Source organism: Hakea prostrata, chromosome 9, assembly GCF_041222555.1.
Source record: "Hakea prostrata isolate BN-2017 chromosome 9, UWA_Hpros_2, whole genome shotgun sequence".
In the NCBI taxonomy this organism is placed as follows: Eukaryota; Viridiplantae; Streptophyta; class Magnoliopsida; order Proteales; family Proteaceae; genus Hakea; species Hakea prostrata.
Window position 1 is genome coordinate 59,914,127 of NC_142608.1, and position 70,794 is coordinate 59,984,920.

A 70,794-nucleotide genomic window follows, 5' to 3' on the forward strand; every position below is an offset into this window, starting at 1 on the left:
ATGCTATTAGAGATATTTCTTGGAAATCAACCACAACACTAGTCGCCACTCCATCTCTAGCAATTGCACAGTTAGGTTTGCTTCCAAGAGTTCCACCGCTGTTAGAAGTTCCACAGCTAATCAAACACCAGTTCTTACATTCAAGACATTCAATAATCTGTCAATTATGATTGTTCAATTGGTAATAATCAACATTTCTGAGTGAAGAAATCATAGAGTTGGCTCTCCGTACATGTGGTACATGTAACATTTCTTCCCCTATTAGGTTATTAATGTGACCATTTGTTTATAAGAACAAAAAAATGTTGGATTATTATCAACCAAATAATCTGTGATGGTATCTGAAATAGCCCTTTACTTCTTGTTTTATGGAAAATTTATTAGATGTGAACATTAGAGCGACGAGGAGAGAAAGAGAGAAAGAGAGAAAGAGAGAAATACTAAAGCAGCTAATACCAACAATTCGTAGAGTCTGCATCATCTTGTACAAAGGACGATTTCCAAGACAATACAGAAACCAAGCCGATGGATTCTAAATAATGATTGTCTTGGACTTCTTTTAATAAAGACATTAGATTCGTTTCTTTCATAGACAAGATTGGTCAAACAGTCTTTCATGTTGTTGGACAAATTTATCATTTGGCCAATGAAAACAGTAACTACAATCTAATTGCTCTTCATTATAATGTTTTATCTGGCGATATGATTGAAACAAAACACAAGCCCTTCTCTCTCTATCAGAATTTATTTGTTACAAACTCTCTCTCTCCCTCCCTCCCTCTCCTAAACAAACAAGAGACAAAGCATAATCTTCAACAGAGTGTTTAATTAGTACTTAAACAAGCAAGATACAAGTAAAGCAGGACCTGGGCATGTATTTCTCTAGTCAGCCACGCATCCCCACACCAAAGCGAGTATTGGGAAAGATGAGAACCAAGCCACTACATGCAATACTCACAATCAGAGGCAAACTCTTCATGAGTTCAGCAACTACAGTTTCATGTGCAGGCATCAAACACTCTCTTACTCGCTTGTCTGACAACGCAAACACTGCAAATACAATAACAGACATGAATGCATGCACCACATCTGTGATCTTCAGTTTATACTTATCTTCTTCGTTATGATACTTTTCCTTTGTATGATCAGAAGTGAACAACAGCAACCCTTTCTTAGTCACAATTCCATGGTATACCTTCTTACCATCATGAAAGCTGTCTACCAATTGAAAGAAGAAGCAGGATAAAACACAGAAGGTCAGGAGATTGATCATCATAACAAAATTCACTGTACTACACTTGCCATTTTCAGATATCGGCGCGATAAGCATGTTGAAGATCAAAAGAGTACCACTGGGTAGGAAATTAACAAGCACAGATGCCTTTGATGGAACTTGCTTCAAGAATCCTCCAGCTGAGTTTGTTGCCTTTGTTCCTTTCTCTGGAGTTTCGACATTGATAGTGACAATGCTTCGACCGGTGAGACGAAATTCGTTATTGTAAAGCATCTCAACCAGTTCATAGAAATCCTTTGGTTGATTGTTCTTGGTGATCTTCATTGAACTGAATGTTTCATAGCCAGGGACATCAGGTAATCCATTAAGGGTGTATTCAATGAGCTCCTCATCTTTAACATGGCTACCCAGCATGTCAAGTCTATTTGCCAGAGCTTTCACCGTATGAACATATTCCTCAACGTTGGAATCACCCTTTTTGATGGTCTGAATTTGCTTCTTCAGATCTTGGATATGAACCTGTTCTTGTGACTTAAACATACGATGTAAAGCATCCCATAGTCCTTTTGATGTCTTCTGCCCTGATACTATTTCCGCCATTGGAGCTGAAAGAGTTGTGAAAAGCCAGCTGAGGAGAAGCTGGTCTGTCCGATGCCATTGATCAAACTCAGCCTCATTCTGATCTTTCAGTGGAGGAGGGGAATCCTCAACAAACTTCAGAAGGTCCTGTGATTTCAACACTGATTGTATTTGTAAGAGCCAACTTAGATAATTATTTTTGTCCAATTTATGTGTCATCAAACTGGTCATCAAATGAAAATCTGGCATATTCTTTGGCAACGATGGTGAAGACATGGCAGAATCTGCAACGAGGGTTTTGATTATATTTTACACCATCAAGTGATATCCACGGCAACAAATGAAACGAAAAAAAGAAAAGAAAGAAACCATCTTAAACCAAAGAGAAGAGAGTTAGAGAGACAACTAACCTGAAGCTTTAGCTACCAAGGAATTAAACAACCACAGAAGTGAATTTTTGAACCCTTCTGCAGTCTTGCTTGCCTGGTGACCACTGTGATCTGGGTTTATATCATATCAAATGGAGACTTCTGGAAGCCGACCAAGATTAGTTGGGTATGGATATCAAGATTATTTTCTAAATCTTTATAGGAAGACCGAAGAAGAACAGGTCTTTTTGTCTTTTTATTTTTTCCGGTCAAGGTGTTTTGTCAACAGTACTGCTGTAAAAAAGACAATGTCTGTAAAGTAACGTCAAATTAAGTACATCTGTACATATTAAGACGAGATTGATGTGATTCACTTCACTCGGAACTCGGAAGTTATGTTTATGAAGACAAGGAGGCCTGGAGGAACAGGGTACAACCTAACTATTTCTTGAAGATTCTTAGCCTTTTTGAGAGACTATAAAAAATAAGAACAAACGGAATCTTACTTAAAATTGAAAAAAAAAAAAATCAAAATATCCATGTACCCGGAAAGTGTTCAAAACAGAAGTCTCTGACAATGATCACTGAGTATAGTTACACTTCCAAACATAATTTTGAACATTTTACACTGAAAATTAAGTTTTACTACAACGTTAACTGATTTCATTTAATGCATCGCCTTAGCTTGTACGTTGGTATTCTTTAATTGATTTTTCATTAAAACTCAAAAGGTTGGCAATTCTTTATATAGTAATTAAGGTTGCTATTTTAGATAAGGAAGTCTACAATGTTTTTCACGAAACAAAGACCTAATGGTGGTATATGAAGACTTTCAGAGAAGAAAACAAAATCTAGGTCATTGTTAATGTGAGACAAAGACCTAATGGTGGTATATGAAGACTTTTCAAGAAGAAAACAAAATTTAGTTCATTGTTAATGTTAATTAATATTCTTGGGCAAAAGAAATTACATCACGTAAAAACCAGCATTGAGTGTGAATGAAGATTTTCTCTACACTTGTTTGTCTTTTTTTGTTATTAAAAATCATCCTCTGAACAACTATAAGCATATGTTAATTATTTACTGTAGTGGTTTGGCCCCAGTGCGTTGGGAAGACCTAAATGTTACCACTTTTTCTGTGAGATTATAATTTTCATTACATATTGATTTTTACTCAAAATGTAACAACCCTCTTTAGTAAAAAATTTCTTTTGTCATTATTATTAACTCAATCATAAAGAATGAGACTGATGTGGGTGCGCTTCTAGCGAGTCAACCTCTTGTTAGAGACCTCAAGTTCTAAGAGGTCATTTCTTCCCCCTCCCCTCCCCCCCTCCCCACCCAAAAAAAAAAAAAAAAATGAAACTCATAAACTCATACAAAAAGGTGTAGAAAGACAGAAATTTGAATTATTTGGTTTTACTGTGCATATGTATGAGACTCAAACAATCAAAGTCTGTAAGGAAATATTATCACTTAAAATATCTACTTTAAGTTTTAAAAGAACCAAAATTTGAATCGCCTGTAAACTTCAATGGCAGGTATGAACATCTTTAATCGAGTGCCAAAGGAAAAGAAAAATATGATCTTTGCATCAACTTTACAAGAAAAAAATATATTATCTTTTATCTTTTCTACCACTGGTGATAAATATATTATATTGTTATCCATGCTTTGTGGAACAAGTGACTTGATAATGCCTTTTTTTTTCCCACTAGGTTTACCTTATTTGTGTGATCCAATCTTATCATTGTTGAGCGTGTTCTAGATTGTTTGAGTATTTCTAAATATTAATAGTTACAAGCTACTTTTACCAATGTTAATTAAGATATCTTATTTTACTGGGTACTTCAATTTAACTTGGCTAATCCAATGTCATCGTTTGATAAAAATAAAAAGAAAAACATGTTTTAGGTAATCTAAATGAATTTTTTTAGATACTGAGGGATGGAGATATTATGTAATAGGCAGGATTTCACCCGACCCCGAGGGTATTCAAAATCGGTGTTTAGTTTGGGTGATAAGAGCATGCGCCAAAGGGGCTTGCCCCCATTTTTTAAAAACCGCCCCCAATTCAATAAACACACTAGTCCATTCGTTGTGTTATTCGTTAATTTTTTTGTAATTCCAAAATGACCTTACTAAATCTAAAAAATTTGAAAAAATTTTAAAAAAAAAAGTGGGTGAACCCCAATCGTCCATAAATTTAGTTTTTTTTTTTTGTAAATGAGAATAGATTTCTTGAATAATGTCGGGTATGATAGTCTTTACAAAATATGATTACGTAATCCTTCTCGGGCTTATGTTTTTTCAAAAGGTCGGTGTTTAGGCTCCATTTTGAAGTGCTTTGATCAAAGATATTATATTCAACTTTCACCCTATAAACATATTCCTCAACTGTGGAATCACCCATTTTAACGTTCTGAATTTGCTTTTTCAGATCTTGGATATGAACCTGTTCTTGTGACTTGAACATACGATGTAAAGCCTCCCATAGATCTTTTGACGTCTTCTGACCTGAAACTATTTCCACCATTGGTGCTGAAATAGTTGTGAAAAGCCAGCTGAGGAGAAGCTGGTCTGTGCGATGCCATTGATCAAACTCAGCCTCATTCTGATCAGTGAAGGAGAGGAATCCTCAACAAACTTCAGAAGGTCCTGTGATTTCAACAGTGGTTGTTTTTGAAAGAGCCAGCTTAGATAATTATTTTTATCCAATTTATATGTCACCAAACTGGTCATCAAATGAAAATCTGGCATATTCTTTGGCAATGGTGAAGACATGGCAGAATCTGCAATGAAGATTTTGATCATATTTTACTTAAACAAGTGATGTCAGCAGCAACATATGAACATATGAAAAAAAGATAAAAATAAGTACCATCATATACCAAAGAGGAAGAGACACAAGTAACCTGAGGCTTTAGCTACTATATAAGGAGAAAATAAACCACAGAACTGAATTTCTGAACCTTCAAGGGTCTCGCTTGCCTTAAACAATTCGGACCACACTTGTATAGAATTTTTATCATATCAAATGGAGACTTCTTCAAGCCAATCAAGATTATTTGGGTGTGGGTTTCAATATTATTTTTTAAATATATTTAGGGGGAAGGGCAAGGTATTTTGTCAACAATGGTGTAAGAAAAACAGACTAAGTTAGAAAAGTAACATCAAAATACGAGTTGGGATATTCTTCTACAGGATGGGTGGAGGATTTTACTTCTATTACATCCTTTTTATCAAATGTTTAAGAACAAGATTCCCTTGTCGTCTAAGATGTAAGTTTCTTTCTAAGTGTGTAGTGAATGGTTGTAAATAAAATATAATATTTTACGCATGGGATTAGGGTTCCAGACTTCCAAAGTATACATATACTTGTTTATCCGAATGCTATATTCATGAAGAAAAAGCGGGACAAAATATAACCTAGTCCTTTTTTCTACCTTTCTCAACTTAGAAATAAAAATGACTAAAATCCCAATGTATCCAAAAAAAAAAAAAAATCCAAAACAACTAGACAAAACCTCCAAACTTGATGACCAATGTCAAAAAATGATCACTCAGTATATTTAAATTCCAAAATAAATTATGAGTATATTACATGATAAAAATTGGTTTCCACCCCATCCGACACGAGAGGTGAAATTTTATTTAATGCATGAGACAAATTGTTGCTCTAGCTTAATTCTACATGTTCTCTAATCAATTTTTTATATAGAAGTCAAGTTTGGCAATAACTTACATAGAGGTCTAGGTTGTTGTATCAAATAAATAAGTCCTTCACAATTTTCACAAGATAAAGACCTAATGGTGATGTTTGAAGACTTTTGAACAAGAAAACAAAGTGTATTTCACTCTTAATCTTAATTAATATTCTTGGACAAATGAAATTACACCACACATCAACCAACATTAATTGTGATAGAAGACTCTCTTTCATCGTAATGAGAAAGATTGTCTCAAAACAACTTCTTAGAGATAAGTCATATTTAATATATTAGTCATATTAATACACTAGTGTTGTGGTTGTTAGGGAGAGGGAGAAAGAAAGCGAGAATTAAACCATTAGTGAATGACAGCCAATACTAATAATTTGTTGAGCCTTCAACATATCCTAGTACAAAGGATGTCAAAGATAACATAGAAACCAAGTGAATGGATTTCATATAATTGCTTTTTGAAGTTTCCTGGATGCCTTTATATAAGGACATTAGATTATATTCAATCAATCTATTCATCTTTTTCGACAAGTTCATTTGGCTAATGAGAATGATAGTTGCAATCTAATTGCTCTTAATTATAATGTTTTATCTGACAAACTAATTAAAACAAAGCACAAGCTTAGTTTCTCTATGAGCTTAGTATCTAAACAAACAAGAAGCAAAGTAGAATCTTCAATAGAAAACTTAATAATTAGTAATCAAACAAGCAAAATACAAGTTAAAACCCTTAAAATGGAATGAAAACATAAACCTAGTTTTGTCATATACATAGCATTGGAATTCTAGAAGACTAGAGGCTTGGTAAAGACATCAGCCAATTCACAATATGACAACAAAGAACATAACCAAAAGGATCTCAAAGCCACCTTTTCACAAACAAGATAGTAATTAACCTCCACATATTCTTAATTAAAAGTATGATTTACAAGATAGACAAAGCACACTAAGATGAAATAATAAGAAGTGACATGACTAATTAGCAATTTCCATATTATGCATGAAGGAGAAAAGACAACCAAATCAACTCAGGAGTGGTGGTTACCTTAAGAGGGGGAGAAAAAACCAACTTTTTACCATTGGCAAAGGGCATTGTTTTTGGCTGCCTTTTTGATGTGTCCACCTTCTTTCTCAAGTCCATATCCAAGGAGTCTGGATCACCTCCCTTGACGGAGCACAAGATGCTTTATAACCATAAAAGTAGGAAGGCCAATCAAGAAAAAATTGTAAAAATTAGAGATGGGACCAAGCATAGGGGATGGAATCCTCTGCAATGCAATTTTATGTGGCCATCCAACGGCCACACTAGATGTGTGCCACGTGTGCTTCCCAAAATCATGAATGTTGTTATCTTTCTAATGAATTTCTCTTTAATCTAGTTATGTGAACTTAGTTTTAACTAAATCGGTATGGTATATTCAACCAAAACACATATTGTGCATATCACCTTCGACTCACTTTGGAAAAAGAAAAAAAAAAACTGCAGTCTTGATCAAGGTTTAAAATATTCAAATCTTAGATTTCGAAGATAGTGAGAGTGGTGGAAGGACATGATAATACACTTACTAAATATTTACTAAGCCCCTCTTCCAAATGGTGAAGGCTTTAATAGACTTGTTCTTTGCAGATTCCAAAGCAAAACAATTCAGAAAAATAAAAGGATACTTGGGGTTTTGTCTTAGCTTTCTGAAGCACTTAATCAAGAATCAACCTCACAAGAAAAAAATTGCTTATGGATCTGCCGCAGAAAATAGGAAGCACTAAACACTAATTAAAAAATTAAAAAAAAAAAAAAAAAACCAAAGGTAGATGGAAACACAAGGATGATGTAGCTCCGAAAATTGCCCAAGTGGAATCTTCACCACTTTCTTAAGTTAACATATGTGTTCCCACTTTAAGGCTGGTAGGTCACATCCATTTCTTTTAAACAACACTGATAGTGGAAACTAATAATCAATGTCATCTTGGATCAAAGGTCCAAAAGCTAATATGATTTCACTTACGAAAAAAAAGGGACATTCACAAGCAGAACCAAATTAGAAAGAAGAATGCCCATGAAAGCAATCCGATCCACTCTTGCAGATCTAATCTGAATCAAGAAATCAAGGCCTAAACTCGTAAGGTGTTAAAGGCATGTCACTTTTTACATTTTAATTTATTTTATTTATTTATAACGGGTTCAATGAGTTGGTTCGGGCTGGTTTCGAGCCAAATGGTTCGAGCTAGCAGGCCGCACATGGGCTGGCTTGAACCAGCCCGAATCCGTTTGGGCTGAGGTTGCTCAGCCCAAACACAGCGCGTTAAGCTTTGGCTTGGTCCTATTTTAACGGTTTGGGTTAGGTTTTTACACCCCTAATCAAAATGTTCCAAATCCACGGCATAGAAAAGAGGTGGTAAAGGGGGAACCAGATCTGAACCTGGTTGTATTGTTGAATGGGTTTTGTATGGAGGACAACAACAAACTAGTGGAAGGAGGCTTGAGTCGTCGGAAGCCTGCATGCCCTAGAAAAATTCAAAAAACAAAGCAAGGGGCTATTGTACAAGGGATCTCTTAGCAAAAAGGGAAACATATATCATCAACTCTACTGGAAGAGGTGCACCCGGTGGATTTGCAGATTTTGTGTAAAGAAAATTCAGGAGCTTTAGGTCATCACATTGGGAATGCTAGGTCGTTGATGTAGTAAATCTTTCTCTACGAAGACTTGGTGAATATAATTTTTTTTAAAGAAATAGTACAAGTGGATGTATTTGGAACAACTATTGTTATAAGGTTTAAGTTGACTTTATTCCTTATTTAAAGTGAGGGAGTACAATGACCCCATGAGCATATATATATGTAAAGTTTTTTTGCTTAATATAAATGACCTTTTTAGCGGGAAAAAAAACTGCTATTTATCAGCTTTTGTAAACCTTTCTCCTGTTGCAGCGGGGAGATTCTGCCATGCCTCCAACCCAATCATCAGAGAAAATGCTACACTTTCATTTGATGACAACGTCAATTCTAGCTTTTAAATGTCAAGCTGCAGAAATGGGAACAAGTTAGGAGCATGGTCTCCTCAATAAACATGGGAACAAGTCAATCAAAAATCTTTTGAAGAACATCCAAAGGCGGCATTGGTGGCAATTCTCCATATGCTAGCAGAGGTGAACATTACAAAGAGAGGGGTGCAAGAAGCATGCTGCATCCAGTAAAGCTTTGTGTATTTCATCCATTCCAAAGCAAAGCTTGACCACTCAATCTCTATAGCTAGATCTATAAAAGCCCAATATCAATCGGTTCACCATTTTTTAATTCTCTAAACAGTACTAAACAATCGTTGCTAATATTAATTAGAGGTAATCACAGAGAGAAAAAATGGTTTCTTGCATGTGTTGTTTGCTTGGCTTCATGTTTATCATATCAGCTCTGTTTCAGGGAACAACTGCTAAGACAACCTATACTTTGGGAATGAAGTTTTCCTCAGTTTTCCTCTGCCTAACATCATAGGTCTGTTTTTGTCGGTGATACAGTAGGTTAGAATTTGTTCTCTGAACCTTCAGCTCTTCTCTTTTCTGTTTTATTAACCTGTTGAAATTCCTTTTCTTTCAATGCTAAGCTGGGTAGCAGGAATATGCTAAATTGAGGTTCTGTTTTTAAGTACAACTTCCTAATTTGGTGTTTCTACTGTTCTGCAGTGTTTAACGTCACAATAGGTCGCCGGGTGGGTGAGTCTCAAAGGCAAACTATGAATCCTGCCGTAACAAGTTTGAATCTGTCATTATAAGCAAGACCTTGCTTCAGTCCTGTGCATTAATATTCTAGCAACATGTTTCTGGCTGCCGGATCAAAATCTCGATCGAAATTTCGGATCCGATGATATGAAATTTTGCATGACAGTTACTGTGAACATAACAAGAATCTGGCAATTATGGTTGCTTAATTGGTAATAATCAACATTTTCAGTGAAGAGGTTATATATTCGGCTGTCACTACATATGGTATATATAGCATTTCCTCCCCCTATTAGGTTTTGAGTGTGACTATTTGTCTAAAATAACAAAAAAGTGTTGGGTCATTTATCAACCGAATAATCCTAAGATGGTATCTGAAGTAGTCCTTTACTTCTTGGTCAATGAAAAATTTATTGGATGCGAACATTAGAGAGACGAAGAGAGAGAGAGAAATACTAAAGCAGTAGAATGAAAGCCAATACCAACAATTAGTAGAGCTTGCATCATCTTGTATAAAGGGCGATTTCCAAGACAATACCGATACCAAGCCAATGGATTCTATATAATTGTTTTGGACTTCTTTGTATAAAGACATTAGATTTGTTTATTTCCTTGACAAGATTAGTCAAACAGTCTCTTGTTCCATTGGCTGAAAATGAAAGTGTTATCATTGTTGGTAGCTTAAGTGAGAATATTGAGATGCTTGAGTGGTTCATCAGTTGGAATCAAATCAAGTTGGTTCAGCCAAGTATTGGAGTTGGTTCAACCAATGGTTCTTTGATATGGACTTTTAATATAGTACAACAACACACAATCGGCCTTAATATGGTTCAGCAACACACAAAAAGGTAGGTTTCTTTTGGAATCGTTTTTAAATTGAAAGAAAGAGGTTTTTTTTTTTTTTTTTTTTTTGAGAGAAAGAAAATTCGTCTTCTATAGAGCCAAAAGTTAGAGAGCGTGGAGAAAGAAGATTTGAGAGAAAAAGAAGAAGATGTTGGAGCTTGTTTTACTCCCTCGGTGTCAAAACAAGAACCATATATGGTATACAATTTGTGAGTATAACAAAACAAGACGAGTTTTGCCAAAACAAGATTTGAAAGAAGATGATGATCCAAATATGGTATACAATTTGTTTTAATCAATTTTGTTTTGAGATTAAAAAAGTTTCACACCAAGGCAAAATTTTGAAGATGCTGATTCACCCCTCTCAATGTCAACCTAGGAATAACATAGTCATTCATCTTGTTGGACAAATTTATCATTTGGACAATGAAAACAGTAACTACAATCTAATTGCTCTTAATTATAATGTTTTATCTCGCAATATAATTGAAACAAAGCACAAGCCCTTCTCTCTCTATCAAAATTTATTTGTTACAAACTCTCTCTCTCTCTCTCCTAAACAAACAAAAGACAAAGCATAATCTTCAACAGAGTGCTTAATTAGTACTTAAACAAGCAAGATACAAGTTAAGAAGGATCTGGGCATGTATTTCTCTAGTCAGCCACGCATCCCTACACCAAAGCGAGTATTGGGAAAGATGAGAACCAAGCCACTACATGCAATACTCACAATCAGAGGCAAACTTTTCATGATTTCAGCAACTACAGTTTCATGTGCAGGCATCAAACACTCTCTTACTCGCTTGTCTGACAATGCAAACACTGCAAATACAATAACGGACATGAATGCATGCACCACATCTGTGATCTTCAGTTTATACTTATCTCCTTCGTTATGATACTTTTTCTTTGTATGATCAGAAGTGAACAACAGCAACCCTTTCTTAGTCACAATTCCATGGTATACCTTCTTACCATCATGAAAGCTATCTACCAATTGAAAGAAGCAGCAGGATAAAACACAGAAGGTTAGGAGATTGATCATCATAACAAAATTCACTGTACTACACTTGCCATTTTCAGATATCGGCGCGATAAGCATGTTGAAGATCATAAGAGTACCACTGGGTAGGAAATTAATAAGCACAGATGCCTTTGATGGTACTTGCTTCAAGAATCCTCCAGCTGGGTTTGTTGCCTTTGTTCCTTTCTCTGGAGCTTCGACATTGATCGTGACAATGCTTCGACCGGTGAGACGAAATTCGTTTTTGTAAAGCATCTCATTCAGTTCATAGAAATCCTTTGGTTGATTGTTCTTGGTGATCTTCATTGAACTGAATGTTTCATAGCCAGGGACATCAGGTAATCCATTAAGGGTGTATTCAATGAGCTCCTCATCTTTAACATGGCTACCCAGCATGTCAAGTCTATTTGCCAGAGCTTTCACCCTATGAACATATTCCTCAACTGTGGAATCACCCATTTTAACGTTCTGAATTTGCTTTTTCAGATCTTGGATATGAACCTGTTCGTGTGACTTAAACATACGAAGTAAAGCATCCCATAGTTCTTTTGATGTCTTCTGACCTGATACTAGTTCCACAATTGGATCTGAAAGAGTTGTAAAAAGCCAGCTGAGGAGAAGCTGGTCTGTGCGATGCCATTGATCAAACTCAGCCTCATTCTGATCTTTCAGTGGAGGAGAGGAATCCTCAACAAACTTCAGAAGGTCCTGTGATTTCAACAGTGGTTGTATTTGAAAGAGCCAGCTTGGATAATTATTTTTATCCAATTTATGTGTCATCAAACTGGTCATCAAATGAAAATCTGGCATATTCTTTGGCAATGGTGAAGACATGGCAGAATCTGCAACGAGGGTTTTGATTATATTTTACACTAGCAAGTGATATCCACGGCAACAAATGAAAGGAAAAAAAGAAAAGAAAGAAACCATCTTAAACCAAAGAGAAGAGAGTTAGAGAGACAACTAACCTGAAGCTTTAGCTACCGAGGAATTAAACGACCACAAAGTGAATTTCTGAACCCTTCTACAGTCTTGCTTGCCTCAGACAATTGGTGAGTAGGTGACCCCTGTGATCTGGATATTTATCATATCAAATGGAGACTTCTTGAAGTCAATCAAGATTAGTTGGGTGTGGGGATAAGATTATTTTCTAAACATGTATAAGAAGAAGAACATGTGTTTTTTTTTCTTCTTTTTTTCTTTTTTGGTCAAGGTGTTAAGTCAACACTGCTGTGTTAAAAAGACAATGTCTGTAAAGTAACATCAAATTAAGTACATACAAGACGAGATTGATGTGGTTCACTCCAAAGTTATGTTTACTGGAGTTATATATGTTTATGATGACAAGGAAGAACAGGTTACAACCTAACTATTTTTTAACCTACCTTAGGTTTTTTTGAGAGACTATAAAATAAAAACAAATAAAATTTTACTTAAAATCTATGAAAAGAAAATCAAAATATCCACAGTGTACCTGGAAAGTGTTCAAAATAGAAGACAGAACTTCTAATCCTGATTCCAGACAATGATCACCGAGTACAGTTAGACTCTGAAACATAACTTTAAACATTTTACATTGGTAGAGAATTAATTTTCACATCAAATTTTATTTAATGCATCAGATAGAGATGCTTGTCACCTTAGCTTGTACGTGGCTTTCTCTAATGGATTGTTCATTAGAAGTCAAGGTTGGCAATTCTTTATATAGTAGTCAAGATTGCTATTTTACCTAAAAGAAGTCTGCAACGTTTTTCATGAGAGAAAGACCTAATGGTGGCGTATGAAGACTTTTAGAGAAGAAAATAAAATCTAATGCATTGTTAATGTTAATTAATATTCTTGGGCAAAAGAAATTACACCACCTAAAAGGTAAAAGCTAGCATTGAGTGTGACTTAAGATGTTCTCTGCACTTAGTTTGTCTTTTTTGTTAAAGAAAATCGTTCTATAAATACCTATAAGCATATGTTTATCGTTTAGTGTAGTGGTCTGGCCCCAAAGCTAGCATTGGTGTGCTCCCCAAGATGCTCTCTGCACTTAGTTTGTCTTTTTTGTTAAAGAAAATCGTTCTATAAATACCTATAAGCATATGTTAATCGTTTAGTGTAGTGGTCTGGCCCCAATGCGTTGACAAGACCTACAAGTTATCACTTTATCTGTGAGATTATGATTATGCATATTGATATTTACTTAAAAAGTAACGAGAACCCTCTTTACTTAAAAAAGTAACAAATTTACCAAAAAAAAAAAAAAGTAACAAGAACCCTCTTTACTAAAAGTTTCTTTTTTCATTATTATTAACTCGGTATGATCGAAAGTAATTCGATACAATTGTGGTATGGTACCAACTTTGAATACCAAAAACCAGAACCGTACTGTACCAAATTTATACGGTATAGTACGGTTTTGATATTTACAAAAATGGTTCGATATTGTTTCGATATTAAATCAATGCGGAAAAACTGTTTAAACACAATATTTATTGCGGTATAATTTTGATATGTATGAATCCATGCCACTTTTGTTATTAGTTCATTAAGATCCTAATGAAATTGTTATCAAACAATCGATAGAATATGATAATAATAAAGACATAGTAAGCAAATCTAATTAATAGAGATAAAACAAGTAATTTTAAAAAGATGAGTGAAGAACAAAGTAAGTAAATCTAATTAAGGATAGAGTAGAAATAAAGTGTTTTAATTATAAAATTACATTGATATCCCTTAACTTGATACGGTACCAATTCAATACGGTTTTAGTACGTACCATAACTATAATGTAAGAAAAAATTATCACTTAAAATATCTATTTTAAGTTTTAAAAGAACCAATACTTGAATCACCTGTAAACCTCAATGGCAGGTATGAACATTTTAATCGAGTGCCGAAGGAAAAGAAAAAGATGATCGTTTTGCATCAACTTTTGTAAAAAAAATATATTATCTTATCTTTATCTTTTCTACCTTTGGTGTGAAATATATTATATTGTTGTCCATGCTTTGTGGAACACGTGACTTGATAATGTTTTTTCCTTTTCCCACTAGGTTTACCCCCATTTGCGAGATACAATCTTATCATTCTTGAGCGTGTTCTAAGAGTGTTTGGTATTTCTAAAATTTGGTGGTTTTTTTTGGTAAATATAAATATATATATTAAGAAAGCCGTGTTATACACCTAGTTGAGGATGATCCTACAAACAAGGATCAAGTAGAACCTGGCCACAATGTCTCTACACAGTGTGGACACGGCCTTCCTAGCCAGGGCATCAGCATAAAAATTTGAAGCCCTTGGAATTTTTAAAAAAGTGCAAACAGTCAATTGTAGAACCTAAAGCAATTCAAATACATCATCTAGAATATCCTTTGTAGCTTGAAATTTAGAGTTGTCCAACCCTAAGAGGTAAGAGATACAAGCTTTGGTTTTTGTCCGGAGATTTCAAATATCTAGAGATTTCAAACTATGACTTCAACAGGGATTTAATTGTGTTGGTGGAGTCAATTTTTTGCTGGGTGCTGTTTTGATTCCCCCTTCCCATGCGCCCCCGTCGTCGTCCCCGGGTCTGCGTTTTGTGCATCTAAAGCAATTTGGATATGTTGATAACCATGATCAATGGCAGCAAGAACGTTCTCTCGGATAGCTACTGCCTCACCAATTTGGATATCCCTGAATTTCCAAGGTATGGAGCATGCACAAACCAAACCATCTGTTTCCATAATAAAGTAACCAACACCACCATTAATTGAACCATGACAAAGACTTGCACCACAAAACACATATGCTTGTAAAGCATAAGTTTGTGGGGGTTCTCTGGTTCAAAAGCATTGATTCCCTTGGTTCCACTGAATTAACTTGTAATACACTAGAATACCCACAAGCCATTTGGAACTCGTGTGATGCCACTTGTGCTTTTTGAATGATAGTTGTTGACTGCATATCCTTATGAGAAAAAACTAGTGCACACCTAGCCAACCAAAGATGCCAAAGGAGGAAACTCATATCAGTCAAAAGAGAAGGTCTCACATGTTTTGATAAATTATCAAAGGTCTTCCACGATGCTATAAAATTAGCTACACATGGAGACAAACCTTCCGGTGGTGAGAAGCCCATGCCACTGCCATACTAAATCAAGCGAGCGTAATGTTACACTTTTTTGTATGTTAAATAATGTATCTTATTTTCCTGGTACTTCAACCTATTTTGGCTAATCCAATGTCATCATTTGATAAAAAAATAAAAATAAAAATGTGTTTTTGGTGATCCAAATTTTTTTATATACTGGGGATAGGGACATTACATAATAGGCATGGTTTTGCCCTTGATCCGAGGGGATTCAAAATCGGTGTTTGGTTTTTGAAGTGTCTTGAATATCTTTGTATTAGAATATAGATTCCTTTCTTTCATGCACAAACATATTCTGTTCAACTTATTGGATGTTTTCATTTGGCGAATGAGAATAGTAGCTGAAATTTAATTGGGCCCTGATCTTCGCCCAAACCCTAAGAAACAAAATGAGGAACTTGCCACTTTTTGAAATTTGAACTTAATTTTTGTAATTCAAGCCTACCCTTTGGGTTGAAAAAATCAAACTAATATCAAATTTGAATCATATAATAATTGATATACAAAATATAACTTCTTGAATTTTGAATCTAACATGCTCTTCAATTTGAACCATCTAATATATAAAAATAATAGTTTATTACAAACCTATTATATAAAAACAGACTAACAAATACAATGTGACGTAGTTTTTAGAGTTTTACACTTTACACTATAATTCTAATTTTAAAATAAGCCTAATCAATATATAAGACATTGAAAAACTAGAAAATCTTAAATGAGTAGAAAATATATCATACCATCATACTATCATAGTACTAATATAAAAGCATGAACGGAAGGGACATAGCTACATCTTTTCCCCCTTAAAAGCCCTTAATTATTAAGGTAATTGACATGAAAATAATGTCATCAATGGTAATTTTACATTTAATAAGTATTAAATAAATTAATATTAATGACATCTTAATCATAAAAAATTATTAATTAAATAAATTATTAAATGTGGAGAGGAAAAGTCATAATTAAACGCCATAAGATTTAAGCATCTAGATTCAATAGATTTTTTTTTATTTTGGGGCAGAAATCTGGATTCATTTCTTATATATAGATATATAAGAAAAAAGAAACTTATTAATAAATAAAAAAAAAAGCATATTAAGAATAATTTGGATTAATAAAAAGAAAAATTTATATGTACATCCTCTTGGTGAGAATTAAACTAGCGTTGAGTCCCCTTAGTGTAAAATATTACGTCTAGGTCCCAAATCAACTAACACTTGATTGAAATTTTAAATATGTAAAGACCAAAATGTCCTTAACTTGTTTAATAAATATGAAATAACTAAAATACCCCAATACCTTCTTGTTATCAACTACATACATGGTTCTCCCTACAGCTTGCTGGAATCATTCCCGAAACCACCTTGCCCATAAAAGAGGGGGAGTGGGGAAACAAATCCAAATTAGATAATCAAAATTCAAACCTCCATGCATCAATCCAAAGAGCTGCAAAGGACAAAGATAAATTGCAGCTCTCTGGATCCAAATGAGGGATTAATTTTGCACAGAGTGAATTATCAACAATCTCAAAAATAGAAATGTGTTTCTACAGGCAATTTTGAACAATTAATTGATTTAGTTGGGGAATGTGTGCTCAAACCACCCAAAACTAAGTGAATCAAACAATATGAATGAATTTTACTGCTAATCAAGTAGGCCTAATTAGTTTTTAGCAAACGACGAATTGAATACAAAGTACAACACCGGAAAACTGATTCACAAGGATTCTTCTTGAGCAACCCCTAGATCAAAAATCAGTATTCACTATATCTGAAGACAAAATGATGGATTTCACTAAATCAGGAGAAAACTAATAAGCCCAGGAATTTATGGTTGACGGAGTGGACTTTCTACGCTATTATATCCATGATCGAACGCATAAGGAAGCAAGATGGGAGTTGGAGGGATTGGTGCTGGTTCGGCCATGGAAGGTCTTACAAGGGCTTTTGAGGAGTTAATGTACAAGAGTTGAAGCTCAAGGGGGAGAAGGCTGTCGAGAGATTGTGTAACGCATGGGCTGGCAGGGACTATTACAGTGAGCATTGTGGTTATAATTGCGTTTTCTGGGTTTAGTGGTTTCTCATCTGGGTTCACGGGTTCCTGATAATCCAGCGGTGAGATTTTTTTTCTCTTCTTTCTTTCTTTCTATCTTTCTTCTTCTTTGTTTTTTTTTTCTGGTGGCTCTTAGTGTGGTTTCCGACAATGGCGCTCGGATACATGAAGAAAGAAGATGAGTGAAGGGGGAATCCCTTCACTCACCCACCTATATGGTTGATAAGAGTCATACAATAATTATTAAACAAGTTAGGGATATCGTCGACAATAAAGAATAAGTTGGGGATATTTTGGTCTTACCAAATTTAAAATTTGAATGAAGCTAAGGGTTGAAAACAATGTTAGCTGGTTTGCACTAAGGAGACTCAACAATAATTTAGATCACACTAAAAGGATTCCACATGTAAATTTCTCTAAATAAAAGTGATTGCGTTGTGCGTATCGACCCGTGCAGTGCTGTAGCTAACGTGTTCGCAAGAATGAAACTCAAAGGAATTTACGGGGGCCCACACAAGTGGTGAAGCATGTGGTTTAATTTGATGTAAAGCGAAGAACCTTACCAGGGCTTGACATGCCGCGAATCCTCTTGAAAGAGAGGGGTGCCTTCGGGAACGCAGACACAAGTGGTGCATGGCTGTCGTAGCTCGTGCCTTAAGGTGATGGGTTAAGTCCCGCAATAAGCGTAACCCTCGTGTTTAGTTGTCACCGTTGAGTTTGGAACCCTGAACAGACTGCCGGTGATAAGCCAGAGAAAGGTGAGGATGACGTCAAATCATCATGCCCCTCATGCCCTAGGTGACACACGTGCTACAATGGACGGGACAAAGGGTCTCCGAATACTACATTAAGATTGAATTTAGGAATTAAGAATCTAATTAATGAATACAAATTCAAAACTATTGAATTATTTAAAATTTATAATAATAGAAACTCAACCATTAATGGAAAGAGAGAAATAATTAATGAATACAACTAAATAAATGTGAAAAATAAGGAAACTTAATATAAAGGTATCAATTCATTTTGAAGTGGAAGAACTTAATAAGAAAGATTATCAATTTTTTCAATTTTTTAATTCAAAATTGTAAAAAACTAAACCTACCAATTAGGAATCGAAGTATCAAATTCGAAACTAATTTACGTAAAATATTCAAATTTAAGTATATATTCGGTCTTTAAATTTTATAAGATGGAAATGAACCGTTAATGGAAACTAAAAGAAATTGTTCTTGAAGGAATTTAAGTAGATTCAATTCTTTATCGCCTTCCCTAGTCAATGCAATGAAATCCCTTCAATAGAAGCATCAAGTTGCTAATGGAGTAGCAGGTTGCTTCTATCGTAATGTACAGAATTGTTGCAGGCATTTTTGATTAAATGTTGAATCGTTTTTTGAATCTTTTCTGTTGCAGAACTTCTTTTGAGCTTTAATTAATATATAACAATGTCATTCTCTTTAGTCTATAACTTTTCTTTTACCTTCTCTGTGTCAAGTTTGCCCTTAATAGAACTTCACTTGGAGTATAACAATCAAATCTAAAAATTCCTATGGATGAAACCCATAGAGCCCAAGCAACTGAAGGTCCTGTTAGGGTGATTGTAAGCAATTAATTACAAGAAAGAATTGTTCTTGGTTTTGAAAATGATTGATTTTCCTATAATCACTAGAGTTCTTAGAGTTCCTGTTATAATCACTAGAGTTCTTAGAGTTCCTGTTCTTGGTAGCCTAAAGACATTTATCAACAGATCTCAGAAAAAAGTATGTAGCGTATCTCCTAAATTGAGGACATTGAGCAAATCTCAATTTCAGTTATAATTTAACTTTCTATTTTCTCTACCAATCCTTGCAGTTAAAAAAGCTTATGAAATCCAAATAATGGACCTTTGGTAATTTTCAAAAGGCCCACCAAATGGTTGATGTTCTACTTCACTTTTTAGTATTTTTTTTTCTTCCCTTTTCTGAATATAATATTATTTTTTCAATGCATGTAAAATGTTCATAAGTTTCTTAACCAAGCAACAAGAGAGTCTTATAGACGGTTCAAAATGATGAGAAGCTTAGAAAATCTTTAACATATTAAATCATTTTTTTTTTTTTTGAGAATAGATTGTAGTATGAACTTAGGCTCTTTTTGGTATCAATTATCATTGTCAATTATGAGAAATTTTCATTATTTTAAATTGTTTGGCATCTATTCTTAATTTTATTTTTATTTAAAATAATAGAAAAACCTCTAAAATCCATAATGAACTTTTTATCCATTATGGATTATAATGGTTTTTTTTTGCCTTGTAAGTTTACTTAAAGTTTTATAAGGAAGATGAGGGTAAAATAGTCAATACACATTCTTTTATAACAATTATACTTTTTCCTTCTTTTCTCACTTGTTTACTATCATTTTTTAACAATTTTTTTTATCTTAACACCAAACTTATTTTTCATTTCATAATTTATTTTCGATAAAATTCACCAAACCATTTTTCATTCTTGACTAATAATGAATTCTTGTACTTATTTATTTTAAATAGGCATAATAGAGAATGAGAATTGATACCAAAAAGAGCCTTAGTGATGGTAGTTTTAGGCTGTTCTCTCTAAATGGGATCGACTATATGAATTTCTTCTTTCCAGTCCTATTTGAAGACATGCTAGAATCATTGAATTAAATTCAACTTCAATTTAAGTCAAATATGTTAGTGCAAGGATCTCTTCAATTAATAGAAATATTATACATGTAAAAAGTCACCAGATATTTTCTACACAATAAGGTTTAATGTGTATATTAACTTACATATAAACCGTTGTTAAGTAGTACATAACTATACCAATACAGATTTTACCATGGTTCTCATCAATGAAACCCAAAATAACCCTACTAAGAAATCATATAGTAAATGTAACATTAAAAAAAAAATGTATAATACTCCCCAATACAAATTTATGTTTGGAGATACAAGACTAATTCTTTCCTTTGGTAATTACATATTGGGAGGTGGGTTTCTTTTTTTTCATAATCTTATTTAATTATAATGCTCTTGTAACTTGTTGCTCACACGTCTTGAATAAAAAGCCTAAACATTTTTTGGGGACCTATAGTGGGCGTTATGGATTTTGTTTTGGTTTAGTGCCATAAATGCACTGAACCGTTAGGCAATACAACATGGACCGTCGGATCAAAATCTTGATCGTTGATTTTCATGTTCGAAATTTCGTTAAGATCGAAATCTTGACCAAAATCTTAATCTGATGGTTAAAGCCTTAATTTGCTTCTAATGCAGATTTATCTCCACCACCTTCACAGAAATACATGAGGATACGTTCCCTCCACATCCTGCCTTTGTATTGCTTTTTGCGTGTTGTGCTTTGCGCATTTTGAAGTATTTTGTATGCAAAGTGACTGCAACTCTAAGTAAGCCTAATCAATCTTGGTTGTTGGTGGAGTAAAAATTATAGCTTGAATAATTTGGATTCTCTATCGTGATGGATAGAGGTCTATGTTTTCTTTACATTTCTTCACCAAATATTAGAAGTGGGTTTACCTCTAAATTTTAACAAAAGAAAATTCAGATTTGGTTCCCATAATGGAACTCATTCCTAATGTTTGGAAAAAAGTGTGAAGAGAGAGTATCCCAACTCGCTGGCCAATGGAGTGCCTCATCCACTAGTGTTTTTGATTACTTTATTTTTGGTTCTGATATTGTATTCATATTTTCTATATTCAGAATAGTGCATTGACAGTAAATCTTTTTAAGGTTTTCACTTAAGTTGAGCTGAAATTCTTAACAGTTCACTTTATATTTTTTTTAAATTAAAAATTACTCACAATTATATTTTTTTTGTGTTAAAAATAAAATTACATTTTACCCCTGAATAAAAATAAAAATATTTTATTTTATTAAAGTTACACTTAAATTTTTGAAAATTTACAAACAAACTCCGTAGTTCACTCTATAGTCTATACCGGGGAAAATTGTTTCCAAATGTTAACCGAAGCTACCCATAAGAGCAAAGATCGAGAGAGAAATTCCTATTTCTTCTTTTCCCTTCATCGGCTGAATTGGGAAATCATTACCAAAGTGATTTTCACCGATTCACTGTGACAGATCACAGCTTTGGTTGAGGAAATTGATGTGTTGTGTCTTCAAAGGTGTTGATGAAATCTATGATTGAAATCTCGGCTGACATTTTAGATTGGACTGAACAAATTCTCTCTTTGATCGTCACGTGTATTCATGAAGTAAATTTGAACAAGGATTTTTTTTTTGGTGAATTTCGAAGAAATGAAATGATACCAGGTGGAGAAACGATATATGTATAATATCATCGAGATATCGTTTAGTATCGCTGAAAATCTTCGAATCGGTGAAAACTCGGCCAAAAATCGATTGTAGAAGACCAAAAAGGAAGTGAACGATGAGGACAAAAAATCGACAGTAGAAGACCAAAGAAGAAGAAGAAGATGCGAAATATCCCTCATCGTTCACTTCTTTTTCTCTCATAGCACTGGAATCACTGAAACCACTATTGAAATAGAAATCTTTGCGCGAACCACTGTCTGGTTCTCCTTTTTTTATTTTTTTAAAATCTCAGTGAAGTGTGAACTGACACAAATGTGAAGAATATAAATTGTTTAACTATTGTACATAGAAACTTGGTAAACCACGCACAGAGAGAAGTGAGCTTTCACCACACACAAAGGAACCACCGCTGAGATGAAATCCGATTATCCCAAACAAATACGAAGTGGAAATATCTCTTACACATTGAAAAATAATTGAATCCGATTATCCCAAAACGCATACGAAGTGGAAATATCTCTTACACATTGAAAAATAATTGAAAAATAAAAAAATCCTTTGCGTGAGATGGGATTATGGGAATGGGTTGGGAAATTTATCTGACACATGGTTTTATAATAAGAAAAGATATTGCGTGAGATTGGAATGTGGTTGGGAACCTGGGAATTGGGACGATTTTGAAAGTTTAAAAGGTCAAATTGAGATTGCGTGTTATAGAAGTAACAGGGTATTTTAATTTGTAAATGTGGGTTTGGGAATCACGACAGAAGAATTAAATTAAAAAAAGGACACACGAAATCGGCGCAGTTTTTGCCACTACCCAATCACCAGAGAAAATGCCAGACTTTCATTTAATGACAAGTCTACTTGTGACATATATAGTATATACTGCCATTATTGGAAGCCGAAGACTTCTTGAAGTTCGTCGATCGTACCTCTCCTTCACCGAATCAAGACTGGACTAACAGGTTGGTCAAAGTCAATTTCAAGCTCTTAAATTTAAGATTGCAGAAATGGGAACACGTTTCAATAATCCTTTCAGAAACCTGGTCTCCTCGATAAACGTGGGAACAAGTCAATCGAAAATCATGAAGCTACAGCGTACAAGGATGACTGGTCAAACCATTTAATTCATACATTCATACATTCCAAGCAAAACTCGATCATCGAATCTCCCTATAAAAACCCAACATTGGTTCACCATTTTTGTATTCTCTAAACAATCGCTGCTAATATTATCTTGATCAGTGAAGTACAAGAGCTATACTGAACAGAAGGAATCACGGAGAGAAAAGATGGCTTCTTGCATGGGTTGTTTGCTCGGATTCATGTTTATCATATCACCTCTGCTTCAGAGAACCACCGCTGAGGCAACCATTACTTTGCAATGGAGCACTTTTCCTGCTTCTAACATCTCTAGTCCCCTTTCCGTTGGCGATACACTAGGTGAGTTAGAAAAATTTTCTCCTCTTATGGGTAAAGGTTCTTCTCTTCTGTGTTGAAATTCCACTTTCTCTGATGCTAAAATTAAATGGAGATTCCAAATACGTTTTTGAGTAAAACGTCCTAGCTAATTCATTTGTTGTTTATACTGTTCTGCTTCTGCAGTTTTTAACGTCACATCAGGTCACAGCGTGGCTGAGTTCTCAAAGGCAGACTATGAATCCTGCAGTAACAAGAACAACTCCCTCGTTTTTTTGGGACCGCTCGAAGCGAGCTTTACGTTTGGAACCGCAGGAGAACACTACTACTTCTGCACCATTGATGATTACTGTGAAAAGAACATGAAACTGGCAATTAATGTTGTTGCCTCTCCCACTTCTAGTCCTGGCTCTGCCCCTTTACGCGGCTTTGGAGGCTTATCTGTTCTTCTGCTCTTTACTGTCATCACTTTCCTTTATTAGAATCAGTATATCTTCATCAATATTAAATATGTGATAGACATTGTATTTGTAAACCTGTCTCGATTTGAGGCGGTTAAACTAATTATCTTTTCCGAAGCATCCAGCCGCCATCTTTGAATCAAATTTTTATTTTTTTTATTTGTCGAGCTGTCGTGACCAGCGGAGAGTATCGGAACCTAACGTTTTCTCGTTCCGAAAGCTTCTGCCGCCGCTGTCTCTCCACCTCATCCCCTCCCGGCCTCCTTTCCCTCTCTCCGCCTCTCTGCTTTTTCTGATTTTTTTCCTTTTTTCCCCTGCTGCTCCCCTTCCTCTCTGCTACTATCCTTTCTCTGGTTTTTCTGTTCTTTCCGACACTATGATTCTGCCTTCTCCATCTCCCTTCTCTTCGATTCTTGGTCTCGTTTTTTTACTAGTTTTTATCCATTACCTCCCTTCTCATCTACCGTCTCATCTTTCTTAGTTTTTCGTTTTTCATTTTATTCTTCCCTGGTTTTCTCTATGGTCCATATTTCTCATTCTCTGTATTCGTTTTCTATTTTTTTTCTGGGTTTTATCCATCGTCCCTGCTCTCTCCATTTCTTAGCAGTTTTCTCTTCACTCCTCTGTTTCAAAGCTTCCGGAAAAAAAAGGCAACACAGCAGACAGGATGGTTGATGCAAGTGTTGGGCAATTTTTCTGGGATTTTGGAGTTTGTTTTGTTACTTTTTGCTCGTTTTCTGCTGATGGTGATATCCTGGGGGTAGCGGCTTCAAGATGGGAGTTTAGAAACGGGTGTCTTTTGCCTCAACAACTGAGTTGGCGTCTTTGTGGCGTGTTCTGTCTTCCCGTTTGTGGCGTGCTCATTTGTCGCCCTGGTGGAGTGTGGTTTGTAAGCCCTTGGGGCGTGTGTTTTGTCCGCCATTGTGGCATGTTTGGTCTTTGCCTATGAGGCGTGTGGTATGTAAGTCTTGGGGCGTATGGTTTGTTAGCCCTTGTGGCGTGCTTAGTTTTCGCCTTTAAGGCGTGGTTATGTCTGCGTCGGTGTCCGCCTGTTTGGTGTGTCTCCACAGGCCGTGGTGGTTGTTATGTTCATCATATTCATTAGGTTTTTCTGGCTCTGTGGTTGTCACAACCAGTATTCTGAGGGTTTATTAGGTTCGGCCCATCCCTTAGTCTTTGTTTTTTCTTTTTGTTCGGTGTTTGTGTCTATGTTATCTTTCAATTATGAATGAAATGTTTGAACTTTTGACAAAAAAAAAAATCAAATACTCAAAAGATAAGGATCAGATAATGGGTACTGGTCTTTGCCAGCTGAGCCCACTTTGATGGTAATAAACACAAACTTCACAAATAAAATTATTCTCATCCATTCATATGCATTCAATCATGCATACTGGGGATCTTAATTGATTCGCTTTTTAGATACCTCTCATGGCTTTTCTGCTCAAACACATGTGTGGTAAAAGATTTTAGTCCTTGGCGACAATAATTCCACACTTTAGTACCTAACACAACCAAGAGAGACGAATGAAATAGAACTTTGGACAAAGAACTTGATAATTAGTAACTTAAACAAGAAAAATACAAGTCAAACCTGGTGGCTTGGTCCATGTATTACTATCCTAACATCCCCTCAAATTGGGATGGGAAGACAAACCCAATTTGTCATATATAACATCAAACTCCTAACAATAAAGTGGCTTAGTAAAGACATCAACCAATTGTTGAGATGATAACACAAAAGTCAAAAAGTTAACGAAGGATCCCAAAGCAGTCATCGGATTACGAACAAATTGTAATCAACATTGATATGATTCCTATAGACATGATTGACAATATTATTGACATTCATGTAAAGAGCACTAAGATTGTCACAAAAAAAATGAAAAGGACGTGATAAGCAATAAGTACCCATACCATGCACGAAGGAAAAAAGACAACCAAATCAACAAGCGGCCTTCTTGTATCAATTATTATTCTCTATTTTGTCTATTTAAAATAAATGAATACAAGAACCCATCTTTGGTCAAAAATGAAAAAATGATCGATAACTTTATTTTGGATAAATTATGGAATGAAAAAATAAAAGTTGGGCTTCATGTTTAGGATATTAGATCTGTTTCAGGAACGATTTCAAATGATGAACAGTCAACAGTCAATCCATTCAAATGATGACGGAAATTAAAGGTTTGCGTGTCAACCATTCCAAGCTAGCAAAGCTTGACCATTGTATCTCTTCTATAAAGCCCCAATTCTAGAGTTCACCATTTATTGTGTTCTCCAGAGAATCGTTGCTATTACTCACTAAGCGACGTACAACCTATATTGAACAGAAGCAATCACAGAGAAAAAGATGGTTTCTCGCCTGGGTTGTTTCATTGGATGCATGTTCATCATATCAGCTCTGCTTCAAGGATCCACCGCTCAGACAAACTATACTATTCTATGGACGTTTCCTCCGTCTAACTCCTCATATACGTTTTTTGTTGGCGATGCACTAGGTGAAAGTCTGAACTCTCTCTCTCTTAAAGAACCAACATGCTTATTTAGGGTTTCAAGATCACCTTCAAGTGCTCAACTTTGAGTATGGATTCTCTATCCATATTCGAAGTAAATTTTTCGACCTTGGGTTCTTGACGCGTACTTAATCTCAAAGTAGAATCTAATAAATTAGCTCAAATAAAACTTAGCATCATTAATAATTATTTTAGTTGATTTTAGAGAAAAAGAAATCTTACGAATCCAACCATAAAGATTGTGAAATTTTCTTCCCATGTAGACCAAGAATCCAAATTCCTAAACTGGGTAGTAAGAAAACGGTAAATTGAGATTCCAGATAGTTTTTAAGTGAAACTTCCTCATTTGGTGTATGTTTTGCAGTATTTAACATCACATCTGGTCACAGTGTGGGTGAGTTCTCAAAGGCAAACTATGAATCATGCAGTAACAAGAACGATTCCTCCATTGGTATGGGACCGGGTTCGATGAGCTATACCCTTGAAACCTCAGGAGAACGCTACTTCTTCTGCAACATTGACAATTACTGTGAAAAGAACATGAAGTTGACACTATACGTTGTTGCTCCTCCTACCTCGGCACCTCCCCCTCCCAGCTCCGCCCCTTCACTCACCGGTGGCGGAGGATTATCTCTTCTTCTGCTATGTACTTTCATCTCTTTCCTTTATTAGAAGCAATGCATCTCTGTCATATCAACACCATATCCTTAATTAATAATTCAGTGCTGATAGAGACATTGCGTTTATGAACTTGTACACGAACTGTACACTGACCATATCAGCTCTTGTGGTTGTAACTTTAGTTATCTTTTCAAACCATGAATTGAAGTCATTGGAAGACAGGGAAAAGATAAGCAGACAACTTTACAAACAAATGTATTATCATCCACTCATATGTGTTCAATCATATTGCGGATCTTTAATTGATTCTGTTTTCAGATATCCCTGACGACTTTTCTGATGAAACCCATGTATGGATAAGGATCTAAGTCCCCAGCTACAATAATACTTCTATCTTTTGTAACTAAAATTAAATGAGAGAGATTTTTTTCATGTACCCCCTCTCAACTAAACCAAACTCTGTGCATCCCTTCAAATCTAACTTACACTTTTCAAATACCCCCTCCAACCTTCACCCATTTAGTGCCTGTTAACTTCTAACAGTTTCTTTTAATAGAAAAGAAGAAAAAAAAAATCTAACAGCAAGAATTAAATATATATACTTATGTATATACACGTTTAGAAATACTAAGGAAAAATGGCCTGCAAAACAGCTTCTTCAAGAAAAGAGATTGATAGGTGCGCTAAATCAGTGTTGAGCATCCCCTCAAGCTACAGTGCAAATTAAATACGACATTTTAGTTAAATGTGTAATTAAATCCAATCATGAGGCATAATGTAATCGATGCCAAAAATATGTTTGAATTAACTAAAAACTAAAATAAAAGGATTAAATGGCAAGAGAAATTAATTGCTAGAGTGTTAAAGCACCCAATTGAAATTTTTGTTTTTAATGTGGATCCGTCTTTCTACTATTTGCCAATGGATTATGAATTGATCATTTGAAACAATATGTCATCAAAATAGAAAGGAAGATTATTGTACATGCAGTGTACATCAATTTTTTCAAATGAAGTTTTTATTGTTTTTATATTGGTTTAATGATTTAAGGGTAATTTTCATCTGGACCCCCGAGGTTTGGTCTAGATCATTTTTAGTCCAGTTTAAGTTTGTTTTTGCATATGGCTCCCCTGTGGTTTGAAGAAATGATTAAATAAGGACACACTTAACAAAAATAGTTAGTTTAATAAATTTTGTGACAAAAATACCCTTATGTCCTTTAGACTTCTTTTTATTATTTTGCTGGGGCCCATTCCTGCATTCTTGCATCACCAATCGTTTTCATTCCGTTTGTTTCTTTCTTCGGATTTTAAATTTTGCACTTTGAGGGCTGATTCGCATGATTTTGCAATTTTAAACTTTCAAAAGTGGGAGAGTTTTTCCTTCATATGTTCAACTTCCGTATCTGTTCCTCGAGCGCAATTCTCTAACGAAACAGAATTCGCCAATGCGCGAATCGATTGGAATGAGACCCCAAAAGCCCATATCTCCAAAGCTGATCTTCTGGGGATCAAGAAGAAAGAAGTGAAAGTTGAAGTGGAAGAAGGGAGAGTGCTTCAGATCAGTGGAGAGAGGAGCAAGGAGCAGGAAGAGAAGAATGAGCAGTGGCACCGTGATGAGCGTAGCAGTGGTGGTAAGTTCCTGCGAAGGTTCAGGTTGCCTAAGAATGCAAAGCTTGATCAGGGGAAGGCTGCCATAGAAAATGGAGGTGGGTCACTGGAGGTTGAGGAGGAGAAGATGAGAAGCTAAGAGGTGATGAAGAGGAGAGGGTGAACGGAAAAGTGTTTTGATAGTATCTATTTTAATAAATTAAAACTAAAATAATAAAAAGAAGTCTAAAGGACACAAGGATATTTTTGTCACAAAATTTATTAAACTAACTATTTTTGTTAAGTGTGTCCTTATTTAATTATTTTTTAAAACTACGGGGGAGCCATATGCAAAATAAAACTTAAACTGGACTAAAAATGACCAAGACCAAACCTCGGGGGTCCAGATGAAAATTACCCATGATTTAAACAATGCCCTTTCATTTTAATGCATCAAGTAATTAGTTGGGCATCAATTATGGTGTTGAAATTCCGTCAAGTGCGAAAGATGATTACTTGATTGTGCATAAGATGAAAAATCCAATACCTATTGACGAACCAGTGACTTAAGGATTGGCAAGTTTAAAAAGGTGGTGTTTATTACCTACAATAACAGTTAAAAGAATAAGCAGCTTCTTTACACCAAACCAAATTCTCTATAGAAATGTAGTTTGAACTCTAAATTCTCTATGATGAGGTGGAGTTCAATAAAAGAAGTAAGAAGCTAACATACAATTTAAGAAATTTGATATAGTTAAATTCTCATTTGTTATTTGATATAGCTTTGTAAGTAAAACATTATTTATAAAGATTCTTGTAATTTCAAAGCTGAAATTGTCATACATTAAAAAGAATATTGTTAAAAAAAAAACCAAAGAAAATAATATAAAAAAAAAAAGACAAATTCAAAGGAATACTTAAGCATTAGATGATATAATGAAACAACAATTTTAAGTTTATTTGGATTAAGAAAATAAAACATCTATTGTTATACACATCAATTAACTAATGACCTTGAAGTTTAAGATAAATACGCATTCAAAGTTAGGTTGTATAACATTGATCAAAATCCTTGTTTCTTTTATCTTGTTTTCTACGTTTATTATTTCATGAACAGTCTCTTTCTTTTCTTCCTTATATTATTATTATTATTATTTTCATATATAGTCACGTGCATTTGCACGTGTAATTTTTTTCTAGTATATATATATATATATATAAATAAAAAACATAATCCTTATAGGGCCTTGGTTGCAAGCGGTGATGTAGTTTCAGACCATTGATCCAAGGTTTCTTATCTGCAGCAAACAAGATAATCTGTTGGAGGAATCATGTCTGAGGGTTGTGCAACTAAAATTGTCTCTAATTGGAATCAAGGGTTATAAAGAAGCACAAGTATCTTCCATATGATATTTGATCCTAAGTAAGGGTGTCAATTTGTAATTGAAGTGCCAAATCCAAATTTAATTGAATTAATTGAATCGAATTAGATCAGATCGAATTTAAATCAAATAATTGAAATTTAATTTGGTGCAGTTCTCTTCTTCACTTTTAAGCTCTTTTACCCCTATTTCGTTCAAGTTCTTTAAGCTTGAAACCTTAAGGTTGTGCTAAGTTCTGATCATGAAGTATTGTTCTCCTTCAATGGCCTATGTTCTCATACCACCACATTATTAGTCAGCGTGCATAAATCAAATCAAGGGTGTTGTACAGATGATATTCTCTGAATTTGTCAATGATCAGTTTCTTCTCTTTTTTGACATAGACCACATACATGATTTATAGGCCTAATCATCTTGGGAAGATCTCTCACAGTTTACCTCTAAGCATGGAAAGCTTGAAGTAGTTAAAAACGTCCCCACTTACAAGGATGAATAGTCAATTACTTGTTGAGGTTGCCTAAAAATAATAATTTAGTTGACCAAGCGAGAATCATACATCCAAAGCAAAGAAACATGCATCCAAGCAAAGCTTGCTTTTCAAGTTTTCAACCACGCCAAGCAGAGCTTGATCACTCAATCTCTCTATAAAAGTTCAATATCAGCTCACCGTTTTTGTTATCTCTAAACAATCTTTGTTCGTATTAATTAGAAGAAACAAGTGCACGCTAGTGAACAGAAGTAATAATCTCAGAGAAAAAAGATGGTTTCTTACATGGGTTGTTTGCTTGGATGCATGTTTATCTTCTCAGGTTTGCTTCAAGGAACCACCGCTCAGGTAACCTATACCATTGGATGGAGTTTTCCTCTGCCTAACTCCTCATATACGTTTTCCGTCGGGGATACACTAGGTGAACGTCAATTCCTTAAGTCTCTTTCTCTCTCTATTAGGCCTCTTTATTTCTAAATGTTCTTAATCTGAATTATTTCCACATGATCTTCTCTTACTAGTTTGGCTTGATGACTCAAGTGTTTTTCCTATTGTGGTTTTATCTTAATTATTGGTCTCTCTCTCTAAATTGAGATGCGAAATACCTATTAAGTGAAAATTCTTAATAAATTTGATGTCTATATTGTTCTGCAGCGTTTAACGTCACATCAGGTTACAGCTTGGGTGAGTATTCAAAAGCAAACTATGAATCCTGTAGCAACAAGACTCAATCTCTCATTTTTATGGGACCATGTACAGTGAGATATAGCTTTCATACCCCAGGAGAATACTACTACTTTTGCAGCATTGGCGATTTCTGTGAAAAGAACATGAAATTGGCAGTTTACGTTGTTGCTCCTCTCAACCCGGCAATTACTTATCCTCCCAACTCCGCCCCTTTACTCACCGGTGGAGGCTTATCTCTTCTTCTTCTGCTATGCACTTTCATGGCTTTCCTTTATTAGAATTAATCAGCACATCTTTATTATATGTTTATTTAATAACTCAATAATTGTATTTATCAACTTGTATATCAAGTCTTACATGTATCTATCAGCACTTGCGTGGTTAGAAGAGTCTATCTTCTCTATACTATGTTGCTTGCTCCAGTATATTGCTCAACGCTCAAATGGTGTCAATTGAATAAGAAAATTTCCCACCATTCATTGAAGCATCTGCGTTAAAATTTCAATTAGTGAATTTTTCCTTATCTGTCATATACTCAAAATTTGTGCTCCCATCCATTGCATGTGTTTCAGCTAACTGAAAATTACAACGAAGAAAGGGGTTGCCCCTCTAATTTAGTGGATGGAATCATTTCAAATGCAAAATAATGTTTAAAGATCATCAAAGGGTTACTTAATTGGCAATGACCAAAGCCACTTAGTGAGGATATCATGAGTTTAATTATCCTTGATGATGTATTTAAATTATACTTAATAGTTGTCTTCATGTTGCAATTGCTCTAATGGTAAGACCAACACCTCTTAAGGCGCATATGGTATAGGTCAAGGAACAGTTTTTGGCATTCTTCCATTCTCAGAATGCCAAAGAACACCCAAAGCGTTGGTAAAATGTGACGTTCTTTCATTTTTAGGAAACGAACCGGTCCAATTTTTTTTTTTAGAATGTTTTTTGCAAAATAGCTTTGACTTGTTTAGTTGTTTTCAAGAACAAAAAGCACTTCAGAGAAGGACGTTCAACTAAAACTTCATTCACAAGCAACTTCAAACTCCTTCCCGCCTTTATAATAATTTTTTTGTCTTTTTAAAATATAAAAAAAAATCCATCATCTCAAGTGTTCTTAGTACAGATTTTACCAAAAGGTCAAAATTGTGCTCAGACAATCATTTTTTTATTAAAAAAAAACATTAGCAAATGATTTCACAAAGAATGTCATTCTCAGAAAAGACCATTACTAAATTTCCAAATTTCATCCCAAACCTCCTTCTTGATGTGTGTGCAGCTATACTCACTCGAAGACAATGGCTTTTTCTTCAGCTCCTCCTTCCTCACATTACATAAGGCTCTATATGTCGATTTCACATTAAACATACCATTTCTTGATGCAACCCAGTAGAGACTATCTTACTGTGGGAAAAGATTGATGTTAATTTTTAGGATTGCTTCATTATCTTCTTTGCTGAATAGGGCAAAGATCACATTCCATTTCCTCTCCCTCTCATCAATGAGCTCTTCAACTCTCTGAATATTACACCCTGGAGATTTCCTTGACTGGATCCTATACATGAGAAGTGAAGGCACCCAGTTATCCTCCCAAATGTTGATCTTGTCCCCTTCTCCTATTCTCCAACACAACCCAGCTTTTAAGCGTTCTCTCCCAGTAAGAATGTTCCTCCATGACCCAGCCTTTGCATGCATAAAAGAGCATCTCGATCAGAGAGTATATGCTCTTCATCATACATGCTCACAATGAATCCTGCTCCTTCCATAGCTTTCATGCCAATTTGGTCAGAGTGTTTGATTTTATTGATTTTCAATCAAGGGTATAAGTTTGTAAATTTGAATTCTTAAGATCCTTGAAAATAAAATAAAAAAATTAAAATTGAAATTAAATTTTCTTTTTTAATATAAACTGTTAAATTGAAATGACATATATGATACAATCTTGACTATTGCACCATAAAGGTATTTTGGTCATCAAATTATGATTTGTTCTTAACTAGTCCTTTTTAGAAACCTCAAGGGAGCCATATGCAAAGAAAGATTTTTTTTGGACTAAAAGTGACTTAGACCAAACCTTAGGGGTCTAGATGAAAATTACCCAAAAATAAAATAAAGAAAAGGTGGTTGGATGTATAATAATTTGAAATTTGATTCATTCTTTCCATTTATTGATGTGACTGTTCTTCGTTCATTACTTTGTTTAGTTTAATGAATTGATGAATAGCTTTCGGTCATTTCATTTTCTTTATCCTTTTTGAGTTTTCCTACCGGCCATTTGCTATATACTTTGGGATATGAGAATTGAGGATAACTTTGAATGGTGGAAAATGGAAATTCCTTTGTGTTGGCTGTTGACAATAATCAAATTTTATCTGAATGTATATTAATTTAAGTGTTGGAACCTTGTATGACGTGGCTGGCATTTTGCATGATCTCCCAGTACACATGTCCAGATTACATAAAATAGTGAAGAATCCAATAATCAATCTGGATGAACACATGACAAAATATCCATTCAAACGCAGAATTCAAGAAACATTTATCCAAGCAAAGCATTGCGTTTCAACCATATCAAGCTAGCAAAACTTGACCATCAACAATCTGTTCTATAAAAGCCCTGATAAGTTGATTTCATGCATATTATTTTATATGATTAATTAACTATATTTCCATGTATTTACAATTGTTTATATCAATTTACCCTAATATGATTGAAATAATATTTCCCCTTTCCTTTAATTTCTATAATTTTGGTGATTTTATATATTCTTAACAAATTCTATAAGATTTATTACTTTTACTGTGATTATCATCAATCATTATTCAAGTCCTACCTCATAACTAAATGTTTTTTTTTTTTTTCTTTTAGGTTTGTGAAGGAAGAGGAAGAAGAATCAATTCAAATAGAGGATAGGTCGTTTTGGTGTCTGTGTTTTGATAGTATTATGGATGGTCATTGGTGTGTGGCTGTTTTTGGAGGGGTTGGTTTGGTCTTAAATCCAGGTGGCGGACTGGGGGGCGTTTTGGGGCGTTGGAGGCGTGGGGTTGACCGAGCGTTGGTTGGCTTTGGAGTGGTTGGGATGTTTTTTTGATTTTTGTGTTTTGATTGTAATGTTTTTGTTTCTAGTATGACTAATTTGTTTTTTAGGGATCGATGTGTATCTTTGATTCCACTTTGATTTATCAATTAATTTTGATATTGTTTCCTTGTTGGTTTTTATTGTTCTTCATGCTTTTGATTAATTGGACTAATCAACTGTTTGTTAATCATAATGCTGGGGGGTTTATGTGTTTAGTTCATTGGAGTGCATTATTACATGTAGGATGTTTTTCTGGTTTGTGTGTTGTTATGGGAATCGTTTAATGATTTTGGTTGTTGTAACAATAGAAATATGTGGGTTAGAATTGGGATTTCTATTAGTACTGGGAGCTAATAGATAGGAAAGGAATCTCGACTATCAATCGGAAAATATTTCTCAAATTATAAGAGGGGGGGTGGGAATGTTGTTATGGTGAAATCGCCCATGGTCTTTGCAATTAATAATCTCAATTTAACTTTCAATTTGCAATATAGTCTAGAATTTTATCTTCTTTTATTTGTTCAAATATTGGTTAATTAATTTGGTTTAATCTATAGTCTTGGGTGTCTTTTATCATATATTACTTGTTTTTTTGCATTGTACTTTTTCACAACAAGCCCAATGCTAGTTCTCTATTTTTGTATTCTCTAAACAATCGTTGCATGCTAGTATTAACCAGAGGGAAGTACAAGCACAAGTTCTACTGAACAGAAAGAATCACAAAGAAAATAAGATGGCTTCTTGCATCGGTTGTTTGCTTGGTTGCATGTTTATCTTATCGGCATTGCTGAAGGGAACCACCGCTCTGGCAACCTATGATATTGAATGGACTTATCCGGCTAACTACTCTTCATTGACAATTTCTGCAGGCGATACAATAGGTAATCTCTCTCTTTTTTTTATGAAATATTGAGTATGGATCAGCTAAGAGGAGTATGTGCTCCTGTGATGTTCTTTAAGCTTTGTGTGGTGAAAAAACCATCACGAAAATGCATGCTTCTCCTTAGAGGGATGGTGATCTAGACTCTAACAAACTGAGCAGGAAGAAAATGCTAAATTGAGATTGCAAATATTTTTTTGAGTGAAACTTGCTAATTTGATGTGTATATTGTTTTGCAGCTTTTAACGTTACATCAGGTCACAGCATTGGTGAATTCTCAAAGGCAGACTATGATTCTTGCAGTAACAAGTATAATTCCATCGTTGCTAAGGGACCGGTTCTTGCTAGATATACCTTGAATACCACAGGAGAACACTACTTCTTTTGCAGCATGGACGATTACTGTGAAAAGAACATGAAGATGACAGTTAACGTAGTTGGTTCTCCTACCTCGGCACCTCCAAACTCTGCCCCAGCTTTACTCACCGGTGGAGGCTTATCTCTGCTTCTGCTATCTGCTGTCACAGCTTTCCTTTACTAGAATCAGAATCTCCTTCATTCCTTCAATTAATAACTCAGTTATAGAGATATTGTATTTATAATAAACTTGTCTATGAACATTACACGTTTCTCTGCATTCCTAACCTTGAGCTTGAACCGTGTGTGATTCTGATTTACACTGTACTGAGAATATTTGTTTGTATTTGTCAAATAAAACTAAGAATATTTGTTTGCAAGTGCCAAGATTTAATATCATACGTACGCACATAGCATCAGCTTTTGAATCCTACCATCTCACCTTGCACTGGGTCTAATCTATAGGCGGTGCATGGACTGGTTCAATTGTAACCATCGAATGGAAAGTTTGAAAAGAACAAGTGCGTATAGAGAAGGCTAAAATAAAATTAGTCTCTTTTCAAAAAGATTAAATCAGTTCATGTGTCACCCATCGATCTTATGGGGCAAAGAACAATATAGAACAAAAAATATCTGAATCTTTTGTGCGCCTAGAAGAGGCTGCTAAGCTTAATTATCTTTTCATATAAGCCAGTCACCATTTAGGAGTGGAATCCATTAAAAGACAATTGATAAAGGAACATATACAAAACCTTCACAAGCAAATCTATTTTCGTTGCATTAATTTCGATCATGTTTGAGATCTTTTAACTTTATTTGAGGTCTTGTAACTTTTTCTTAGCACTACCTTCCACCATCGATGCTAAATTCCGACTTCACCCTAGTAGAAAAATAAAAGAATAAAATGATTGCTCCGCGGTCTATTTAGAGAATGGAAGCACATCAAAATGCAAAATAATGCTCAAAGACTCAAATTTCTTCATTACCAGCTATATATATTGGACTGATTATTAAAAAAAATTATAGATTATATATTCATGGTATTTAAGATTAATAAAAATAGGGTGGTTTGATGTATAATATTTCGAACTTTGATTATTAGTTGGTTTTGGTCAAAATGCCATGTAATTGCTTATGTGTGGCAAACTGAGAATGTCTATTTCATTTTCTAATACATAAGGTGATATTGGATTGACAGTTAGTGAATAAACTAAACACAATCAAACTCACAACAATAGTTGGCTTCACTACACCCAACAGTCTCCAATTACTTATCAAGCAAAAATGGTCGAGCAAACACTTCCAATTATGGTCTCTTTAAAATAAAATAAAATAAAATAAAAAATCATCTGAACATGACATGCAAAACAGCAGCACGTGCTCTCCTAATACTTTTTAACTTCAAAAATAATTAAGAAGGGTCCATGAGGTCACTGTGGGTTACAGTCCTAAATTTTTTTTATAATTATAAAAGTGTGGGTCCCACATCACTTTTGCAATTTAAAAGCATATGGAAGTGATCTAGACTCGGATATAATCCTAATAATTTTAGTCAATTATTTATCAATCTCTTTGCAAGTTGATTTCATAATCATTTGATTCATTCATTCATTCATATAAAAAAAAATATATGTAATAAATATTGGATACTTCACATCATTGAAGGCCAAGGCATCATCCCTTTTTTTTATTTTTTGGTTGCCAACCCCAGTTTATAAACCAGTGTTCGACTCGCGTCGCACACCTGGCTGTGGTGGGTGAGTCTCACAGCGGGGATTTTTTGCATTCACAAGGATTTGATACCGGAACCTTGCTTAAGCGGACCAAGCTGCTTACCACTTGGACCAACCCCCCTTGGTTCAAGGCATCATCCTTTATCAACAATTAATATGGTTAAAAATATATTTTAATACATTATGTCTTATAAAAAAAATTAATCTATAGATTATATCATTTAAATTTCTCTTGAAAACCTTCTATTTTGAAATTTTAATTAGATGTTCTAAATTAAGATTATCAATTTATAAAAAATTTGCTTAGGTGCAATAATGATTTGAATTGATTTAAATTGTTATTTATAATACAAGGCTAGTCTACATATTTACACTCAGTTAAACTTGTTTTGTGCTTTGGTCATTGAAAAACATTTAGAACAGTTTTAATTGAAATTGTAATCATAGGATGCTTAGGGTTTTTTTCTTCCACATCATTTATCAGAAATCATTAGACATGATTAGATGTAATTTTTATTTTTATTTTTTTAATTGCCCCTCCTTCTATAAGAATCCATAAAAAAATGAAAAAACAGGTAAAAAAATATTCTATTAAAAAGGGGAAATAAAAATGTATCTAATCCCATGTAATGAATTTTTATAGAAAAAATCAAAAAATAAATTACTTTAATCTACTAAAAGAATTCTCTCCCTTTACCTGCCATTTGCTCTTTGTAGTTTGAGAAACTAGTTTGAGAGACTAGAATTGAAAACCTAGAAAGTAGAAACTGAAAATCAATTTAATGAGGTCTAATAAAGCTTATCTTTTATGATTTATTGTTTTCATTTATAGACTTTGACTTTCAGTACTTTGTTGATTGTGGAAACTTTTGACTTTTTTAGGCAATGAATTGATGAATAGCTTTTGATCATTTCCTTATCTTCCTTTGAACATTTTATTCTCTTTCGCCATTTTGAGTTTTTCTTCCATTTGATTGCTGTTGTTAGGAAACCTGAGAATTGAGGATAACTCTGAATGGCAGAGAATGGAAATTTCTTTGCGTTGACTGTTGACAATAATCAAATTTTATCTGAATAGATATTTGAGTGTTGGAACTTGGAACCCTTAATCTCACAACTAGTCTGGATTAGGTAAAACAGTGAAGAATCTGGTCACTTTATTTTTGTCCTGTGCTCATTTATTTCTCAGTTGACCAGATGTAACAAGCAAGAAGACTTGTCAAAAAATCATCAACTACAAAAATGAATTGTCATCTAGTTTTAGTTTTAAATTATATACACGCAGCCCATTCAAACGCGGGATCCAAGAAACGTTCATTCAAGCAAAGCTTTGCTTGCGTTTCAACCATTCCGAGCTAGCAAAGCTTGACCATGAACTCAAATCTCTTCTATAAAACCCCAATGTTACTTCACCAGTTTTGTATTCTTTAAACAATCGTTGCTAATATTACCTAGAAGAACGTACAAGGTATCCTGAACAGAAGGAATCCCCCAGAGAAAAGATGGCTTCTTGCTTGGGTTATTTGCTTGGATGCATGTTTATCTTATCAGCATTGCTTCAGGGAACCTCCGCTGAGACCACGTATAATATTCAATGGACTTATCCGGTTGACTACTCCTCATTAACGATTTCCGCCGGCATTACACTAGGTAATCTTTCTCTCTTTCTCTCTTTCTCTCTTTCTCTCTGTGTGTGAAATTTGAGTTAGATCAACTCACCTTAGGAGAGAGGTATGTGTTCTTCTAATGTTTCTTTAAGCTCCAGGTGGGCTTTACGTACCTCTATTGTGCAGTGAAAAAACATCACGAAAATGCGTAACTCTTCCCTGAAGAGAAGGTGATCTAGACTCACTAAACTGAGCAGCAAGAAAGTGCTAAGTTGAGATTGCAAATACTTTTTTGAGTGAAACTTGCTAATTTGATGTGTATATTGTTCTGCAGCTTTTAACGTTACATCAGGTCACAGCATTGGTGAATTCTCAAAGGCAGACTATGATTCTTGCAGTAACAAGTATGATTCCATCGTTGCTCAAGGACCGGTTCTTGCTAAATATACCTTGAATACCACAGGAGAACACTACTTCTTTTGCAGCATGGACGATTACTGTGAAAAGAACATGAAGATGACGGTTGACGTTGTTGGTTCTCCTACCTCGGCACCTCCAAGCTCTGCCCAAGCTTTACTCACCGGTGGAGGCTTATCTCTGCTTCTGCTGTCTGCTGTCACGGCTTTCCTTTACTAGAATCAGAATCTCCTTCATTCCTTCAATTAATAACTCAGTTATAGAGATATTGTATTTATAATAAACTTGTATATGAACTTGAACCGTGTGTGGTTCTGATTTACACTATTCTGAGAATATTTGTTTGTATTTATGAAATAAAAGTAAGAATATTTGTTTGCTAAGTGCCAAAACCTGATGTCATATGAACACATGAGTTTTTTTTTGTGGGAATTTGGATCCTCTCCATCTCATGTTAGTGTCCGTCTTGTCCGTCTCATCGTCGTTGAATGGACGACGCATGAATTGGTCTAATTACTTCCATCAGATGGAAAGATTGAAACAGAATCAGTCAATTTCAAAAAGACATGATTCATCTCATGTTATCCAAATAAATTACATCCTCTACAATTTACTCCCATTAGCATCATTCTAATGAGCGAGAACAATGCTGAAGGGAAGACATCAATCGCATACCAGACCTCTTGGTGAGAGTTCATATATCATTAATCAAAGTCAACTCTCTCCAAGGAATAGCAAAAAACCCAATGACAGAATGGATAGCTACCTCAAATCAGATCAAATCCTCAGGTAGAATGAATCTCTCTCTCTATCTAGATCTCACTAATCATATATAGATGTGACTGTTCTTGTCTTTCTTTTCTTTTATGATTATATTCCATTTATAGATGTGACTGTTCTTCGTTCAGTACTTTGTTTGATGATCTGTGGAATATGCTTTTGACCCACTCTTGTTTCCCTAATGAATTGATGAATAGTTTTCCTTCCTTTTGATGGCTATTATTAGTGGATCAGGGAATTGAAAGATAAGGGAATTGAGGATAACTTTGAATGCTAAAAAAAATAAAAATAAAAATTGTGTTTGACCGCTAACAATAATCAAATTTTACCAAATAGATATTTGAGTGTTGAAAACTTTAATCCCCTGGTCATATATATGACTTGGTCTCTGGCAGATCTCTTAAGAGATTTGTGTCTCATAACTGAGCTCTACTTGGATGCTATGCAATAAATGTATAAAATCCCGCAACCTATAGTTGATAGATCAAAACTTATGGTTAAGGTAAAATTTCAACCATTGATTTTTCTTTATTTTACATAAATTATTTTTTTTGGGTAAAGTTTAAAAACTCTCGACCATAACTTTCAATCTAAATTGTAGATGGCACAAATGCAAAACATTAAAGCAATTCAACTTGAAGGCCAGAGTTCATACATAAAATAGTGAAGAATCCAATAGTCATTTTGGTTATTTTATTTTTTGTTGTGGGCTAATTAATTTGTTTATGACTTGAGCAGATGCAACATGGGAGAACACAAGTGAAAATAAATAATCAAGATATAAGGATGAATTGTCAACTAGTTTTAAAGCATACACACGCAATCCATTCAAACGTGGGATTCAAGAAACAAATATCCGAACAAAGCTAGACCATGCAATCAATAGGGCTCAAATTCTCAATCTTACAATAGATTACATCTGAGTTTAAATCACCTCCTTGTCTAGGGAACAATATGTGCTCTTCCGACATTTTTTAACCACAAAAATAAGTAGAACGAGTTCATGAGGGGCCGCTTGTAGGTTACAATCCTAAATTTTTTATAATTATTTAGGTGTGGGTCCCACATCATTTTTGTGGTTTAAAAGCGTCGAGAGGTGATCCAGACTTCGATATAATACCAATAATTTTGGTCAATACTAATGATTCGTTTGTCAATATTTTTGCAAGTTGATTTCATATTCATTTGACGATTTATTCATTAAAAGGATATACAATAGATATTAGATACTTTACATCATTGAAGGTCGAAGCATTATCTCTTATCAGCAATCAATATAGTTAAAAATATATTTTTAACTCATTATATCATATAAAAATTTGAGCAAATTGTACTAGCACCCCAAATTGGAAGCCTTAAAGCACTAACACCAAAAATACAGATACCCCAAAATTGGATTTTCATTGGACACATTAATCTAGTTTATCAATGAAAACCGTTAAATCACTATTATTTTCTTTCAATTCCAAAAATATTCCTATCAAAATATTAAAAAAAAAAATAGCAATGATTTTACGGTTTTCAGTGATAAATTGGATTAATGTGTCTAATGAAAATCAATTTTGGGGTGTCTATGTTTTTCAAACATAAATAAGGCCTCCATTTTGAGGTACCAATGCAATTTTCTATAAAAAATTAAAAAAATAATTAATCTAAAGATCATATCACTCAAATTTCTTTTGAAAACCTTCTACTTTGAAATTTTACTTAAATGTTCTAAATAATTGTTAATTTATTAAAAAAAAATTACGTCTAGTTGCAATAATAATTTGAATTTGACTTCAATTATTATTTATTATACAATGCTAATACAGATACTTACACTCAATTAAACTCTTTTTTGTGCTTTGATCATTAAAGAGCATTTAAAATAGTATAATTGGAATTTTGATCATGAAATGCCCTTAAGGTTTTTCCAATACTCCATCATTTATCAGAATTCATTAAACATGATTAGATTTTTTTTATTATTATATTTTTTTTTTGGATTAACTTCTCCTCGTTGATAAGAATATATTAAAAAATGAAATTAAATAAAAAATAAAGATAAAAATTATATTAAAAAAAAGGTAGAAATGAAAAATTAAATAAAAATGCACCTAATCCCATATAATATATTTTTATATAGAAAATTTTAAAAAATAATTAAAAAATGAGATTAATTGACTAAAAGAATTCTCTCCCTTTAGCTTCCAGTTGCTCTTTGTAGTTTGAGAGACTATGTTCTGAGAATTGAAACCCTAGAAACTGAAAATCAGTTTAATGAGGTCCGGTGAAGCTTATCTTTTATGATTTATCATTTTTGTTTATAGATTTAACTGTTCAGTACTTTCTTGATATGTAAAATTTGTTTTGACTTTTCTAAGTAATAAGTTAATGAATAGTGTTTGACCATTTCATTATCTTCCTTGAAACATTTCTTTATCTTTCGCCATTTTGAGTTTTCCTTCCATTTGATGGTTGTTGTTAGGAGACCTGAGAATTGAGAAAAACTTTGAATGGATGAAAATTTCTTTGTGTTGATTGTTGACAATAATCAAATTTTACCTGAATGGATACTTGACTCAATCTCACAAATAGTCCGGATTAGGTAAAACAGTGAAGAATCCAATAATCAAATCTGGTTTATTTTTGGTTTGACCAGATGTTACAAGCAAGAACATACTTGAAAAAATCAAGGTATATGTTGATACGGAATCTCGCTCGTCCTTCCCTATCACGAACCTGCAAGATACGAGCTCGACCTTGGGGGGTCGAGGTACGTCTCCGACGAACAAGTCAGTACCAATAATATGATCTCAACTACTCAATAGAGAATTCAAGTAGTTGATCACCCGAAATATGAATACCTCTTGGTGTTTACCAGAGGTCTTTATATAGTGTATGGTGATGGAGTTATATTCGGAATAACCCTGATATGAGTTGTTATAGGATAGTAACTCTTTAGAAGAGTCCTTTTACCTAACTAACTCTCTTCTCCAGTTATTGGGTGGTAGGAGTCTACCTTCATGAGGCCATCTCATACTGCTATTCGGATAGACTTAGTAGTATGGTCAGTCCTACCATGAACCGCCTGGCCGGACCTTGTTAGGTTGCGAACCTGGTCGGATTGTGCAACCGCCGGTTCAGACCGGGGATATAGAATGACCATTTCAGTCATTAACAGTACAAAAATGAATTGTCATCTAGTTTTAAAGTATCATCCAAGCAAAGCTTTGCGTTTCAACCATTCCAACCTGCAAAGGTTGACCCTGAACTCAATCTCTTCTATAAAAGCCCAATGTTACTTCACCATTTTTGTATTCTTTAAACAATCGTTGCTAATATTACCTAGAAGAACGTACAAGCTATCCTGAACAGAAGGAATCCCACAAAGAAAAGATGGCTTCTTGCATGGGTTATTTGCTTGGATGCATGTTTATCTTATCAGCATTGCTTCAGGGAACCTCCGGTGAGACCACGTATAATATTCAATGGACTTATCCGGCTGACTATTCCTCATTAACCATTTCCGCCGGCATTACACTAGGTAATCTTTCTCTTCTGTGTGTAAAATTTGAGTTAGATCAACTCACCTTAGGAGAGAGGTATGTGTTCTTCTAATGTTTCTTTAAGCTCCAGGTGGGCTTTACGCACCTCTATTGTGCAGTGAAAAAACATCACGAAAATGCATAACTCTTCCCTGAAGGGAAGGTGATCTAGACTCACTAAACTGAGCAGCAAGAAAGTGCTAAGTTGAGATTGCAAATACTTAAATTTTTGAGTGAAACTTTCTAATTTGATGTGTATATTGTTCTGCAGCTTTTAACGTTACATCAGGTCACAGCATTGGTGAATTCTCAAAGGCAGACTATGATTCTTGCAGTAACAAGTATGATTCCATCGTTGCTCAGGGACCGGTTCTTGCTAAATATACCTTGAATACCACAGGAGAACACTACTTCTTTTGCAGCATGGACGATTACTGTGAAAAGAACATGAAGATGACAGTTAACGTTGTTGGTTCTCCCACCTCGGCACCTTCAAGCTCTGCCCGCCCCAGCTTTACTCACCAGTGGTGGCTTATCTCTGCTTCTGCTATCTGCTGTCACAGCTTTCCTATACTAGAATCAGAATCTCCTTCAATTAATAACTCAGTTTGTATTTCTAATTAACTTGTATATGAACATTACACGGTTCTCTGCATCCCTAACCTTGAACTTCAACCGTGTGTGGTTCTGATTTACACTATTCTAGAGAATATTTGTTTGTATTTATCAATTAAAAGTAAGAATATTTGTTTACAAGTGCCAAAACTTATTCTTTTTTTCCAGCACTATCCTCTATCTATCTTATCTACCAACAACTATGTTGCTTGTGCTAAGTATACTGCTCATCACTCAAATGGTGTGAATTGGATAGGAAACTTTATGACCATTGATTTAAACATGTGTCTTAAAACTTAAAATTGAAACAATGCACATGCAAGTGTCGTTTTTTTTTTTTTTTTCAGAGTGTAAGGATGCTTTTATATACAAAGGATGCAAACATTACATATATCATTAGTAAGAGTCTAAATTAGAATGAATTGCCACCTTTAGATCAAATCAAACTTCAATCAATGGGATTTAAAGATCAAGAGCCTTCTCCATACTCCGCTTGATAGCCAAGAGCTCCATATAAGCGATGTATTACCAATTTTTTGTTTGGAGCAAACTAACAATTTATTTTCAATAGGTGAAACTCTTTTTATTTTTCTATAATAAATTCTTCTTTTTTTTTTTTCTTCCTTTAAGAACCTTATCTTTACTAAATTCAAAAGGAAAAAGCCAGATTCTTAAAACGATTTACTCAATAAAGATATTTATAAAGATTTTTACTCAAATGGATTCTATTTTTGAAAATGATTATCAAATCCAAATTTTGTGATGATTTTTTTCACCTAACAAATATTCTACCATGAACTATCCAAATTACCTCAAGTCTTTAATTACAAACAATAAAACTAACGAATGATAGAACTTAAAAGGACCAAAAACTACAGAAAACAAGTTGTTGTCGGCTCTTATAAATGCAGGGTTACCAGTTAAACAAACACTCGCTCAATGGATGTCATTGACCCCAATATGGGAGTTGTGCGGAAAAAGTGTGGAAACTATGTGGCACGTATTTATTTTATGTGATTGGACGAAACGAATTTGGGCAGCAAAGCACCCTAGGAATCAGAACAAAAAGGTTGATGCAACATCAATCAGAGATCTATGCAGTTCTTTCATTCTAGATCCTAGGCTTGACAAAATAACTAAAAAATGGATGGTGTCAGTTTTCATAATCACCTGTAACTTTGTTTGGAAGGAACAAAACAAAACAATCTTTAACAAAATCACTCCCAACCCTAACAAAATGTTACATAATACCTCAATTTGGATCCATGATCTAAAACTTAACACAAATGAAATTTCTAAAACCACACACAATGAGACACTTGTAATGAGTTATAAACCAAATATTTCCTTTTGTAAAAGTGTGACTAACTTGAGTCAATTATCAATTTTGATGTGCAGGGGTACATAACTCAGTACTAGACAGCATTAGATGGAGTGTTAGGCTATTTTGAAAAGGACAACTAAAGTATGTTAGTACATGAGGAATTGGGAAGGTATAATTGAGGCTCTATAGACACTACTACTCTTTGTAATTGCCGCCTTAAGTAATAGCAAATTTTATTCAGCATCAAAAAAATAAAAAAATATGGAAAGACTTAAACATAAGTTGGATATTTAGGTAAAACCTGACCAACTGAGAAATTTTTCTTAAATTCAAAAGATTAAAATTCAAGGAAAAAAAAATATTTGCACCCTCTAACTGGTGGATGGAAGCATCAAATGCAAAATAATATTAGAAGAGTTAAAGTCCAGCATTACTAGATAAATATTATACTTAAAGAACGTGAACAGGGCACAGTACTATATATATATATATATATATAATTAAATTTCAATGAGAGATAATATATTCATTTATTAATGTTAATTAGGATCTATAAAAACAGGGTGGTTGGATATATAATACTTTGAAATTAAATTATTAGCTGGTTTCAAGTCAAAATGCCATATGATTGATTATGAATGGCCACGTAAGAATGTCCATCTGGTTTTAATATTCATATTTAGTTTTTTTTTTTTTAATAAAAGTGTTTTTTACATGAGCCATTGCATTTTAATTGAAAATTCAGCACATGCACCGCAATCAAAATTGAAACTTTACAAAGCTCCCCTCCACATTTAACACTGTCAATTTTTCTTTTGTTTCAAATTTGCTTTTACAATTTTAATCCTAAATAATATTTGTAAGAAATTTTTTACATGAACTCCTTTCATTTCCATTGGAATATGACACACAACCTCCAAAATCAAAACCTTACAAGGCACCTTCATACTTCACACTTCACACCATTAGTGAAGACAGTAAATTGATTAAAGTCAAATTAATTGGTTATATGACCACATTGGACATAGAGTGATAAAATGATCATACAAGAGTTTTTTTAATTTGAGAAAAAATTTGGTTATATAATTTGTGGTAATATTGTTTATTCAAAAATATTGTTTAGGGTTTTAAAATAAATATTAAAAATATTATTTATGATTTTATATGAATTTATTAAGTGTAGTGAGAAAGTAAAAATCATATCACAGTTAAAAAAAAAACAAACGGTGTGAAGTGTGGAGGATTTTGGACTATGTAAGATTTTGATTTTGGGGAGGTGTTGAGTGTTTCCAATCAAAATGAAGAGACTCATATAAAACTTTTCTAGGATTTTAAATAAATTTATTCAAATGAAAGTAAAATTGTCAAATTAAAGTTAAAACTAACGAAGACTTAACAATGTCAAATATGGAGGGGGGCTTTGTAAGATTTCAATTTTGAAGGGGACTTTAGATATCTACCGGTAAGGATGACACATGTCTTTAGAAAATCAAACTGTTTAGAGGTGAGGGAAAATTGGTAATTGGGTTTATTTGGTTTAAAAGTTTCCGTAAATTATAAAATCCACCCCATATGAATAAGAATTTGCAAAAAAATCACTTTTCCCATATTATTGAAAAATGACTTTAAGTGAAACCCTACCGTAATTTATTTGCCTCTTCTCCACCAACGTGGTGTTTGGGAAGTCAAGAAACACCAAAACTTTGCACTTCTTAGACGAACTACTTTGACATCTTATGGAAGAGAGATTAGAACAGAAACAATCAATGTCAGGTAACTAGATCATGAAGGCCTTGAACTTATCGTCGAGACGAACAAGGCAATTTCAAGCTTTTGTTTGGCTTGAAGAAACCAATTTGACAAGTATTTTCAGTCCATGCTAATCTCTCTTCTATTCAAGTTTAGTCACGACTACGTTTTACGTTTATTCTATAGTTTCATCAATCATCTTGAATCCAGATTGATCTCTTTTCTAAAAGTCTTAGTTCTCTCGTGAACTTGTCTATTTTTTCTTTTTCCCCCTAAACGATTCAATGTTGAGTCATGTTGTAAATTCAGATTAATCTCCTTTTTAACGATTTTCAAAAATCTTGAACTTAACGTACCTTCTTCAAGATTCAAGTTTAATCATGACTTTCTTTTAGGTTTTCCTCTTTGCTTCACGAATCACAACCACACCTTCACCTTCATTATGAATTTTCCTAGTTTCCTAATGGCGGTGTTCTAGAGAGCAAGAATAAGCAGTTGTTGAGAAAGACTTAGGGTGGGTTTCGTCGCCACGGGAGAAAAGGTAGATGAGCAATGGCTAGGGTTTCATTTAAACTTGTTTCCTCAATTTAATGAAAGTGATATTTTTGCAAATTCTATTTCAGAATGGGTGGATTTTTGTAATTTAACAAAATTTCTAAACCTAACAAACCACATTACAAATTTGCCCGTACTTCTCAACCGTAAGAGTTTTTAATAGACATGTGTCAACACTCTGGGCCTAAGTAGAGGGTATCCGCTCCACTGCGAACAAAAGTCCTTTTTTAAAGGAGGGGTTAAGGGGGCTCATGTAAAAATTTTAAAATAAAAAGAAAAAAACTCTGGAAGAACATGGGGTGGTTTTAGCCAGCTGGCAAATGACATGGTTAGGCTTATCATAAGGCCTTGTTGGTAAAAAGCGGGCCCTGATTTTCAGTCCCACGATGGAATTTATCAAAGCCTCCACAGCGGGCCCCACCGAAGTTTTAAAGAAGAAAAGTGCACTTGGGTCGATCCTAATCATTCATCAAACATCGGGCTAAAAGAGTCACATAATCATCATGTGGGTCCACGTGAAGCAGCTCCCTATACTACGAGGTTCGCTTTTAAGCTAAGGCTTCTTGTGGGCCCTCTGAAATGAATGGTTCTTTTCCGTAGAAAGGAAACTTGTAATGACCATATTGCCCATATCATGTCAAATTAACGCCGCATCACATCAGGACATGGATGTTTTTTTTGGTATTTGAGGTTCATCTGGGTCAACTTACGTGCACCTCGATTACATTTTTAGGAGGGAGTTTTGTCGTCCATCCCTGTGAAAAAAATGAATCTTACCACTCTTCCAACCCTACATTGACCATACACAAATAATTTTGAACCATCAATTTCTTTGTGAATGGAAGACAAATGTGCATTAATCACATTCAAAGATTAAAGTAAATTTAAAAAATATAAATTATTTTATGTTAATTTAATCCAAAGCTTTATGTGATTGATGAATATATGCTCCTCGTCATGAGGGAAATGGATGAGTGTAAGTTTTCTTTTATGGGTGTTATAGTATTTTTAAAAGTTTAATTCGGTTGTGCCACCACTTTTAATTATGATTTCTAAATGACAAGATGTGAAATATTTTTCTTGTATAGAAGGTCCGATTGGTAAATTAAATAATTTAAAAAATTACATTAATTAATTTTACGTAATTAAAGGGTGCCGCTGAAAATTTCCCATCCCATTTTTCGGATAGGTTTTGGAAAAGAAGAAAATTGAGATTCACGAGTGGCAAGTCCACTTAACCAATTCAACGACGAGAGAGAACGGAAAACGGCAAAGAGTCAGTCAATCAGATTACAAGGAACGGAAAGAAAAATCAGACAGACTCGTTTTCTGGAGGGAAGATTTTCACACGTGGAATGCTTACACGGCAGAAGAGTTCTCAATGAGCATCTGATGCCACCAAATCAATGGGATCCGCTTCTGGCTTTTTGGTTTTTCTTCAATCCGAGTGGTAGAACCAGACAACCTACTTTCTCTCCCTTTCGTTTTCCTTCCATTCGCTCTTTGTAGTTTGAGGCTGAGAATCGAAACCCTAGAACTGGAAATCAGTTGAATGAGGTCCGTTGAAGCTTTCCTTCTCATTCTTTCTCTCTTATTTTTTATGAGATTCATTGTTTCCATTTGTTGATTTGACTGTTTTCGGGCTGAGTACTTTGTTTGATGATCTGTGGAGTTTGCTTTCGACCCACTTGTTTAGGTATAGCTTTTGACCATTTGATTATCTTTCTCGTTTTTGAGTTTTACTTCCTTTTTATGACAAAATAATGGATGATGGCTGCTATTAGGGGTTTTGAGAATTGAGGATGACTTTGAATGGTAGAAAATGGGATTTTGTTTGCGATAGTTCTCGGTAAGAGAATGACGTAAACTGTAGACAATCTGGCAGAGAGAAGTGTTGACTATTGACAAAATAATCAAATGATTTACCTGAACAGATATTTGAGTGTTGAAACCTTCAATCTCATGCTCATATGACTTGGTCTCTGGGGTTTTGCGGATCTCTCAGTAGATTTTGTATCTCACAATTAGTCCAAAGTGTATCTAGGATAGTGAAGAATCCAATAATCAATCTGGTTACTTTGCTTAAGATTCATATGAGATGTAGCAGAGATTTTTATGGAAATTGTAGGGTTTGGAAGTTGGGAATGAGGTACTGATGGGCTGTTATGCACTAGACTTGTTTGGATGTAGTGTTTAGGGAGATGTTTAGATGAGGATTGAAAAGAGATACTAGGCCCATGGGGAGGAGCAGTTTAGGCATAGGAAGTCAGGGTCATTGGAATGTCTCAAGGAATTACGTGTCGCTAGAATTTCCTTGGCTACTCCTGGTAATTGTACCTATGGGTTTGTGCTGAAAAGGAAGTGATGGAGTTGTAGTTGCTCATAAACAACAACTGAAGAAACCCTTTTGCTGTTTACTCGCTCTAGGAAAGTTTACCCTCTCAGCCTCTGTAGTAGTGACAGCCTCATGCACTAGGATGCTCTTTTTGTTGCACTTCTAGCTGAAAAATCAGTTTTATCTTTCCAGTTGCTGTCGAACTTGCAGCCATGACTAGTCTAACAAAAAACTGAGGCATGTTCTGACCTATTGCTCTTATTTGGCACTAATTGTGCTTCTGGAGATCAATAATATGGATAAGAATTCAAATACTGCTGTAGCTGGAGGAACTCAAACAAAATATTGTTTAAAATCCATCAAGTCTAAACGCTAAAGGAACTATACCACTCTGGTTGATTTGCAAACAAAAGTCACTGACATGCTTAAACAATTCTAAGACCTGGTTTGAGATCATAGTTAGGTCATTTCCTGAAGTAAAAAGATGATAAAATCACTCTCCTGCATGTCCTGTTAATTAAGAGGTGTTTGTCCTTGCCAACGGAGCTATATCCCCTTGGGTCATTAGTTCCTTCCTCTTGTTTACTTACGATGATGATTCTTATAGTGGGGAAATGAAGATGCTAATGCTTTCTACTTGGGAGTAAACCTAAAATGATATAATAAAGGAAAACCTACGACATTGGATTTAGTACTTTGATATCATTGTGCTGTTTTGCAATGCAGTGAATTTTTCCTGGATTTTTGATGTAGGTCATACTCGGATGCTTCAAAGTACACATACCCTCCAACATCCTGCATAGGGTTAAGATGAAACCAAGAACTAAGGAGTTTTCCAGAGGTCAACAGACAAAAAATCTTCAGGGCGGAGGGCCAAATTGGGTCCTTATTCTTGGTGGGGCCTTGTTGAGTACATTGTCCATTCGGTTAGGTTACAAGCTCAGGCAAGCTCCTGATACAAAACGTCTGGATAACAATTGCAATGGATCAAAAGGTCTAATACTTATATTGCAGATTGATATCAAGTTTCGTCCTAAATCTATAACCATTGGTGATGTTTAAACTTCATGTCATTTCAGGGAATGTTAATTCTACTGAGAAGAGAAGATCCAGAGCTTGCAAAATGCATTCATGTGTATATTCTTTCTCACAAGATGTGGAGGGCGGTTACAACTGCATTTCAGGTGCACCACACAATAATACAAATTGGCCTTTAATGGATCACATTTGATTAGTATTTCTTATTTTCACTAAGTATGTGTAGTGCTTGGTTGCACTTTATAGCTGGTTGCAATTTGCATCAGAAATTGGTAACTGTGACTAACCTGGATGTAATCTCTGTTTAGGTATTATTTCTATCATTGTTATGTATGGTTCCACTCTTCACTGTGGGCTAATAAATGCATGCTAAGCTTATATTGACATATTTCTTCCGCCCAAAAACCAAAAAACTGGAGTCACTCCCCATAAAGTGTTTTATTTTCTGTTTCTGCATTTGCTAGTAAAGATTCAATGTTTTCATTTAAATTTTGATACGTGTGTAACACGAGTATTATAGTTGGACCCTGCAGTAGTTAGTTTTTTTTATTTTATTTGTTGGTTGTTTCTTGTGGTTATAGATGGTTGAAGTTAATTAAGCTTCTAGTCTTCTACTACCACAGTTACGGAGGAGTCTTTTACTCCTTGTGGCTTGCACCTTGATACAGTTATATATATATATGGACAAAGTTTTAATACTTGGTCTCGCTGTTGGTTTTGACCAACCATAGATCCAAGTTCTTCTGAGATCCAAGCTAGATCCCAGTGAGTTTGTGTAACCCCCCCCCCCCCTTTCTCTCTCTCTCTCTCTCTCTCTCTCTCTCTGAAGATTTGCTGGTGGGTTTTGGTGGCTAGGTCATGAAACTTGAATCCATCCTATTGTAGGCTTCTAAACAATTGTAAACACTAGTTTTTACAAGTACAAATTCAAAGGAACCTAGGTTGGTGATCCAAGGCACAGGTTGGCTCTGCCCTAGGCTATTCCACACAATATTTAGTACTAGTAGGACACATATAGTTAACATAGAGGTGTAAAACTACGTAATTAAGTATTAGGAATTATACACATCAAACCATAAACTATTTAATACATTTAGTATCATATATACATGATAATACATGGTTTGCTAATAATTGTTGGAAACATCTAAAGAGGCATAGATTAAACAAATACAGTTGGTGACAAACCTCAGTCACTTGCCCATCCATCCTCTAGTCCAAGGTCCCTAGAACTTAGTACTGAAGTAAGTGTGAATAGCAAGATGTTTCGAAGCTAGCTGGGTATTTCGAGTTTTGGGTCAAAATATGTAAGTGGTGCCTAACCTCATGGCTTGCCCATCCCTCCTATGGTCCAAGGATCCTAGAACCTGGTACTTAATTTGTTGAGGCAGGGCTAAAAGAATTTATTTAGATGTCATTGTATTGATCTGATACATTAAAGTGGGAATATGCTGATTCATCAGTATGGACATTTGAATCCACAGACATCAATTTTCAAGACGGTGGTCTGAATGTAATTTATAGAACCATTTGAGCTAATAATGCTTCAACCCCCAGGGTTACATGACTTCATAGTTTTAACATTTTAAGAAAGTAAGTTTTAAAATCCATTATATTTGACTTTTACATACCTGGTTTTTATAATATGGAAATATTCAGTGGGGTTTAATATCTTACTGAAAGATACTGAATCAGAAACTTTCATCTTATGTGCTGTTTTGCTCAGTTAGGCCTCACTCTGTTCTATTAATGCCATTACTGTGTACAAATCGAATACATGCAAGAGCACATGGTTTATTCCATCAAACTCCAAATCAAAATCCCCCATTTACCTTTTATTAGTTGAAGATGTGAAGTCTATGATGGACATGTAAGGGGTGGAAGTGACATGAAACAAAAACCTGACAAATGTACATGATCTACCTTCAAATATCCAACAATTGGTGCTTCATCTATTACTGGAGATCAAAATGATACAGGGAAGTACTTGACCATTGAGGATTTTTGGCAATTAGACTTTAAGATGTTGCAAAACTGATTTGTCACCCTTGATGATGTGAACCAGTTTTCTTTCCCCCCCCCCCTTTTTTTTTTTTTTAATTTAACTTTGGATTCTGTTTGCCCCTTGCTGCTGCTACTTGTTGAAGTAATAAATTTGTCTTTATTTGTGTTGAAACAGGAAGTTCAGATGGCACAGTTGATATTAAGCATCCAGCCACTAGTCCGAGCTTAAAGGAGGCCGATCTGTCACTTCCGCTGGTCACAATTACATCTCCAGAGAGATATAGAGAAAATGGTGTTATTTGGGCACCTTCCCCTGATCGTCTAGAAGCACCTCCAAAGCCATTCCACCACTCAAATTGCTCAGAATCACCTTGTGGGTCAGAATCAGGCTCAGATATCTTTGGCAAGCGGGAAGTGATTCACAAGTTGTGGCAGCAGCTGAAGAGAAGGGATGAGATGATCTTGGAGATGCAAGATCAGATCACAGCATTGCAGAACTCACTCGATGTTCAGCTGACACATTCTTCTAATTTGCAGTCGCAACTGGATGCTGCAAACCAGGACCTATTTGATTCTGAGAGGGAAGTCCAGAGGCTGAGGAAGGTCATAGCAGATTACTGCATAGGAGAAAATGGGCCTACCAAGAAGCCTACAGTAACAGGGGACTGGTCGGCAGAAGGAAGAAATGTCCATGGTAATGGGTTTCCAAATGGAGAGAGTGATTTGGATATGAGGGGCAATGGAAGAGTAGACGGGGAGAGGATTGAGATGCTGAAGAGGGAAGTGGGAGAGTTGAGGGAAGTTATTGAAGGAAAGGAGTACCTATTGCAGAACTATAAGGAACAGAAAGCAGAGCTATCCACTAAGGTCAAGGAACTGCAGCATCGATTGGCCTCTCAGGTACCTAGTATTTTGTAGGGAACTCAGTTTTTGTGTACTGCTGTTTGGTTTTTCGTTTGGTTTTCAAAAATGTGGGAAGCTGGGCTTCCTTGATTTCCATATTCAGTAAAATGCTCCTTGCCATATTCCTTGTGTGTGCTTGTGGGTTTGAATGAGAAGAGAAGTGGAAAATGTAGCTATATGTTCAATGCAATCAAGTCAAAAGAATGGTCTGTCTGCTGATTCTTCCTCTCCTTCGCTGTGATTCTGAGCCTTCCCTCTTAGGCATGCTCATTTTTCTATCTTTCAATTTTTGTGTTCTTTATTGTTAATATTATCATTATTATTATTTTATTTTCCTGTTTTTCCGTCATGGTTGAGTTTCTTACCCTCCTTCCATTTGATTCTGAACTTCTCCCCACTACCCAACCCCAAAAGAAAAATCATTCCGAACTTCTTCATGTTTGAATTTCTTAAGCTCATCAACCAAACTATGTTCTGGGCAACACTAATGGCCCCTCATGGTTGGTTTGATCTCCCTGGAATTCCCATTTTTTGTTCTTTTAATTTGAAAGATACATCCCTAACTGAATGCAAATCTGGTTGCATATTCGGGGTTGAAAGATATACAAATTAGGAGAGTCAACTCAAGTTTCAAGTTTGGTTCAGTGATCCACCAGAACAAGTTGCAGACTGCTATTGATCACAATCTTGGAGATCGAGAGCTTCAACTCTCATCATCACCTAAAAGTTTATCTCTGCATTCATGATAACTCTCAATTGAATCAAATCTGGGTTCTAGGTATTGAGAAGTCATGACATCGAGGATAAACTAAATTTTGGGAGCATCAATATATGGACAGATATTTTTTGAATTATTAAAAAAAAAAAAATCATACTTTTCAAGTAACTTTATTTTTTTTCTGTTTACCTCAATATTGTTCTAAATTTGTATCTCTATGTTAACTGTTTTGGTATCATTTCTCATATCTCTTTCTTTTGAGTAGGTCTATTTGTTATGCATATCTTTTGTTATATGATTTGTGGCATAGGGGTTGAGCATCTTTTTTTTCCTTCTAATCTATCTAGGGTTAACCTTAATTCCTTATTTGTTTTTGCTTATCATGGATGGTTAAACAAGAGACATACAAGATGAGATTCCTTGGTGTCTGGTTTTTATGATATTATGTTGGTGGCTGAAACTAAAGCGGGGGTTAATGTTGACTTGAAGTTGAGTATTCCTTGGAATCAAAGGTCTTAATACAAGTATAACAGAGATGGAGTACATAGCATGCAACTTCAGCCACACGAAGCCAGCTAATGAGATGATCAACATTGATGATAAAGAGAAACCTTGTTGTGATTATGTTACATATCTAGGCACTATCATGGATAAGTAGGGTGAGTTATTAAGGATGATATTTCACAAAGAATTAAAATAGATGGATTAATGGATGAAGTGGATAGGTGCAACTGGAAGTGGTATCCTTGAAAGCTTGAAGGAAAATTTTATGATGCTGCCATGCAACTAGCTTGTGTATTGACTATGGTGTGGACTGTTTGGGCAGTTAGGGAATGGCACATAGATAAATTAAGTGGCAGAGATGATGTTATTAAGATAAATAGCTAGACTAGGAAGGATAAAGAAACGAATGAAACTGCTATACAATAAAAGCTATGAGAGACTCATTTGACGCAGCATAAGGTCATGTCCAGTGGGCACTAGTTAGAGGAGTGATCTGATTCAGATTAAGGATCTGAAAAAGCTAGGGCAGGTGTTAAATGACCTTGGGGAAAGTAGTGTGGCAAGAGATACATAGTATGGGCCTTGTCTCAAGTGTGGCCTCAAGCAGAGACAATTGGAGGGCAACCATTGATGTAGCTGACCCCATTTAGGTGGACTGTTCCTGAATCTTTTGCCAGTGTATTTTGATCTTTCCTTTTTGGTATGTCTGATTGTTTTTGTCTTTGCAAGAATCCATGTAGCAGATCCTATTCAGTTGGAATAAGACTGTGATGTTGATTTGTGGGACAGTGTAGACTTCTCTACCTGCTCAGAGAATCCTCTTCCAATTTGGAAATACAATAAAAAGGTTAACGTAAAAACATAAAATTTATAAAGTGTGAGATACCTAAACATAATGTCTAATTGAATGTGGGATAATGCCTAACACTTTATTTCACACTTTAGGTATTTAAGGAGTAATTTCTCTTAGGTCTTGATTGTTAACCATGGTTTATGGGTGGGAAACTTAAGAGGAGTGGATCCCCTTTTATGTAGGGTGGGGAAAGCAGAAAAGGAAAGGGATTCACAGGGAAAAATATGGTGTCCCACATCTTGTGTTTGGTTCGGTTCGAGTAATTGGGATTTTGTGTCAGTATAAGGGAAGGGCTGGGCTGAAGGTTTGGTTAAGGTTTAGGGAAAAGGGTTTTGTTGTTTTCTGTTTTCTTCATGGAGGAGGAACAAGGAGTGGAGTGGCACTGGCAGATTCGATGGTGGGAATTCCATGGCAGGATGAGCAGAGTACAGAAAATTCAACCCAATTCTATGGAATTGATTATTGTAGAGTGGCCTTGTGCAATGATTAATGATGACAGTGGTTTGAACTTTGAAGACAAAAGATTGTCGTCGAAGTGGAAGATTATAATATAATTGTGAACATATTTCTGAATGAGCTTTTAAATAGGAACTTGGTTGAAGTCGTGACTGAGCATTGGGATGGGAGCACCAAAGAAATTGGCATATCCAAATGGTTGCAATTGATGGATTTATACAGATTTATTTTTGAAGTGCATGTATAGATGGAGAACTTGCATGTAGAAGGTGAGTTGCATGGGAATGGGGTTGGTGGTGGAGAAGCACGGAAGAGAGGGAGTGGAAGGCAGCAGCCTCTGGTTGCCTTGCTTAGTCTTTGAATAGTGCCACAAGTCAGATGTTGCTGTGCCAGAATAATGCTGCCGTGCTGCTATTACCCTCCATGAAGAGAGTACATGTGAATGAAAAGTGAAAACCGAAAGGGAGGTAGCAGGTTTCTCCATTTCTATAGAGAAATGTCTGGATGAAGCCTCTGTGTCAGCTTTGCTGCTGGGTCCTGATTACTGACAAAAGATCCTGAGGAAAAGGATAAAGCTATGGGAATGAAATTCGATATCAGGCAGCACGGGACAATGTTATCCAACATAACAGAGACAGTGGCAAAGGAGTGTTTCAATTAATGCTTACAACAGAGGTGATGCAGAGGGGCGAAAGTAGGTTGCGTTGGCAGCAGGGCTTGTGACACATTGATCGGTGGTACAATGGCTAGGAGGCAATGCACAAGAGCCTTCCAAAGGTTGGGATTGCAGCAAGCTGCTGTTGAAACCGGGGAAGAGCGAGAGATCTTTTCTGGGATGAACTTGTACACGATCCCAACATCTTTAGTTGAAATCTCAAATTTTATCATGGCAGGATCTTGTCGAACCCAGAAAGCATATGTGGTTTTCTGGGTTTTCAAAAAACTAACCGTTTTGATGTTGGAAACATAGCTTTCTATTCCATGGGAAACAAGGCAAGCATAGTGGAGAGAATTGCCAAATAACACTTGTGAAGACCCATGCAATCTCTTGCATCAAGGCTTTGTTCTCCTTTATCTTAGGGCCTGTTTGGTTACATGAATTCAGAGATTTTAAATCTCTGGATTCATGAATCTGAGAATTATACCCGTTTGGTTGTAAAAATCTCTAGATTCATGACTCTAGAGATTCACCTTTTTACACTAAAAACGTGAATCTGTAGATTTATGGGTAATGGTTGAAATCCAAAGATTTCAAAAAAGTTATACATTTGCACATTCAAAAAAATCACATCGATCAAATAGTTTTTTAGGATGAATCCACATATTTCATTCCACAACCAAACATCTAATTTTATAAATTATAACTCCATAGATTTGAAATCTCTATATATCCGAAATCTTCAGACTCGTGTAACCAAATAGGCCCTTAGATAGTCTTGATGGATAGGGGACTAAATTCTCCAGCCTCTGCATTAGTCTTTATTGTTGTCTGTGCTGAAGGAATCAGGAATGGATCTGTAGATTGTGATTCTGAATCTTGTCAAAGAGCGCGTTTACAGGTATGGGAAGCCGCCATGTGTCATGAAAATACCCGATGGTGACTGCAAATCTTGGTCGGATAATTGATTCAAGAACCATTGAAATCCCAGACCAAATTTGGCATGTTCTGTTTAGCCATTGATTCCATTATCAAAATTTGGAATCATTGCAATAAACATTCCGTTCGAGTTTTGACTAGGTATGAACATGAAAATAGACCAAAACCAAATCGTTCATCAAAACGATTCTAGTAATATTCCCACCTCAGAACAATGAATTGGTGCTTTTTGAGCTTTTCTTCTTAAATGGCTTTTGCTGATTTCAGTTTTAGTTTCGTTTGGCTGTTCGAGTTGACAATTTTTGGCTTAATTAGAAAAGTGCACATTAAAGAAATCACATGTTTGACTTGGCATTTGAGCAACTGTCCTTGACTTCCAAACAAAACCTAAACTTAACGTAAGGGGAAAGCATATTCGTTTTTTTTTGGGGGGGGGTGGTGTTACCGTAAGGGGAAAAACATGCAACCATACAAATGGCAAAAGGACATCAGCGTTGTGACAAAACAAAATCAAACTTTAACCTAAACAATTTTATGCTTCCGTGCATTGTCTTCTTACTGTCTGATCTGATAACTATTAAGCTAAAACCAAAATGATTTACTGTTACGGCAGGATATAATGGTCTTAAATGTCCACAACCCACGAATGCATGAACTTGATCAAGAACCCAATTTCCAATAGGCTTCTATGGCTTTTGATGTAGATTGATTTGATCTGATTAGCCATGTGGAATATCCTAAATTCAAGGGTTGAGGTAAACTCGCCCTTGAGTCAGAAAAATTATACATTATTAAATCCTATCGGAAGAGCCTCTTCAAAGAGAGGATTCCAAATCTCGTAAACTAGAGTCATCTACCTTGAAGTAGGGGTGCAAGTTTGGCCTTGACGGCTCTGACTTGCCCTAAGCCTGCCTCGTGTCCCAATAGGGCTTTGATTTAAGATTTTGGCCTTGATGGTGGTTTAGGGCTAGAATATTTTGGCCCTAACTAGGGCCAAAGGCGGGCTTGGGATTACTCTTTGTTTTCTGGGCATGTCTCGACCTATCCCTGATTTTGTGTTCATGATGCTTGCTCTCAATGAATTAGGAACATGGACAAGGCCAGAGACAGGACCAATCAATGCGGGAATGGGTTTAGCTTGGCCTTGTAGGGCGTAGCGTCATGGACAATAATCATTGGCCCTAAATTAGGATTAAGGCGAGAATGAACTTATATTATTAGATTATATAGAGTTGAGCTTGAGATTGTAAAGATCCGGCCTTATTGCAACCCTACCTTGAAGTAGACTTGTACCTCATGCCCTAATATCATTGTATTTTCAGCCGATAATTTAGGATCCACATCTTCTGCTCTTTCAAGCACATCCAGTCATCCATCAGCCCCTCAACAAGAGTTTGCTATGTAAATGTTGATTGATACTGTGATAGAATATTTTTCGTTGAACAAGCTAAGTGATAAAGAAAAAGTACAATAATAATTTAGGAAGTTTTAGGAAACATATTTTACCGATGATTCCGTAACATATTTACATTTTTGTAACAAACAATTCTTTTGTATTGAAAAAATACATAATGTGGGGTTATACTCTAGATCTAAAAAGATATGAACTCTGACCTTTAGTTGAGGGACCTTGTTTCAAAATGTGTCAGGACTGTTATGCAATATATCTTGCTCCATCGGAATGAGATTTTGAAATCTCGACCATTAAGATTCAACAATCGTGACCAAAATTTTGGATCCTACCATAGGAAATTGAAGCAATTTTGTTAGTTGAAAGTGTTGGCTTTTGGTTTTTACCAATGGAGCCACCCGTGGGGTTAAATGCGTTAACATTAAAGGACTGATGGCCTACAATGTTTTTGCTGATTTTTTTGCTAGGGGGGCTCGTTGTCTTTCCCTCTCTCAATCTTGGTGATTCCTCCTTTTTCATGGTTGTGTTTCTTTGTTGGCTCCGATTCCTGGCTTACCCCTTTTTTTTAATGTTTGTTTTTTTTGTTGCAAAAGAAAGGACTGATGGTGTCGCTGTGGGGTATGTGAATCCCATGATCCAACCCATCAGCGGTCAACGACTCAACGGCATTCATGTATTTTGTTTCTAGTTTTCTCCTCCCTGTCTTATGGGCTGTAAATCGAACGGCCAGGATCTGTTGCTACGACGTACGATGTACGAACTCTACACAACAGCACAGAGGTGAGATGAGACGAGGAGACAGCTAGAATATTTCATTTTTTTTGGTTACGCTTCAATCAAATCAATCAAACTCCTCCAAACGTTTCAAAAGTTTTTTTTCTTCTCCCATGTCCACCGCCCAATCCCTGTTCCTAAACACGTGGCGTACACTGACACGTCCATTGTTCGTAGCGTCCAATGGTGATGCAACGCCTGATCCTATCCATCTGCATCACGTTGTACTGTAACAAGATCTCACAAGAACCCAGACTACAACAGGTCCACTAGATCCACTGCTCTTCCCTCCACCAACCAAATTTCGACTCTGGATCATCTTTTCGGACGAGACGGGTATTGATCACAAATTACAAGGGCCTACAGGATTAGGATAATGAAATTTTTTTTTTAAATTATTTTTCACTCATGGATTTCACATAGTTTATAGTTGTAAATTGTAATGCTATTGGAAGAGTAATCTGTGCTTTCTGTCAAGAGAGATGATTTAAGCGGAAATTTATCCACTCACACTTGTAGAGTCTGGACCTGATGTTGTCTAACATATTGTTCCCTTTACTTTTCTTCACCACATAATATAGGAGTAGATAGAGGTCATTTTCCCTTTACTTTTCTTCACCACATAATAGGAGTAGATAGAGGTCATTTTCCTTTACTTTTCTTCACCACATAATAGGAGTAGATAAAGGTCATTTCTGAATACGAATAAGTCTTATTGTGTAGTGAAAAATTGTTACGGATGAGATCCCGGGTGAGAAAGTGATCTAGATTCTAAATTCCATACTTTCAGGCAAAGGGAGTTTTTTATAGTGAAAATTTATCTATTTTCTGTAAAATTTAATTAAAAAAGAAAAAAGGAAAAACGAAAATTTGAACATCATCAAATCATTCAGCTGATGACTGCCAAGCTGATGCAGTGAGCAAAGGTAGATCCTTCCAGCCCAATTTCAAACGCCCGGTCTCCTCCACTAGAGTGTAACCCCTCCAAGGGAACATGCCAAGTAACATACTAGCCTGAGCAGCCGGGTTTCCACCGAGTGAAACTGGTCGGAATCCGATTTTAATCAATTCGTTTCCCCACTTCCTTATCTTCACCTCGCCTGTCCTTTTCGGCCCTCCAACCGCTATTATATTCCTGATCTCACATCCGAGCCACTGCTGCTCCACTCGGTGCCTGTCCGGGTTATCGTAACTCAACCCGTCACCCAGTGCGTCGAACAAGGCCGAGTAGTAATGCAAAGCTTCCACAAATCTCTCCAAGAAGCTCCCCCCATGGCTTAGATCCTGCTCAACAATCGTAATCAACTTCGGGTTTAACAGCTTGATAAGCCTCAGCATGCCGAGATCCGACCCGGTTATGTCGTATAGGCAATGCTGCATCCAATGAACAATCGTCGCTTCTTGTTGCCTCGGGACGAGTCGACTCAGATCGGTGAGGTTCCCAGTTTTGCCTTCTAGTGGCTGGAACTCGAACGGTAACCCAAGCGAGTTAGCGAAATCGGAAAGTCGTCTGCCGGTGGCTTCTAGAAGCTCTATCGATGATCCAACGCCGGTGATTCGCATCGAACGGATTTTTCTCGATCTCGAAGCGAGGATGTGGAACAATCCTGGCCATTGAAGGCCCTGCATTATATCCAGATCGATAACGTGGACACGATCTTCAGTTTCTAGGGCTTGGAATATGGCTTGATTTGCAGTGAAATGGGAGAATTTGATTAAAGGACTTATCAAATTGTAAGATTGAATAGCACTGCAGATCCTCTGGTTCTGAGCTAAGGTTATGTTTTTGTGATTGAGTGGAGTATACGTACCGAGACACGAGCTAATGATCCGAGCTTGCAAAGCTTCAGTGAAGTACGCCGCAACGCGTTCAGGTGAAGAACCGAAAGGAGATGAGAGTTCTGATATCTCTGGAAGAATTTCAGTGGCTTCATCGAGATTATCCATGGCGACAGCCTCGGCACACTGTAAAAGTAGTCTTAGAAGGCGGAGACCATTAGATTCACCTCCGACGACGATCATTTCTTCCTCTGGATTAGCTCCGGCGAGATTTTTACCTGTATTCTGTCTTTTACGAGCTTGATCACCTTCATTTTCGCCAGAGGATTCTCCACCACGAGAATCACCATCGATTCGCTTAGTTCTCATCGTGGAATCAGACGCAAGGTTGTGATTCGCATTAATAGTGGATTGAGGAAGTAAACTCTGAAGCATGATCGCAGAGAAGGAGCGAAAGAAAGAGAAAAGATTAATGGCGGAGAAATGATTTTCGTCGTCTGAAACGCTTTTTGAAGAAAATCTACAAATCCACAAGAGAGGACAAAAAGTGTCATAAGAGCTGCAGACCGACTTGCAGAAGAGAGAGAGAGCGTGAGAGTGAGAGAGACTCAGAGAGTAGTGAGTTTTGCTGCTATTGCCGTTAAGTTATCCGTTAACTGGTCGTCAAGTCCGTCGTTTGGTGGCCGTCCGTTGTTATGACCTTATCAGCTAATAATTTAACGGCTAGCTGCGTCATCGTTGATTCTCATTGGCCGTTATTTTGGGAATATCGATTGCCTGATTTGTCTTATTATGTTCATTGAGGTATAATTGAATAAATAGATAATCGAAGGTCGGGAATATTTTAATCATCGCGGACTATTGATAAACGATAGTTCAACTGATCCGGAACGTCAATTAAGTATCTGGGGCTGTGTGTTTTATACTGGGCCCCATCCTTTGTGGAAGGTCCAAAGCCATATTACACGTTCCAAACTCTGGTGGGGCCCATCGGAAATTAGATAATTATTGGTGGCCCACATCGCATGACAAGTGGTGGACAAGAAATCAGTTGTGGGTAGATTTGTGGATGTGCCATTCTGGTTGGCTGCAGTTGGCCAAAACTCCAGCGGGGATAAGTGTCAAGTGAGGAGAAAATATGAACCAGTTACCGGCTAAGTAGGTTCGGACCGGTTCGTCAAGATTGATATGGTCAATCCGTTAAATCAAGGTATGAATGCCTTTCACTCTCCATCTTCAATTTTAATTTGAAATACCCAAAAAGAAGAAGAAGAAATGAGTTTACTGCATCTCCTTCATCCTATCTTGAGAATCTCTTGGATGCAAGCTCTGGTGACCTTCGCCATCTATATAGGGTACCAAATGGACTTGGCAGTCATCATCTAGAATGCTATGTTCTGCAGGGTAAAGCATCCAGGAGAACGGAACATTGGTTGTGGACGATTACTAACTCGAGCCTTGAAGAACTTCGACATCTACTTCACTGGCTAGGACGCAGTCCCTGTCAACCACGGGGCTACTATCGGTCTCCAGCTGGTCATACAGATGCACTTACTAGGAGGAGCTCATTCACTAGAGAGGGTCCACTTTTAAGTGCTCACAAAATGAATCAAAGATAGGACTCCACTAAGTTCTCTCCTAATTTATGATAAAGGTGTAAATGGAGCCCAGACCTCTACCCTAATCAGTTTCTTCTTCTTTCTAGACTAAAGAACAAAAGTATTATTAGAACTAATCCCAAGAGATAATCTCCTCTTATTGATTACAAACTAGAACATTTAAAGGGGGAGGAACCCCACCATGTCATTGAGATTCAATTGAACCATTATCTTTAGTTGAAAAGATACATTTTGAGCCATTGGATAGGTAGGTGAGACTTTAATTTAAGAATATGAGTATGAGGACCACATAGCAAATTACCTAACATTTCCATGTGCTTGGGCCACCTTCAAGGGAAAAGGAAACAAAAAAAATTCAAATATCACCATTCAATTCAATAGTTGGCTATCTAAATGAACTTGAGTTCCTCTTTCCTTGTGTTCAGCTTAATTCCATGATCATATATGTATAATCCAACTAGTTGGCTACTTAAAGTGTTTGGATGGGTTTTCAACCATCCACCTGAAATAAAATAAACCTCTAGCCAAAAGTTGGATGGACCAAATAAAATAAAACAATTATCCAGATTGTTATTAAAGGTTTGTTCAGTTGGCAATGATTAACAATTCTTAGTGATGAGGTCATAGGTCCAACTCTTCTTGATGGTACATGTAATAACCTACCCCCACCACGAGGTTTATATAACTCGCTCCTTGCTGACAAATTGATTTCATATATGTATCTTGTTTGTATATTTTATTTTTTCTTTTAATACAACTTATCTTTCTTTGGGGAAAAAAAATCCCCCATACCTTAATATAAATCTCCTAATTGAAAAAAATAAATACAATATTCGGGTTGAAATTGGACCAGATTCATTGACTATTTTTTATTTTATTTTTGTAAAACCACGAGAAAATTACATCTTAAATTATCTACTAAAATTGGCCAAAACAAAAGGGGCTGGCGGAGGGGGGAGATAACAACTAAAAAAACTTTGTTGATTTCTTGCTCCGAAAGTTGCTAAAGAGTCTACACCATTGTTTCCTTCTTGAAGGGTGTGGTCAGAGTCTAGTGTCTGTGAATATCGTGAACTATATAGCTAATATTTCACAGAACTTCTTGGGAATGAGCTTTCGTTTCCAAGAGATGAATTAAGCACAATTATCTCCTTCTATGATACCTTGATCTAAATGCCTTTCTTTTCGTCTTCAAGAGATGAATTGGGAACATGTTATCTCTTTCTATAATGACTTGACCTAGATCCCTTTCTTTCGTTCTAAGAACAACACTTCGAATGGCTATGCTTCTGCCATTAGAGACGATTGATTTCCACACCTTGAAGCAAAATAGAAGCTCATTCTTCCTTTCCCGTCTCTTGCTATTCCTCTCTAGTCTCTGGCTCCCCGAATCTGGATCATCACCCCCGTCGGGCAGCACAGAGTGCTCCCCAACGGTTTTACCACAACAAAATCGGTAGGCCCCACAGCTAAAATATATTAAAAAAAAAGGACTCCCATCACCCACCCTGGGCCTCCCTGTATTTTGGGGTGGAATATTCGCAGATCCGGACTCTGGCTCCCCCTACCATACAAAGTTTTAACCTTGAGCAGCTTAATAAGAAAACCAGAAGCTCAATCACCCAAACCGAAACAGGCCGGACCGGTTGGACCACAATGTCATCATAGGAGAACCGGTAATTGGGTCTGGGTGTAGTCGATGGCGATAAAGTCTCGTGACTCGTGAGAGCAATAGCTACGTAGAACCTTTTTACGTGTGGGATCGATCCTATTGTAAAGGTGGAAATGACTTTTCAAATATATATCATTCTCAAAGTGGACCCCACATTGAGTCTATAAAGTCCAAACACCTTTACAAAAATATCCAAAAGTTTATTGTCTCTGCATTCCCACGATTCACAATTGGCCCCACCTACATTTCTAGGCAATGTAGGTGGTGGATCACCTAGTCAGGATGACCCTCTCGGTTTCGAACTCTAGTTAATGGTTGATTTCTTCGTGGCTATTAAAGCTTTGTTCGGCTTCATCTCCTGCTTGATTTGAATAAATCTAATTTGTACTAAAGAAACAAAAAAAAAAAAAAAAAACTGACCCACATCCACATGTTCATTTAGAACTTAAATTCTTTGATCGAACAAGGTTGATTATAAGATAATGACCAACCAAGAACATTGCAGATCAAAATCATTATTTAGAATCCGCCTAATGGTTGATCAGAATCATATCAGCGTTGACCTAATTCTATTGATATGATATTAATTATCGATATAAAAGAATTTTGAAAAAGAAAATGAAAAAGTGAAAGAGAATGTGAGGAAGTGACCAAGGATTTGAAGCTTAGAAGTAGTAAGGATATGATACGGTTGGGAGATAATATACAATATGATACGAATATTCTTTTGAGCACAAAAGAAAAAAATCGTTGACTTATCAAAGTAACAATGGGTTACTTCATTTATGTCAAATAATACATACAGGCATAGGCTATAAAAAAATAAAATTTAATTAATAAAAGCCATTTTTAATTAAAGTAAAATTTGTGGACTTGACAAATAATATCGAATGACAAATTTATTAATTTCTGCCTGGTAATATCTTTTAACAGATTAAAGTATATGCCCCCTTCAGAAGATAATAGTAGTAACGGGTTCATATGGAAATATTCTCTAAATGGGTGATTCATTATTCGCACAGTTTATAAAGTTATTTCAAATGAACTAATAATGTCGGCTCCTGATTCGTACACAAATGTTTCGTTTGCCTAGCTTGCAAGCAAAGATCACCTCTTAATGAATGCTTGTAAAAAATATTTAAAACTCCACGATGAAGATGAATGCAATTTTTGTAATGATGGCATGAAAGATAATATGCATATCTTTTAAGATTGTGGTTTTGTTATGGGTGGGTTATATGGAATCAACTAGTCCACATGACTCGTCAAAATTCATTTTATACTTGTGATCGAACATCTTGGCATGAACTTAACATTTGGGAGAAACTTCTAAATGGTATTGTTTTTTTTTTTTTTGTGGAACTAGATAAATAAAGATGTGCATGATATCGATTATGTCCGACCTAGAAATGAGAAATTAACAATTGAGGATTACTTCATCACAATAAAGGAAGCATGAGAATCTTGCAATGCGTAAATATAAAAACCACCAAGTATTACAAAGAAGTGTAATTAGTATAAACCACCAAATGATTGGTATAAATACAATACTGATGACCCTATTATCAAACAATGTCAAATTGCTCAAGTGGGAGGAGTTATTAGAGACCATAGTGGAGCTTTTCGAGACATATTCATAAAAAATGTGCAATGTAATGAAGTTCTAAAAGTTGAATTCTTGGCATTGAAGGAAGGATTTTGGACATTGCTCTCAATATGGAAGTGTGGCCTATTGAAATGGAATCCGACTCCCATCAGGCTATCCTACTTCTTCATTCTTATTAGACGATCCAATGAAAGTTTGGAAACATCAATGACATTCGTCAACAATTCATATCAAATGGACATGCTTGTTTCACCCACATTAGACGTGAATGAATCCAAGTAGCCGATTGGTGTTCAAGGAAGTTCTGTGATGAAATGGAAATCCTAAAAGTCCTACAAAAGCCAACTCCGGAATTAGAGGAACTTCTTCAAACTGGTATGTTGGCTGGGCCAAATTAGTTTTCTTTTTGTTTTGTTTTCTGTTGGGTCCTGCGTGACCCCGTTCTTTCTACCAATTTTCTTTTTTTGTGGACCTGACTATGGACAGCAACACTGTTAAAGAATTTGGGCCAAAGCCCATATGTAATATAAAATTTGGTGAGTGAGGAGACACTGCCTTCACCCATTTTCTTCTCAACTCATTTCATTGTTGATTTTATGTGAATAAAACCATAACCTTGAACCATGACAATCAACCCTAAGAGTCTAAGATCCTCAACCAGTGAGAGAATCACCATCAAATATCACTAGCCTTTTTAAGGGTTTAAAAAATACAACTGAAAATCACCTTTGCCGTTATTTTACATTTGATAGAAGTTAGATACATGTTAATTACTGTCCTGCACAAAGGACTAGAAATAATTTTTTAGTCACATTTCATAATAGACTCAAAAGTCTATTCTCATTTGGGTGTATTATTATATTTTTAAACCAAAAATAAGTTTCAAAACGAACACCTAACACCTAAAATGTGATAGTAAAAATAAGACATGTATATGGGGGGTTGGGTGTGGGGTGTGCGCTTGGTTCTACTTTGCAAGATTCCGCATCTGGGGGCCCCCCCGGCGCGTTCGGTGCCGTAAGACATGTATATTTCTACTTTGAAAAAAATAAAAAAACAAATAATAAGACATGTGTCAAAAAATAGAGAAAATGTATTAAGATAAGGAAGAAGATTATAACAAGATGAATCGAACTCTTGAGTTGTGTGCATTACATATTTATAGTAGAAACATTATATTCTCCAATATGAAAATATCAAAGTTTACAAAGATATACAATATATGATTGTTGTATACAATAAAATGCTCTTAATATAAAAAGATAAATTGCTACTCATGATAGACAAGGCATAAGATGGAAAAATTGATTATTAATATTGTGTGTTAAGGTGACTGTAATCTTCAGTTAATATAGTAATGTGGATCTCCAAGATTATACGTTGAGATGCTGAAATTTTCAATTAGAAGTTACATATTTTTGGGAATTATAAACATCCACAATCAATATTATTTATAACAACATGTTATTTAAGACTCTAGTTTCCATTTAAAACAATAACTATTTTCTCAAGGATTTGATATCTTGACTACTTGTTATTAATTTGTTATTGGATGATGTTTTCTTTCCATTTCTTTCTTTCTTGTTATAAAGTTTGTTCTTGCATGATGTTTCCTTTCCTCTTGCCACTCATCAGCTAGTCTAATTGGTCATTTCCAATTTAAGGCCTTATTATGTGTTATATTGTATAGTTAATCAACTTATGTACTAAAGCAAAGCTATTCTAGTGGTTGAAACCAACACCTCTTAGTGAGGATTGTGCCATGTGGCATTTAAGTAATCCAACGGTTATCTAATTTAAACTAAATTTGAATTGTATTTAAACCCACCCATAAATATTTTTTTTTGGGGGGGCTTTGATTAATAAGGAAAAGAAATCGTCTTCCTTGCTCCCACGAGAGCTCCCTGTGGTTTTTGGGGGTATTTTGTTTTATTGAAACTCTGTTGGGTGTTGTCTTATGCGGCCTCCTTGGTTGGTTGGGGGGTGGTCCTTTTTGTGTTTCCCTTGTCTAGGCTTTCTGGTCCCCTTGGTGGGGCGTGGTTGACTCTTGGGACTTATTATATCTCCATCCCCGGACTTAATAAAGCCCCTTTGTACCATAAAAAAATAAAAAAATCAACCTATGTGTCTACCATTCATGGGTTATGACGAGTGGGGGGATGGTGTAAGGTTACCTTTAATCCATTATTCTCATAAGCTTTTAATATTTTCCTTTTTTTATGGAAAAACATGTATGTTCAAGGAACCAAACTCTAGGTTTAGCAACACATGAATTAAGTAATAAGGCCAACAACATCCTACTGAATGGGGTAACATAAGAGAGATTTTAACAGAATTTGTCTAGACAATAGAATTGTGTATCCCTAAAGAGCATTTGTCGTCCTCTTACTTAATCCTCTCTAGATCACCTTCAAGCGTAACTAGAGTCATTAAGTCTGTGCATAAACATCGATCTTTATATATACAGTGTTCTTCATGGACTTTAAAACCAAGGTTTAAAGCATCTTACAATACAATACGACATTCGTTGATACATAACCATATTGGAAACAACCGATGCAATACATATTGATACGTCTCTTCATTGGATTATACCAAAATATTGGCCAATACAAGGCGATATTTCTCTTAAAATGACTTTACCGATATGATACTTGACACCGATACTTGAACTCTTACTTAACAACCTCATGACCGTTCTAATGACTAAGCTTTTGATATCTTGACACTGTAACATGCTCTCAATAACCCTTTTGTACATAGACCCAGTGGCGGAGCCACGTTGGGACCGGAGGGGGCCATGGCCCCCCCCAGATTTTTTGAAATTGGAAATATCCTTGCTTTTTTCCTTATTTCTCTATCTTTAAATGTGAAATATTACTATTTGGCCTCCTCCAAAACTTAAAAATAAAAATTTAAGATAAAAATGATGGGTACAAATGTCATTCATAATCTCTATGTAATGGTTATCATTCAATCCCTAGTTTTAAGGAATAAAAAGTTAAATTCTAATTAAAAAATAACTCACGATCCATGAATTTCTGTTTATATATTCTCTCATATTTTCATTTCTATTTATTCTCTCATTGATTTTCTATTTTATTCTTATTTTTTCTCTTTTTTTTCTCAAACGTCTCACAAAATATTGAAGTAGTTAGCAAACTTTGGAATTTTCCTAAATCTTCTCCACATCAGGTATTCACTATCTTTTTCTCAAATTATTCATTTCTCTCTACATTAAAATATAATAATATATTATGAGATGGGACCTACAATGGGTCCCACATTGGCCCACATACATTCGGCCCCCCTCCATGTTCAATCCTGGCTCCGCCTCTACATAGACCAAACTGCTCACCAAAGCCTATAAGAGGATCCAATTAATGCCTTCTATAACCACTCAAAGCAAGTTTTTATTGGCCATCATTCATTTATTTATTTATTAATAATTTTCTTTTAGCATGTGATGGTTATCTCTATACGTTTTTTCATCAAATGCCATGGGAATATACGATGAGATTACTTGGCAGGAATGTTGAAACCACAACTGGATAAAGCAACTCCAGAATTTTACGTAGGCGTGAAGAACTGGAAAAGCAAGATATTTATTAAGTACAAAACACAAAAAAGCGCGTCATCATCTTTGACTTAGTCAACAGTTTTATCTCAACAAGAAATGATGGAAACAGAAAAGTTAATTTTGATGTGAATCTCCCTTGTGAAAACATTGGGGGGGGGGGGGGGGGGGGGGGGGGGGGGGGGGGGGGGGGGGGGGGGG

The 70,794-nt window shown here is 35.5% G+C and overlaps 10 protein-coding genes across 11 annotated transcripts; 7 read left to right on the forward strand and 3 right to left on the reverse strand.

Annotated features, from left to right (window-relative positions):
- Window positions 1–844: 844 nt before the first annotated feature.
- Window positions 845–2,301, reverse strand: LOC149005876 (uncharacterized). The gene is made up of 2 exons (XM_089169681.1): window positions 2,224–2,301; window positions 845–2,097 (listed from the first exon to the last, which is right to left on the reverse strand). The coding sequence occupies exon 2, from the start codon at window positions 2,087–2,089 to the stop codon at window positions 887–889; it is 1,203 nt and encodes a 400-aa protein (XP_089025807.1). The 5' UTR covers window positions 2,090–2,097; window positions 2,224–2,301; the 3' UTR covers window positions 845–886.
- Window positions 2,302–11,057: 8,756 nt separating this feature from the next.
- LOC149005877 (uncharacterized) lies at window positions 11,058–12,516 on the reverse strand. The gene is made up of 2 exons (XM_089169629.1): window positions 12,450–12,516; window positions 11,058–12,323 (listed from the first exon to the last, which is right to left on the reverse strand). Exon 2 carries the CDS (start codon window positions 12,313–12,315, stop codon window positions 11,116–11,118), a length of 1,200 nt encoding a protein of 399 aa, XP_089025755.1. The 5' UTR covers window positions 12,316–12,323; window positions 12,450–12,516; the 3' UTR covers window positions 11,058–11,115.
- A 10,563-nt stretch (window positions 12,517–23,079) lies between these two features.
- Window positions 23,080–25,043, forward strand: LOC149005878 (uncharacterized). Its single transcript, XM_089169304.1, has 2 exons — window positions 23,080–23,401; window positions 23,564–25,043. Exons 1-2 carry the CDS (start codon window positions 23,251–23,253, stop codon window positions 23,857–23,859), a joined length of 447 nt encoding a protein of 148 aa, XP_089025430.1. The 5' UTR covers window positions 23,080–23,250; the 3' UTR covers window positions 23,860–25,043.
- A 1,148-nt stretch (window positions 25,044–26,191) lies between these two features.
- On the forward strand, window positions 26,192–27,026 carry LOC149005879 (blue copper protein-like). The gene is made up of 2 exons (XM_089136001.1): window positions 26,192–26,339; window positions 26,719–27,026. The coding sequence occupies exons 1-2, from the start codon at window positions 26,192–26,194 to the stop codon at window positions 27,024–27,026; spliced, it is 456 nt and encodes a 151-aa protein (XP_088992127.1).
- A 1,161-nt stretch (window positions 27,027–28,187) lies between these two features.
- LOC149005880 (18.1 kDa class I heat shock protein-like) lies at window positions 28,188–28,724 on the forward strand. The gene has a single exon (XM_089136003.1). The coding sequence runs from the start codon at window positions 28,188–28,190 to the stop codon at window positions 28,722–28,724; it is 537 nt and encodes a 178-aa protein (XP_088992129.1).
- A 6,139-nt stretch (window positions 28,725–34,863) lies between these two features.
- On the forward strand, window positions 34,864–35,752 carry LOC149005881 (umecyanin-like). Its single transcript, XM_089167756.1, has 2 exons — window positions 34,864–35,081; window positions 35,320–35,752. Exons 1-2 carry the CDS (start codon window positions 34,934–34,936, stop codon window positions 35,619–35,621), a joined length of 450 nt encoding a protein of 149 aa, XP_089023882.1. The 5' UTR covers window positions 34,864–34,933; the 3' UTR covers window positions 35,622–35,752.
- Window positions 35,753–38,617: 2,865 nt separating this feature from the next.
- On the forward strand, window positions 38,618–39,575 carry LOC149005882 (uclacyanin-2-like). Its single transcript, XM_089167652.1, has 2 exons — window positions 38,618–38,820; window positions 39,112–39,575. Exons 1-2 carry the CDS (start codon window positions 38,673–38,675, stop codon window positions 39,411–39,413), a joined length of 450 nt encoding a protein of 149 aa, XP_089023778.1. The 5' UTR covers window positions 38,618–38,672; the 3' UTR covers window positions 39,414–39,575.
- A 3,780-nt stretch (window positions 39,576–43,355) lies between these two features.
- Window positions 43,356–44,128, forward strand: LOC149005883 (umecyanin-like). Its single transcript, XM_089136004.1, has 2 exons — window positions 43,356–43,503; window positions 43,776–44,128. Exons 1-2 carry the CDS (start codon window positions 43,356–43,358, stop codon window positions 44,126–44,128), a joined length of 501 nt encoding a protein of 166 aa, XP_088992130.1.
- A 4,814-nt stretch (window positions 44,129–48,942) lies between these two features.
- LOC149005884 (uncharacterized) lies at window positions 48,943–59,057 on the forward strand. Of its 2 annotated transcripts, none has more exons than XM_089168426.1 (4): window positions 48,943–49,304; window positions 50,836–51,076; window positions 51,162–51,266; window positions 53,300–59,056. In XM_089168426.1, exons 2-4 carry the CDS (start codon window positions 50,893–50,895, stop codon window positions 54,040–54,042), a joined length of 1,032 nt encoding a protein of 343 aa, XP_089024552.1. In that variant the 5' UTR covers window positions 48,943–49,304; window positions 50,836–50,892; the 3' UTR covers window positions 54,043–59,056. The 2 variants fall into 2 exon arrangements, with proteins under 2 accessions (XP_089024552.1, XP_089024553.1); XM_089168427.1 differs by lacking the exon at window positions 48,943–49,304 and adding an exon at window positions 49,311–49,443 and having other exon boundaries at window positions 53,300–59,057.
- A 1,174-nt stretch (window positions 59,058–60,231) lies between these two features.
- Window positions 60,232–62,729, reverse strand: LOC149005885 (GRAS family transcription factor). Its single transcript, XM_089169679.1, has one exon. The coding sequence runs from the start codon at window positions 62,552–62,554 to the stop codon at window positions 61,226–61,228; it is 1,329 nt and encodes a 442-aa protein (XP_089025805.1). The 5' UTR covers window positions 62,555–62,729; the 3' UTR covers window positions 60,232–61,225.
- Window positions 62,730–70,794: the final 8,065 nt, after the last annotated feature.

Coding starts and splice junctions, on each gene's coding strand:
- LOC149005876 (XM_089169681.1), bottom strand. CDS start 2,089: ATGTCTTCACCATCGTTGCCAAAGAATATGCCAGATTTTCATTTGATG.
- LOC149005881 (XM_089167756.1), top strand. CDS start 34,934: ATGGCTTCTTGCATCGGTTGTTTGCTTGGTTGCATGTTTATCTTATCG. Junction 35,082..35,319: donor TTCTGCAGGCGATACAATAG/GTAATCTCTCTC, acceptor ATTGTTTTGCAG/CTTTTAACGTTACATCAGGT.
- LOC149005884 (XM_089168426.1), top strand. CDS start 50,893: ATGAAACCAAGAACTAAGGAGTTTTCCAGAGGTCAACAGACAAAAAAT. Junction 51,077..51,161: donor CAATTGCAATGGATCAAAAG/GTCTAATACTTA, acceptor ATGTCATTTCAG/GGAATGTTAATTCTACTGAG. Junction 51,267..53,299: donor CGGTTACAACTGCATTTCAG/GTGCACCACACA, acceptor GTGTTGAAACAG/GAAGTTCAGATGGCACAGTT.
- LOC149005885 (XM_089169679.1), bottom strand. CDS start 62,554: ATGCTTCAGAGTTTACTTCCTCAATCCACTATTAATGCGAATCACAAC.
- LOC149005882 (XM_089167652.1), top strand. CDS start 38,673: ATGGCTTCTTGCTTGGGTTATTTGCTTGGATGCATGTTTATCTTATCA. Junction 38,821..39,111: donor TTCCGCCGGCATTACACTAG/GTAATCTTTCTC, acceptor ATTGTTCTGCAG/CTTTTAACGTTACATCAGGT.
- LOC149005878 (XM_089169304.1), top strand. CDS start 23,251: ATGGCTTCTTGCATGGGTTGTTTGCTCGGATTCATGTTTATCATATCA. Junction 23,402..23,563: donor TTCCGTTGGCGATACACTAG/GTGAGTTAGAAA, acceptor CTGCTTCTGCAG/TTTTTAACGTCACATCAGGT.
- LOC149005877 (XM_089169629.1), bottom strand. CDS start 12,315: ATGTCTTCACCATTGCCAAAGAATATGCCAGATTTTCATTTGATGACC.
- LOC149005883 (XM_089136004.1), top strand. CDS start 43,356: ATGGCTTCTTGCATGGGTTATTTGCTTGGATGCATGTTTATCTTATCA. Junction 43,504..43,775: donor TTCCGCCGGCATTACACTAG/GTAATCTTTCTC, acceptor ATTGTTCTGCAG/CTTTTAACGTTACATCAGGT.
- LOC149005880 (XM_089136003.1), top strand. CDS start 28,188: ATGTCCTTTAGACTTCTTTTTATTATTTTGCTGGGGCCCATTCCTGCA.
- LOC149005879 (XM_089136001.1), top strand. CDS start 26,192: ATGGTTTCTCGCCTGGGTTGTTTCATTGGATGCATGTTCATCATATCA. Junction 26,340..26,718: donor TTTTGTTGGCGATGCACTAG/GTGAAAGTCTGA, acceptor TATGTTTTGCAG/TATTTAACATCACATCTGGT.